The 72,089-nt window shown below is 35.2% G+C and overlaps 1 long non-coding RNA gene and 1 other non-coding gene across 2 annotated transcripts; both read left to right on the forward strand.

Annotated features, from left to right (window-relative positions):
• Positions 1-4,730: 4,730 nt before the first annotated feature.
• On the forward strand, positions 4,731-35,110 carry LOC18424270 (G-patch domain-containing protein 1). Its single transcript, XR_016040204.1, has 16 exons — positions 4,731-5,049; positions 5,139-5,261; positions 5,367-5,440; positions 17,228-17,352; positions 18,388-18,472; positions 18,559-18,638; positions 18,851-18,875; positions 18,992-19,070; positions 19,192-19,258; positions 24,669-24,759; positions 26,335-26,401; positions 26,896-27,094; positions 31,023-31,313; positions 31,471-31,595; positions 32,086-32,250; positions 35,042-35,110. It is a non-coding gene; the product is annotated as a G-patch domain-containing protein 1 (transcript).
• LOC148780368 (uncharacterized) lies at positions 20,614-22,721 on the forward strand. Its single transcript, XR_016040640.1, has 2 exons — positions 20,614-21,505; positions 21,597-22,721. It is a non-coding gene; the product is annotated as an uncharacterized LOC148780368 (long non-coding RNA).
• Positions 35,111-72,089: the final 36,979 nt, after the last annotated feature.

Here is a 72,089-nt window from a genome sequence, read left to right on the forward strand (position 1 = left end):
AATTTTAAATCGAGTAGTTGTAAGTACGTCATTGACTAGACTCAAAGTGCCACAAGCTAAGAGTGATAGTGGCCTTTTTATAATAATGGTTAATGGTGTCATAGTGGTCTAAGAAGGGTGATGAGTGTCAAACCAGTGTTTGTAAAACCGGCCGGTTAGATCGCTATCGGTGGGGTGGCGTCTCGGGTTAAGGTCGGTTTTGGTGGTCTACTTGCAAGATGGTAAGCTCAAAAAAAAATGGGTACAAAAAACCGGCCAGTTAGCCCTCGAACCAGCAGTTTTCTCACTAAACCGACCAGTTTTTGCTAACCGGATTGCTTAGCCCATATAACGGTCGATATACTGTAAATAACGGCAATATCATAGATAATGGTTGTTATTTGACACAGGGGCCGTTATTTTAAACAGAAACCGTGACTAAGCTTTTTGCAACCTTTTTTCATTCCATTTTCTAATTTTTTTGTTTTTGTCGGTGAATTATTGATATTATACACTAGTAATTTTCTATAAATCATCGATTATTGAATAAAAAATCAAAAAACAAAGAGTTCTTGATGGATTGAAATGACGGATTTTTTAATATTAGAAATTTCCACCATTTTATCAATAGAAGCTTCAATACCTCATGGATTTTCATAAAAATGGAGGGCTTTGATTCATTATTGAGGCCTTAAACGTTTCCATATTTCAATTTATTCAAAACGATGAAGATTGGAGGTTTTTCTAGGCCCGAAGTGCTGCTGCTCAAATAACTAATTTAAATCTAAAAAAATTGATTTCTGGTCGATCAATTGGTCTTTTTTTATCGAATTGATCAGTGCATTTTGATCATCAAGGCTTCATCTATCAAATAAACTAGGTATATTGATTTATTATTGATTAAATGTTTTTATATTGATTTTTTTTCCGCATTTTTTTCTGAAATTTTCATGAAGTGAAAAATCCGCCATTTTGTGAAGAACAATCTCAATAGTGAATGGATCTTCATGAAATTTGGGGAATTTGAATCGTAATGGAAATATCTATCATATCCCCAGATCAATTTATTCAAAAAAGGAAAGATTGGGGTTGATTTGGACTCTAAATTTCTTTGTTATTGATGGTTTTGGCTCGATTTTAGGGTTCTTAAAAAAAAATATTTTTCAATAAAATTACGTTTTATTAATGTTATATATTTTTGAGAAAATTACAAAATACACCATAAAATGGACTATCTATGCAACTTACCCCCACCTCAATTTTTTTTCACACTTTTTTCCCCCAAACAACCTTTCCTCGCAAAACCCCCCAACCCAAAAGTAACATAAAATAAGACTAAAATACCCTCGTTTCATTTCACACGGCCTTCGGCTTCGGCAATGGAGGACTGCATTCCGGCAGTCCTAATGCGCGCTCCGGCAGTCACAATGTGCACTCCGGCAGTGCTTTGTCAGACCCGTATCACTCCGGTATACTGAGAACTGCGCTCCGGCAGTGATACTACACGCTCCGGCAATTTGAGAACGCGCTCCGGTACTGAAAATACGCACTTCGGCAGTTCGCTTCGGCAATGTAGCACTGCGCTCCGACAGTGCTTCTTGACATTCCACCATGGCAGTAGTATACTGCGCTCTGGCACTACTCTACTTGGGATCGCGCATTGATTTGGTTTGTACAAGAAGGGTATTTTTATCCAAAAAGTAACAACTTTTTACCTTGAGGGGTTTTTGTAAGGAAAGGTTGTTTGGGGAAAAAAAGTCTGTGGGGGTAAGTTGCATAGATAGCCCATTTTAGGGTGTATTTTATAATTTTCTCTATATTTTTTGTGAGCTGGTTGGATTTTTTTTAATGTTATATTTTTTTAATATAAAAATATGTTTTTTGTGATGAATATTAGAAAAAAATTCTTTACTTTTAATGTTATATATTTTTGGTGAGCTCGTTAGATTGTTTTTAATGTTATATATATTTTTATAAAAATATAATTTTTTTGTGATGAATACGGGAATATATATATATATATATATATATATATATATATATATATATATATATATATATATATATATATATATATATATATATATATATATATATATTTTTTTTAATGTTTTATATTGTTGGTGGGCTTGTTAGATTGTTTTTAATGTTATATAATTGTTTTATAAAAATATGTTTTTCATTTTAAAGTTGCAATCTTCTATAGGTTTTTTTTTATCCTAATTCTACATTTTAAGTTGCATGTCTACGAAAGGCACAAATTCTGGGGCAAAACAGGTTAATTTTTTGATCTACTTCAAAACAGGTTAATTCGCCATTTCAATAGCACAAACCATGGAGGGTTTGTGCTTTGCAGAGAAAGTTGGGGCTCGCATTGTTCGATTTTCAAGTCAGAAATACACATAGAGTTGGGTATGTTTGTCTCGCTCTTATCATTTTAATCTCGCAGTTGTTCTTGAATATCTTTACTGTCGAGGTAATTATTTTATGGTTATGAAGGCTATTTATTGATTCATGGTTATGATAATTTAGGAGAATGATTTATCAATGGCCAACTTTGCTTTTCTTTTTCATGGATCATTGGTAGTGCTTCATTATTTTTCTCTAACTTTTTTTGTTTTGTTCGTATATTGATGTTGTATTGCTCCTTAATTCTCATCGATTCAAGGTCTCATTGCTCGTCATCCCTATAACCGTGCATCATTTTTTTGCTCCTCAATCCTAAAATTGTTCATGTATTGCTGGTTTATGGGATTATTGTTGATTTTTTTGTTTTGGTGAAAAATTTGATAGCAGACCGTGGGTATCTGTTACTGATGTCTGTGTCCTCAACTTCTTGTTTGTTTGTGACATTTTCTTGTAATTTATTTTTTATTTGTTACAAGTTATCTATCATTTTGCTTCAGCTCTTCATTGAGCTTTTAATGCTTTTACATCTCATCTAGATTGGGTGAGGTTTTAATTTCGTATTTACCTTATGCAATCCTTCATGATTTTCCTCATAAAATGCATGTTGTGTATTATGAGTTATAAATATGGAATTAATCGTGCATCTTGTTTTTAGGGCACATCTCTTATTCTTATGGAATTTATGCCTGCATCATTTTCTTTTCCTTTTAGAAATTTAATTTGATAGATAGTCTAAATTCAATCAATAGTCTAAAATTTTAAATCCCCAATGGTGTTGAGGTTTGAAAAAAAAAATTACCTTGAGTTGCATTATGCAAAGAGGGATGGATCGATGTGTAAGGCTTTATTTAGTTTTTGTGTTATCGAAAATGCAAATAGCACCTTGCTTGGGTAAAATATTGAGGCAAAAATGTCCCAAATAAATAATTTTTTTATGAACTTTTTATTTTCAAAAAATTTACAAGGAAATAATAAGATGATGAGGGAAGATGTGACATGGCAGTATGACATAAAAGTGAATGACAAGGAACAAGTTAGATGTAATTTCTGTAACAAGGAAATGTGTAGTGGTATATATATCCTAAAAGAGCACCTTACTTGGGTAAAGGGTAATATCACCAGCTATAAAGAAGTGCTATCGACAGTAAAACAACAAATGTTAAAATTAATTATTGATGGGAAAGGAAAAAAGGAGCATAGAGAAATGGATGCGAATGAGCTAGGGAGGGGGTACGAAAGTCCAATAGATGAGGATGAGGACCAAGAAGCAGAGTTCGAGGTGCAAATGGAACGAGCTAAGATTGCCAGCCTCCAAGAGCTGAATTATAAACAAATGAAAATTCAACAGAAGTATAGGAGAAGGGATGGTACATCCACTAGCCATCAGATTCAACAACATGTAGTACTGGGTAGGGGAGGATGCGGGCCTTCATTGCTTATGTCAACATCTAGTAGATTAAGGCGTAGTTTCTCTAGTCGTCCATCCTCTTATAGTCAGCCATCTACTACGCACTGATATGAACCAAGAGATGTGCCACCAATGACTCGCGAACCCTCTAGACTTGATCCCCACAAGCCACAATATCATCAAAATAAATAAAATTTTCATCAGCAGGTATATTAATAGAAAAGGCGAAAAGGATGATTAACATATTCTGGTATATAATGCACTGTCATTTAATTCTACGAGCTTAGACTTCTACCTATAGATGATATCTGTTATAGCTAAGACAAGGCTAGGTGTTAGAGGCCCAACTGCGAAGGAGCATGCAGGGCCATGTTTAGAAGCTATTGTTTAGGATATCGATAAGCATATTGCGCAGTTCAAGGTATGTTGGTCAGGTACAGTAGTGACCATCATGACATATGGTTGGAAGGACAAGTCCCACAGGTATCTTGTCAATTTTTTAATAAGTTTCCCTAAGGGCATTGTTTACCACTCGAGCATTGACTTATTAAGAAATAATCATACTGGAAGACTGATATGCACACCTTGGACAAGATTGTAGATGAGGTTGGGCTTGAAAATGTGGTCCAAGTAGTGACTGACAATGCTGCAAACTACAGAAAAGCAGACTTGGTGCTAATGGAGAGAAGACCCAATCATTATTAGACTCCATGTATTATCATTGTATTAATTTGATGTTTAAAGATATAAGGAAGCTGAAGAGGGTTAAAATTTATATTTTAAAGTGCAAGTTGTTTTACAAGATTCATATACAATCACACATACCTCCATGCTTTGATGAGGAAGCATTGCATACGAGAGACTGTTAAAGAGTCCACTACTACGTTCGCCACAACGTTCCTTACTATACAATCAATATTGGACAACAAGGCAGGATTGAGGTCAATGATACGCTCTAATGAGTGGCAGACTGATAGAGCAGCAACGAGTCAACATGGAAAGCAAGTTGAAACCATCCTTATCGATCAGAGGTTCTAGGCTCTATGCAACAATGTTGTTTCTGTAACTGAACCTTTAATGTGGGTGTTGAGGTTAGCCGACTCTGATGATAAACCCGCAATGGGGTTTTTGGTTCGATGCAATGAGACACGCAAGAAAATTTATATTTCAAAATAACATATGGACTGAAGAGATATTGAAGATCGTTGATAGTAGGTGGAGAGACCAACTGCATCGGGATATCCATGCAGCAAGTAAGTTATGATTTATCGTCGCAATTCATGATTCTTTCTCAGCTCTGAGTATATTTGCTGTAATTAATAATATAACAAACCATGTTCAGGGTTCATTCTTAATCCACAAAACTTGTACTCCAATGCCACCTTAGATGATGCAGATATCATGGAGGGGGTGAGAAACTGCATCTACAAGCTTGAGCCTGATCTTGAAGATGGAGTGTATGCAGGTAAACCTTAATCAAAACGTGTCTGTAATAAAATTTCAATTTAGAATAATAAATTGTATTTCTATGTTGTACTAATTTCTTGTATTCGCTTCTTGTTATTTGTAGCTTATCATGTACATGGAAAAAAATGGGGAATTTGCATAGAGTATGCCAAAAAAGTTGCTGGAAAATTCACCCAGGTTAGTTTTAGGTTAAAATTTGCAATAGTTTAGTACAATTCTATATGTGGTTTTTTTAAATCAATTTATTTTCTATTGTTAAGTATTTTTATATTTGTCTGTGTCAGCACAATGGTGGTTGATACACGGAATTCGAACAAAGCAATTGCAAAAGATTGCAGATAGAGTTTTGAGTCAAACTTGTGCTTCCTCGGGATGTGACAGAAACTAAAGTACATTTTAGTGAATACATACCCAGAGACGGAATAGGTTAAAAACTCAGACGCTGCACAACTTGGAGTACGTTCTTTACAACTTGAAATTGAGAGAGAGACATATAAAGATGACCCCCACAGATTATACGCCAATCAACCTTGATTACATCGTTTGGAGGGACATCATCGATGAGTGGGTATCACAAAGGACCTTGCTATTAGACCATCATTTTATTAATGGGGCAGTTGTCGATATGGATGATAATGCAGATGTTGCAGCATCCAATGAAGGGGACATTGCAGTGGATATGGATACTGACTGTGACGATTATACACAGGATGAAGATGAGGTACATGATGACGAGAAGACAGATGGGACAATGGAAAACGACTGGCAAGATCTAGTCGTCCAAGAATGTGAAGGGGCGCAACATGATGCAGTGCCCGATGATTAGGAAGATTCAATGAGATTGGCTCAGGAGGAAGTCCATGCATCGAAGCATAGTAGTTACTCGACAAGGGAGAGATGAAGTCGTAGCTGTCACCGTAACGTCATTATTCATGATAATGATAATATTGAAGTTGCTGAGAGCCATAACATAGAACCGGGTAACATAGAATAAGGTGGAGTAACACAGAACAGGGTGGGGGAAAGCATGAAGGGTGGACGAGTCTAGGAGACTTTAGCCAAGGGGGTACTACGAGAAATGTTTCTAACTGGCGAGGGGGCACAACTACGGCATTACAGACTCCACCAGGCCTTACAGTTTTCGCCCTGTAAACCTTGATAGTGAAACATAACAATACCTTGATCCCCCTTGCCACTCTCATTACTATTAGCCATTGTTAATTGGACTTTGTAACTTCATCAATCGAATTAATGTCAAATTATAAATTATCTTGCATATCTCCATAGTATTCAACTATTAATTTATATGAAAAGTTGTTTCAAAAAGTTTTTGTAAGATAAATGCATGTAATATGATAGCATAAACTTAATCTAAGTTTTCTATTTTTTTAAATTTTTGTTTTGGATTTTTTATCTATTTTAAAAAAAAATCTACTTGACCGGTTAGTCCGGTTAATCTCCCCTCGTTAGACTTGTTCTGGTTCAAACCGCTTCCAGCCCCATGTTCGGTTAACCATTCCGGTTCGATTTTGCAAACCTTGGTAAAACTTATCATGAATTCTGGACATACAATATTGCCGACCCCAATTATTTGGGGAAAATGCTATGAATATGAATATAAATGGTGTCATAGTATACAATCCTATTATATAAAAAATTATATACAATGAGACCATTTACTTTTGATACAAGGAGGTTAGAATTATTTACAACCATCCAAAGAAAAATATGATAGCTTTGGTATGTCACAAAGTTCGAGAAAATTTCTTTTGAAGTTTGAGTTTGGTCAATGGAATAAATGCGTCCATCTAATTTCACATTCAAAGGTCAAGATTTTATGGTGACCTTGTATTAAATAATAAAGGAAAAAGTTTATAAAGAGCCAAGTCTATAAACAATCAAATTCGAGCCTACCTAAAAAATTTCACTAGAAGAGGTCGTTTTGATGCCCAAATATCTTCAAATTGATGATTTTGATATTAAGATGCATGGACATGAGAAAAATGGATTTTAAATTTTGGAAATAGTGCATCTTGTAATGCATTTTTAAACCGTTAATTTTCAAGATTTTCACGTTTTCATATCTACCCTATCTACACTATTTTTTAAGCTGTAAATTTTATAATAACTATAAAAATATATTTTAAGGCTATCACAAAGATTTCCAGTATTGAAACCATATTTCTCGGCATTATATTAAGGTAGGTTCTAATTTCATTGTCTAGAGCCTAGGGTCTATACAAACCGCACCCAAAGATAAATGGTATCATTTATACTTTTCCATTATATAAAGGACCCGGTTTCTATGCGGCCAAGCTCGCATTTGTAGAAATGCGGGCCTCTTAATAAATCTATTTTTGAGATAGATTTTAAGACTTAATTTTTAAGGATATGTAAACTCTAACATGGAGAGCACGAATATGAAAAAATAAATAAGAATAAACACTTGAACTAATAATTCTAGTAAGAAAACATTTGGACCATTAGTTTCGATTGTTTTTAGATGAAACACCTACTTGCATCCATCTTTAGAATAGATGCTTTACACTTTCTTGACTGCATGTGTAGAAATGCGGTCCAGCCCGCATGAAACAATTTTCTATGTATAAAAGATTTGGTTTCTATGCGGCCAAGCTCGCATATGTAGAAATGCGGGCTTCTCAACAAATCTGTTTTTGAGATAGATTTTAGAGAAAATTGCGTAGAAATCCGTTATGGTTTACGTTATTACGTTTACACCAAATTGTTTCCGTTATTACAAAAATGTATGTTTTTTACCTTCTATAACACTATTTTTTAAAAAAGACAACTTCACCCCTTTTTGGATGCTCAACATTCGAAAATAGGCTTTAAAAAAAACGTTCACTTTCCTATTTTCGGATGTTCAACATCCGAATTTATGGGATTTTCGGATGTTGAACATCCGAAAATAGCACGACAGTATCTTTCACTTCCTCTTCTCTATTTTTTGCGTTTTTGTTCATTGTTTCAGTGTGCTTCATGTGTGAGTGATTTTGTGCGCCTATTTGATCTCTTATTGGTAAAGAATAGTAGATAGTTCATAGATTTTGATTTTCAATAGTGTACGTCTTTGGCAGACATCATTTCTTGGATTTTGAAGCCATTTCATATAGTGAAGGTATATGGGTCGATTTTTTATATTTAGATTGCCACCTAATTTTTTGTTAGGGTTTATACTCGAGCATACTAGTTTTTTCTCGTGATTTTGGTATAGATTGAATTAATTTGTGGCTCCATTGTAATTGAAATAGATTTGTAAAATTTGAGGGTTTTGAGAACTTGGAATTTTGTGGTCTCTGTAGAACTGTAAATTACTTAAATTTGGGGGTTTATACTCTTAGATAGTCTTAAGCACATATTTGTGTTAGATTTAGTGATATTTTAGTAAATGGTTGATTTTTGTAGTTGATAGATTGAGTAGCTTAAAAATTAAAATTTGTATGTGATTTATGATTCAAGTACATATTTACTTTGAACATTTTGCAAAGTATTTATTGAGTAAATTTATTTGAATTATGATTTATGATTTATGATTTATGATTTATGATTTATGATTCAAGTAACAATGACTACATTTTACAAAATAATTCGTATCTAGATTTATGATTGAAGTACATATTTACTTCGGACATATAAACATTGTGAAATGTATTTATCTATAATCTTTTTTGTTAACTCAAGAAAAAGTTGTGTATTGGTCCTAGGATTGTTAATCATACATAGAAAGACATTTCTATGTATGAAACATTTCATAAAATAGCACCATTTACAGATTAATGGAGTATTTCTTCTTTTGGATACTTGTCAAATAGGTTATATGATTACGTGCTTTTATCTCTATAGTTTGTCTCATTAGGACTGATATTCATATCTATAGTTAGGAAATTTGTTTTCATGTCTCTTGTGATTCTGATCCTTTCTAGTTGATCTATGATTGTGGTTGTCTTATCAGACAAATCCTATATATTTTCGTGACTAAATTTATGATTGAAGCACATATTTAGTTTGAACATTTTAACATTGTATGTGATTTATGTGACTTATATTTTGGATAGAATAATTCGTGACTAGATTTATTTGAGAGCTCATTCGATTTGTGACTTAGCATTGTTTCATTAATTATTTACGCAAATGCATTATGAGGTATTGTTGTCTCGATATTAATTCCATTGTATTATCATGTTCTTTTGATAGAGTAGTATTAGGTTATGGTCTGTAACACCAGTTTATGGTCTAAAATTTATAAATTTTTCTGTTTAATAATAGCATGTCATTATTGTTTTTTTGTTATTCAGTTAATTTTTGCATATGTAACCTTATGATTAACATGGTGACCATATGGGATGTCAATGAATATGAATCGTTTACATCCCATTGGAGGATATCCAAGAGGTCCTCATGACCCTAGTTTGCTACAACTTCATCATGAACATGCATCATATTTCATATGGGAAGGACAAATATATACATATATTCAACTGCCGTTTCTATTAATTTATTATTTTTAAATAAATTGTAGTTAGGTTCAAACATTCTATGAGAAGTACATATATATGTATTAAGACTAATATGTTGTCTATTTGTTGTATTTCAAGAGAAACAAGAAATTCGAATTGATGAGAAGACTTATCAGTTAAACGAATATAATCTAACAGAAGAGCAAGTTCAATTAGTAAACGCATATGGGTTGGGTGTGTTATCTATTATTCGGCCAGACCAAATTAATCATCTTTTGGTCTCAGCTAATGTAGAGAGGTGGCGTTTTGAGACCAATACATTTCATTTCAATATTTTTATTGGTAAGATGATACCAACGCTATTTAATGTATATGAGATATTAGGATTAGTTGTAGATGGCAAGCCAGTTACATGTCATCCTATCAAAGACCTGTGACAGTATATAAAAGACATTTTGGGTATAGTCCCTGATGGCAACCTGGCAGTTCTGAGGCATACATGGTTGAAGGTGAATTTTAAGGAATTGCCACCTGATGCAACCACTGTTGAAGTTTATAGATATACTCGAGCATATATGCTCTTCCTCATCAGCGTCACCATATTCGCTGATGTATCAGTTTCAACAGTGCCAACAAGGCACTTGCAATTTTTTGAAGATATTGAGGGAGGCCACATATGCTTGGGGTGCTGCAACCCTTGCATTCCTCTATCTCTCGCTTGGAAAAGTTTATACTTTTAAGTGAAGACATTTTATTGGTTAAGCCACTCTCATGCAGGTAACCTTTTTTTTCTTGGTATATGACATAAGCGTAATAGTTTAGACTGAGTTTCTAAAATATTGAATATTTATCATATCTTAATTTATTGTAGTGTTGGTCGTATAAGCATATTATGCATATGAGGCCCATACAGCATAGTATCTCTCCAAATATTCCTAGGGCCAAGAGATGGGAGTCTTTCGAAGATTTATCATGACAATCCACATAACCTAATGCCTCCCATCATACAAGAATTTGATAACCTCCAACCTAATGAGGTTAATGTAGAATTTGATATTGATTACTTTTACATGTATTTAAGTATTTGTAATTATTTTTATTGGCTGATTGTATATCATATAACATGTAATATGGAATCGATATTTCAAGCTTGATGAGGTCATTTCAGATGATAGGCAGCAGGCATATCAAACTGCATTGTGCATAATAATGCTCATATTTGACGATATTGCCAAGCTGTACATGCCAGATTGTGTACGCTGGCAATTTGGAGCTAAACATGGCATTCCTAGAAATCCTTTGGTTGTTAGTAAGAGGGCTAGCAGATAAGGTGGACATCGAGATTGGCGAACAGTGAATGCAGACAAAATCCAACACTGGTTGACTTGCCATGACCGCATGATGCCTGAAATTTTAGAAGATACTGACAATGGGTTGCCCTCAGAGGACAACAAGGCCTAGTACAACCTAGTGTTCCATCCTATAATCCATAATGTCCCTAACCCACCCAAAGATATATTGCAATGTCATAACCAGGAAGAAGAAGAAGATGTGGTTCCTGCTCATGAACCACAATATATAATAAGACCTCGAGGTTATGAGGATATGTTGGTATGTTTATATTGATCTACAAATTCTTATACTCTTGTACTTATCTATTAGTTCCATAAAATTGTTAAATATATTAATTACCTATCTTGTTTTTGCATGTTAGTGCAGTTCAGGCATATTTACAATCATATTAGCAGAGGCACTTACACTTACACAGAAGTGGTATCCAATAGTTTATAATCGCATTAACAACACGTTTGACGTTGTCTAAGTTTGTGCATGTGGATATGGATGACGTAGATGCTAAGATGGAAGATTTGCAACGTGAATATAATGACGAAGGTGTACCTGACGAGGCCAGACATGATGTAATGGGTGAAAGTAGTCGGGCTGTAGAAGACCTAGATTCATCTACACACCATGCAGTTGAGGAACCCAAAAGATATAACACACGAAAGAAATAGTATCAACCTAAGCCCTTGTAATGTATTGGAACACTTGGTCATTTTGACCGCTGCAATGTATTGCCCAATTTGTTGAATGAATTTTGTTAAGTAGAATTTGGTTAAGTCTTAAGTAGAATTTGGTTAAGTCTTAAGTAGAATTTGGTCAAGTCTTTCTACTTTCGTTTAAGTCTTTCTTTCTACTTTCGTTTAGGCCTTTACATATTAATCAAGTTTGTGGTTTGGTGCATATTAAAAGTGTTTAATTTGAGTTTCTGAAAATAATCATTGAGAGGTGAAGACTGGTAGTAATTGAAGTGTAATAGGTTGAGCAAGAAATGTTCCATTAATAGTCAATTTATTCAGAAGAAATAATCATCTTGGATGTAGGGCTAGCTTTCTTTTCATTGATATATAATTCATGCTGAGATAAGTCTCTAATGGTGGATCTATCCACCTTGATTTGTTGATTTCAATGTGCACATGTGGCCATGTACAAGTTGGGCAGAAATTTTATCAGTTCAGTAGATTTGCCATGAACATGATAGGAAAACTGAGCTAGGAAAAAAAATCTGACAGAAATCATTTTCGGATATGACTATCAAAATCCAGGAAGTTCTTGGATTTTAGCAGCGATGTTTTGCGATGTTTTTTGATGTTGAATATCTGAAAATATCGAATTTTCGGATGTTCGACATCCGAAAATATCATATTTTCAGATGTTCAAATCCGAAAATAGGACTGTCAAAATTCAGGAAGTTCTTGGATTTTAGCAATGATATTTTCGGATGTTGAACATACAAATATTGACTTTTCGGATGTCCAACATTCGAAATAGATATTTTTTTATGTTCAACATCTGAAAATATGAATGTCAAAATCCAGAAAGTTCTTGGATTTTAGCAGTGATGTTTTTGGATGCTCTATCAAATTTTCGGATGTCCAATATCCGAAATAGTTTTTGGATGTTGGAAATCCAAAAATATGATATTTTCAATGTTCAACATCCGAAAATATGACTGTCAAAATCCAGGAAGTTCCTGGATTTTAGCAGTGATGTTTTCGGATGTTGAACATTCGAAGATATCAAATTTTCGAATGTCTAACATCCAAAAATATCACTGCTAAAATTCAAGAGCTTCTTGGATTTTTCACATTCATATTTTCGGATGTTAAACATCCGAAAATATTGAATTTTGGGATGTTCAACATCTGAAAATAGGACTGTCAAAATTCAGGAAGTTCCAGGATTTTAGCAGTGATATTTTCTGATGAAAATGGATTCAGATGTTGTTTTGATGTCCACATATACTCAAGTTGATCATCTAGACGTCAAGATGCATAGACATGAGAAAAAATGTACTTCAAGGTATGGAAATAGTGCATCTTATAACACATTTTTGGATGCATGGACATGAGAAAAATGCATTTTTTAAGCCTTACATCTTATAAGAGAAGATGAAAATTTATTTTAAGGCTATCACAACGATTTCTAAAATGCCAAACTCATAATAGTTTTAGAAGGGGCTCCAAATTCTCCATTGGAAGATTATGACAACAAAGAATTCCAATTGCGTTAACACAATATTGACAATAAAGACACAACATTCACTCCATTCATTAATTCATAAAATTCATAATACGAAACAAAAACACAATATTGACAACAAGTAATTCACTATATCAGTTCTCTGCATGTCTTCCTATTGTGATCCACTTTGTTGCATCGTTTGCACTTCAAAGGCCTGGTGATCGACTGTTCGGTCTCGGATATTCTTCGTTGCTTCTTTGTCCTTCTGGGAAGGCGTGTAGTCCTTGGTGACAACATTATTCGGTTGTATATACCTGTCAACTCAATATCATTCGGAACAGGCCCAAAGGGAGTTTCAAAGGCCCTTTCAAAGTATTCCACTGCGAAATACTTAAGGCAGTATACAATGGGATCCAAATGCATATGGTTAATAGTCGCAATGGCATGAGCATACGGAATGCCACTGAGTTGCCATTTTCTACAACTGTACGTCCAATGCATTAAATCGACAACATACTTCTTATCAAGATAGTGGATCTCAAACTGCGTGTCCATGGCAGATATAACTGTGTGAAAAAATCGAGCCTTCATCTTTCGCAAGTCGAGTAATTCTTGGGCCTGCGGTACTAGTATGCTACTCCGAGTATTACCTAACTCCCTCTTCTCTTCAAACCTGGTCATCAACTGTACCCTTATTTCTTCACATTTTGTAATGATTGGCTTCTCTCGAGCAGATAAATCCAAGTATTGAAAGACTCGGTTATGTTTGAGGTAAGATGACTGTATCTAGACACTGTAAAATAGGCATCTGCCCAAAATTTAGGGGGAATATTCTTAATCCACTCATATGCTTCTGGGTCGTCACACTGTATATCAAACATTAGTTTTTCAAACCCACCAATGTTCGCTTTATGGGCAGCCTTCAAAAGCAGTATCAACAATACTTCAGTATTTGCTGACTTCTTCATAAAGCCCTTAAAGTTCTCTCCCATATGTCGCATGCATAATGATCGAAAACATGTGGGAAAGTATTTTTCTATTGCTTCTGGCAAGCTTTTCTGTCGATTTGATGCAAACTTCGGTTCTCGGGTTGGTTCTTTGGATCTTCTTAATTTACAGTGGGAGGTCATGGTATTGTTGTTCATGTGATACATCTGTCATCTCTCTAGCAACCTCTTTTCCTCGCCAAGCTTGCATGTAAGAAAGCCTGACCCCGTGATCACGTTGAACATATTTTACGATGTCTTTTGCTTTAATTTTTGGTTGGTCAAGAAGGCGGCCTTTAATCTTTTGTGCTATCCAATCACTACGAGCTAGTGGGTGATAGACTCTCCCCATTTGACTACTACATGTGTGCGCCCTAACCATAGACTTCACTTCAAAGTATGCGGTACTACCAACTCGTAAGCACCGCACTTGCCATGTGCATCCATTTGCTTCGGAACTTGCCCACACCCGTCCCAATTCACTTTTGTCAAACTTTAGAACAAAATTGTTGTGGATTGCAAAATCAACTAGATGATGCCGACATTCATTAACATTTTCAAAAAATTGTTCAACATTCAATTGAACGTCATTGCTAACTCTTCTACATAGACTCTCTAGTGGTTCAATATCCTCCATATCACACTCTGGTACAAATGCAGGGTTGGGCGCCACTTAAATGTTTTGATCTTGCTCAGGTAAAATGTTACGCCGACTGAGTGTAAGATGAAGCAACAATTTCTGCATATATAAGATAAAAATAAGGCAATTTACAGATGAAAAATAAATTGTAGACATACATTTTCCTTGAAGATGGGCCCTCATCAATAGATTCTTGTTGTGGCTCCATTGTAGCAGCAATATACACTGCAATTCTCGAAGATTCCCCTCGCAACATTAAAGATACATCCTTATCATCACTTACATCAATCAAATCAAGCCCACTAGATAGACTTGTGTTGTGGTATATAATAGCTAATTTGTTTGGATCACACTTGGTTAAATTTTCAAAATGACTTTTTAGTTCCTCCAATGAACTACTCCCATTATACTTGGTGACTTTTAATTTTCTCCCTTTATAAATAACACGTATGTCGTTTGCATTTATCTCAAATAACCCCCCATATTGGCATACTAGTTGCACTCCCTCAGTAGCCATCGTAAATACTACTGTATTAAATGAATAATAAAATTTGTGTTACAAAAAATCAATACAAAAAAATTATCAAAAATTGGGATATTTTAAACTACTTTAGGGTTCATAAAATCTGAGTATTATATAATAGATTGAAATAGTGTACTATTAAAATTGTGACTAATAAACATTAAATAAAAGAAAACAACAAATACTCACATAAACACAAAAAAACAACAAATTTTAATACAAACAAACAAGTTTAACAATTATTTAGCCAAAACAAAAGATATAATGTATCAACATGATACAAATAACAAATAATTATATAAAATAAACAAATTCATCAATATTAAACAAATTTCATTTATTAATAAAAAATACACAACAAATATTAATAAAAAAATATAATATCATATAAAATAACTGATAATAAACATAAATTAATCAACAATATAAGACAATAATAAGAACGATACCAATCACGTACAAATAGTGAGTCAATCTTTTCAACTTTGTGGGTTATGTATGAGGAGACAATGAAGGCGGTATGCTGTGCCAATGATCCGTTTTCCCCAATTTTATATATAAAAAAAACTTCCGCCAGTTAGCGGTAAAGTTGGTGCAAACTATTTCGGATGTTCAACATCCGAAAATCTCAAAAATTTGGATGTTGAACGTCCAAAAATAGGAAAAACACTGTTGCAGTTGCGGCTAATTTCGGATGCTCAACATCCAAAAATATTAGAAATTCGGATGTTGAACATCTGAAAAAGAGCAAATTTGTATTTTTTAAAAAATAGCGTTATGGAAGATAAAAAACGGGCACTTTTGTAATAATGGAAACTATTTTGTGTAACCGCAATAACGTAAACTATTACGGAATTCTACGTTGTTTTCTCTAGATTTTAAGACTTCAATTTTTAAGAACATGTAATCTCTAACATGGAGATCATGAATATGAAAAAATAAAATTTTAAAATTAGAAATAATAATTTTAGAAAAAAAACATTTGGACCGTTAGTTTACATTGTTTTTAGATAGAATACCTACTTCCATCCATCTTTAGGATGGATGTAAACACTGCTGAACCGCATATGCACAAATGCAGTCTAGCGCGCATGAAACAATTCTCCTTCTATAAATACCAGGAACAAAATTTTTTTAGGGAAAATTACATACATATCCGTTATACTTTATGTTATTACGAATGTACCGAATAGTATCCGTTATTACATGCATGTCTGTTTTTTACCGTTTATAATGCGATTTTAAAAAAGACGACTTTATCATTTTCGGATATTGAACAACCGAATTGGAGGGTTTTTCAGATATTCAACATCTGAAAATGTGCAGAAAGTTTAACGTCCACATTCCCATTTTTGGATGTTCCCATTTTCGGATGTTCTGTTGAATATCCGAAAATGGTTTCGGATCTTGAAAATCCGAAAATATCACATTTTCAGATGTTCAACTTCCAAAAATGGGACTTTGAAATTTCAGAAGGTCTCTGGAATTTTGCAGTCATTTTCAGATGATGAACATCCGAAAATATGACATTTTCGGATGTTCAACATCTGAAACTATTTTCTGAAATGTGATTGCGAACATCCGCGAAACCATTCAATTCGGATGTTTAACACCAGAAAATTGAAATGTTAATGTTAAATTTTCGGCCCATTTTCGGATATTGAACATCCGAAAAACCTTCCAATTCGGTTGTTCAACATCCGAAAAAGGTAGAGATACATCTGTAATAACGCAAAGTATAACGGATATGCATGTAATTTTCTCGTTTTTTTTAACTTTCAAATGCTTAACGTGCTTCTCCCTCTATCCCAGCACTCATCACAGCAAGCAGAGAGAGAGAGAGCGACAGAGCAGAAGCAATGGCGGCACCACAAGCTCCAATGTGTTGCGTTGGAGTGGCCAGGGAGTCTTCTGCCTTTCACCTCATGAAACAAATGGTAACCTTTGTCATTCACTTTCCCTTGGAATTCCAGGTTTAGGGTTAAACAATGTTGGAAGCTTAGTTTTATATACTTTTGCTTCGAGGTATGGATTTTGAGGTTTTCAGATGCTATTCATTTTCAATTGAACGGGGAAGCATGTATTTTGTGCTTCTTGGATTAGGTTTATTATTTGAAATACGGTATCGTCCTTTTTCTGGATTTTGGAGATTATATTCTCACATGTATGGGTGTATTTCTTTCTATTATGAAATTTAAAAGCAGCTCAGCATGATTGTGAAAGCTAAAATTTCTTCAATTTATATCTCCATGATTAAAGTAGTATTTTGAAGTACAGAATTATTTAAATTTATTAAAAAGAAGAAAAATCACTTGTCCAATGGACACTTTTCTCGAGTAAGTTGCATCGTCGGGGAAAACACAAATATTTTGATTATATCACCTTTTTCCGATAATTTGATTAGTTACCATTGATTTGATGGCCATCTATGCCGTATCTTAGCAGCCTGATTATTTTTTAATTCATTGTATGTGTTAAGAAATCAAACTTATTTCTCAGGAGTAGTGGTTCTCTCAATCTTTGCTGGTAATTAAACAACTTTCCCTGCAATCAAAAGAAGAGCCATTCTGTCTATTGGGTGTAGCGTATGCCAAATCTACCTTTTCAAGAGTCCATTAAACCTACTTCTTTCACCATTTTTTACCCTATTTGACCAGAAGACTATCAAATTATTCATTCATTATCCTCCACGTTTTGATTGGGTGTTTGATACGATGCTATATATTTATGAAATCACATCAGTAATTTCAAAAAATTTATTTTGTTTGCGAAATCACATTAGTAATTTTAAAAAATCTTATCCATGTGATAGTGCTAGATATGTTTATTGGGTGATAATGCTTGTACATTACTTCCTTGTTTTACATATCTTATTGAGTATGGGCATTTTATCTTTGAGATTCGTTTGTTAAATTGAGGTTATGAGAATCCTATTATAGATGTTAGGAAAACACTATATTATTCATTCATAGGGTTGGGAAGAAGGTGAAGGCCTTGGCAAAGACAAACAAGGGATCAAAGGATATCTGAAGGTAAAAAATAAACAAGATACTGCAGGTTTTGAGCACTGCTTTCTTATATATGGTTAAGATTTAAATCCAATGAGGTCTAAGTAGCATTTATCAATTTTTTTTTCTCAACAGGTGCAGGGTTAAATGAGGCTGCTAACAATTGGGCTTTTGATACTAGTCAATTTGTTGGTATCCTCAAGATATTAAGAGTGGTAAGGTATGGCCCTTTTGAATATCTCTAAACAATGCTAAGATTAATTATGATACTGTAGTCATGCATCCTGCTGTTTTTTTTTTGTCTTTTTTCTTCTTTGCTTGTGAAAAAACTGCACCTTTGTAAGTTGTTCTTGGAGGTTTTATGTTATAGCTGCAAGATCTTGACTCAGCTCATTACCCTGACTGTGTTTTTATCAAATATTGGCAGCAAGTAGCAGACTCTGAGGGCAAAGGTATGGCAACGGCTCAACTTTTTAATTTTTTTATAATATCATTTATATTTCTTCCATTAGCATTTTTGTCGATCTCTTGTTTCTCATGGGTGTATCACCTTGATGTACTGTTTTAGAGACAAGTTCTCTTCAAATAGATGACCAAACTCCATCAAAAGAGGGCACTATATTTAAATCCACTCGACCTCAAGGAAGGTTGATACCTTTTCTCAACTGTTCTCTTTGCATGTTTATTTTTGGTTGCATTCTGTAATCATAGTGGTCTACTATCATTTTCAAAAGATATAACTGCCTCAACATTTTATACTTGGATCAGATACAAGGAAAGGGAGAGAGGGAAGCTTGTTAATTTATATTCAGCAAAGGATCTTCAGGATAGTTTTGTATGTTCGATTCCCCCTCTTTAGCATGCATGCTGCAGTTTATCCTTTGTTTTTCATTTGATTCATCTGACTTGGGGTTCTAGAAAGTAAGAAGTTCTTAGGTAGAAAAAATTTAATTGCCTATTTTGAATTTTCTAATCCTAATAATAGGATGCTTTGAATCGTCAACAAGGTATTAGGAATATTATGATTAATGGAGAACACTTAGGAAGACCTGTGAAACTTTTGACAAGAGAGGAAGGGGCAAAGAACCCCCAAGAGTGATGGCTATAATATTCTTGAAGCAAAGTTTGTGCAATAATGAATTTACATGTTTGTATATTTTTTATATCTGAAATAGGCTTAGGCGCTATTTCATTGGAGCAAAAATAAAAAGCTTATATGATGCATTAGTAGTGTCATGCCCCTTTTCTGCCCAATATGGTTGGCTACCCTTTCACAATTATCCCATTGATTAATCACTCTCTAGTTCTCTAGCATTGAGATTTTCTCTATTATAACAAATAGGGCTATCAAGTATTTTGTCATCCTGTTCAGATATTATTGCCTTGGACAAAGTACTCATGTCATGCATTTCTGATTTGGTTAGGATGCATAATCATTTTGTCATCTCAATTGGATGTTAGTGAAAGCCCTGTTGTCCACACTTATGTTTTCTATTTATACGTTTACCTCTTTTACATGGTTTGCATGCAATGTTCTCTCTTTTCTTCCACCTTTGAAAGTTTTTTATCTAGGATCACTTGAAAATTCCCTTTCAAGTTGTTAAAGCTTTGTTATTTTGTTTTTGTCACCAACTTAGTTATTTATATCCCTTCTCTTGGGTGCCATTTTATGCATCTCTCAGTGATAGCAGATTGTGAACCTAGGCCCATCTAACGTAGGTGTTATTTGGGAGGCTCTGGGATGTTTCCACACATTTTCTTGGGCTGGTTGGGCTTTGAGACCTGATGAGGGTGGAAGCCCATGTTATCTTACCAGACTCAAGAGCTTCCCTCAGCTATGCTCCTGCCTCTCTTTGTTTTGGGCAACTCCCTTAGTGTAGTCGAAGTGCTTGGAAGAGACCTAGCAATTTGTGGCAGAGGACGTAATTTGCACCATACCAATCATGAGGCCAACTTATTGGTTGGACAATATGGCATATGAGGTGGTGATGAGGTTCCTGGCTCATTGTCAGAATTTTCGCTTTGTGCCCCCATATGCGGCTCATGCTTTTGGGAGAAAAGTTGGTCCATGAGCATGCTCATAAAGTTAATTTTCCCCCAAGGAGAAGGGAGGAAAGCGTTTTCTGTACTTTTTTTTTTTTTTTGTGAAGTCTATTGATGCGTCAGATAAGTCACATGAAGCTACATACTTGTGTGAGTTGATGGATGATATTGTAGACTTTGTTGGGTAGGTGGTACAACTTGTCACTGACAATGGTGCCAATTACTTTGCAACTAGGCATCTTTTGACTTTGAAGAGGAGGCATATATTTTGGACTTCTAATGCAGTTCACTGCCTTGGTCTCATGGTTGAGGATATAGGTACGACATCCAAATAAGTTGGGTAATTTCAAAAGCTAAGTTTTTTATTTATTTTTATCTATAGTCATACCCTAGTCCTAACCAGGATGAGGGAGTTAACAAAGAAAAAAGAGAGTGAGATCAGGAGTGACTGGATTTGCCACAAGATTTCTCACTTGACAAAGCCTATGCAAGCAAAATGGTATTCTATGTACCATGTTCACTTCGGAAAAGTGGAATAATATTAAGTGCTCAAAGCATCAAGATGGGAGAAAAGCTGAGCATATTGTCTTGAATACATCTTTTTGGAACCAAGTCTATGATGCATTGGTTGTTCCTGCCTTGTAGTAAAAGTGCTTCAATTGGTTGTTGGTGAAACAAAGCCGGCCATGGACTACATATATTAGGCAATATTTAAGGCAAAAAAAGTGGTCAAGAGGTTCTAAAGAATGATGAAACCTAATACAAGGCTATACTTGAGATTGTTTACAGGAGATGGGATAACAGCTTTACCCGCCCCTCCATGCAACTAGTTACTTTTTGAATCTTTAACTATAAGGCACCCATCCATTGAATCAAATCGTATAAATTATAATAAATTGTAGATTCTTAGATGTGGTAGAGAGTTTGGTCCCTGACCCATCTATCCAAGGTGAGATCCATCATGAATTGATCACATTCAAGTGTGCATTGGGAAACTTTGGAAGAGACATCGCTCGAAACAAGGATACTAGACAACCAGGTAACTGAAAAAGCGAAAAGTATCTTCTTTGTTTTGTTTTGCTTGTATAGTTCTGTTATATAAATAATTAAATATTTAAAATAATATGCAGCTACATGGTAGGCGTCATATGGAAGCGAGACACCAAATCTTCAACATGTTGAGCTTCACATGTGGTTCATTTGGCTGTGGACACAATTGGAGTGCATTTGTGCATGTATCCTTATTCTTGGTTTTCAAATTTATAAAATCTAGGAAGACTCCGATTATCGTCATATGGAAGCGAGACACCAAATCTTCAACATGTTGAGCTTCACATGTGGTTCATTTGGCTGTGGACACAATTGGAGTGCATTTGTGCATGTATCCTTATTCTTGGTTTTCAAATTTATAAAATCTAGGAAGACTCCAATTATCGTTATTCAAGCGGTATCACAGGTAATCTTTCCTTTCGTCGTTCTGGCAAGGGTTTGAAGAGGGGCTCGGTAGCTAGGAAAGTCAAGTCAGGGAGGAAGGCACTGTACTATTGGGCAAGTAGTGGTTGTAGTCTCGGCTTTCTTGTAGCTTTGGGGATTGGGATGTGCACTTTTGGCTTCAAGCTCTAAAAAATAACATTTTTTTTTCTCTTTTGCTTGTTTCCTTGCTTTTTATCACAACTCCATACAAAAAAAGAAATACTCTTGAGTAGAAGAAGTCGAGTGATCTTGTGTATGTGCTTGATATAATGAGAGCCTCAGGGAGCTGCATTTGAAGCCCATGGATGTCAACCCAATTGATAGGATGATCTTGAGGCAAGGGCACAAGTGAGTGGCCTGTGGATCCTGAATATTGGTGTGTGTTTGAGGGTGAGGACTTATGTGGTTTGATGTCAAGGCACGCCACAGGAGTTGGAGAAGAAGTAAGGCCAGACACTGGAACACGAAAGAAAAAAGGTAGATCCTGTCGCATTTCATTTCCAAAGGTTGAGAAGGAGGCCGACTCAGAGGAGACTGAGGAAGACGAAGTATATGTGGACAGGGCGATTATGCTGATGATGAGGCCTCTAAATCCTTGGCTTTAGATGTGGGAGATGCACAGGCATATGAAGAATCATCATATGACTTGTTTGATTGAGGGTTGAGACTTGACAGTTGATTATCTTTGTTTTTTATTATCTTCATAAACTTTCAGTGGTTGTATCAATCTTTGGAATTCAAAGTCTAAAAGTTTGAAATTTTGGATGTTTATGTGAAGTTTGGAATTTTGGATATGTTAATTGAGGTGGAATAGATTGCTTTGCTTTACATGTTAATTGTAATAAAGTTTAGGAACAAACTCTATTACTCTTTGTGTGTGTGGAACGCAGGTCTTCCAATTTGTAAACCTTAACATGGTTTGCTGGATTATAAATCCATTTTAGAAATCCCACAAATCTTTGACTGTTCCGGACTACAAGGTAGATTATTGGGAAATAACCTCCTAGATTTTAGAAACCTTGCATGAATATGGGTTTTATGTTGGGAAATGCTTGAAACAACCAAATATTCTATATGAATGATCTTAAATGAAATGCAGTAACACATACACCTTTTAATGGCTTTATGAAATCACTTGGATTCATCTTTAGACTGTCTAAATCAAACCACGGAATGCTAACCTTTAATTTCTACCTTATAATGTAATAGGGGTAGGTTTCTGTGGACCTGGATGAACTGTCTTCAAGAGTTTCTCCACAATGCTCATTTTCTAAGATTTATTCAAATGTGGCTTTGATTCAGTGTTAATATAGTCTAACTCTTTTAGTAAATGAGGATGGAGAAGACAAGGGCATAGAACTTTTACGCTTTTCGGAAATGCTTTCATTCATTTTGGATTATGGGTACAAAACTGTTTGGATTTACATATACATGTGTTGTAACTAAAGATGAATTTGGGCAACTGCATGCTGACTTACCTTTTTTTGTGAACAGCAGCGACATAATGGCTTAGATGCACATAGTATGCTAAGCAATGACTAAAGTAAACAACACGCTAGCACACATGTGACGTTTGTATAAGGCGTCAAACTTATACTATTGAAGCAGAGCGTATCTTAAAACTATGTCGAAAGCTGCAGTTTTGGTGCTGGAAAACCTTCCCATGGCATGAAAATCTATTATCTCCTCTAATTATGAATTTTAAAGCTCCAAAAACAACACATATTAGGCAGATATATAAACAATTAATTTTTTTGAAAATGGACGGCTCAGATAATGCATTAGAGATGATCAATTGAGGATTTCTTATTATTGTAGCAACTGATGGATTATTGAGGTGTGCCTTAGTTTAATAGTACAAGGTTGACACCTTATATGAACTTTTAGGTATTATTTGATAAGATTGCAACATTAAACAATCAAAGTAAGGTGCATCATAAGATGTAATTTTGGTATAAAAAATTCTAAAGATATCCTGGGAATCCATTTTCATCTCCAATTATAAAATTTTAAACTCAAAAAATGGTTCAAATCAAGTAGATCTATAAACACATGAAAATCTTGAAAATGGATTGTCCATATAATATGTTGGAGGATGCATTATTTTTGGGACTTGAAATCTCTCTTTTTTTTTATTTTTTTTATTTTCATACAACTTGATGTCGAGTTGATTGATTAAAGGGTTTTCCAACATCAACATAGCTTTTTCCGATGGTTTTTTGAGGTGCACCTTAATTCCACAATTTAAGGTTTCAACCTTGTATAAATTTTTCCTATATGTGTGTGTCCAATGACAAGATTATCCTATTAACATGTGTTTCTTTTGTTTTATCTTTATAGTTGCTCTTTGTTTTGTGTGTCTATTCAAATGGATTGCAAATGGTTGAAAGGTCCCTTCAATTGATTTTCTTTAAATTGTGTAAAACACTGAGTATCTTCGACGAGTTTTGATATATTTACTCTAATAAATCTGCTTGTCCTAAATAAACCAGTTTGATACTATCTCTTGAGAAAAAAAAAAAAACGAAAGCTAGTTTGAGTTCCATCAATGGTTTCTTTCTTTCTTCTTTTTATTCTAGACAATTAATAGGTTATTTCTTCTGAACTGTGAATAGGAAATGCCTTCAGGTAATGCATGCACAATTTTCTCTCGGTTTTTGGGGGCAAGTTGCTGTTTTCTTATGTCATAGTTCTCCTTCTTTATTTAACCCTTCGCTTTATTTTCTAAGGGCAACAAACTGGATGCAATTACACCCTCAAATGTTAATGAAGTTGAAGATCTAACAGCTGCGGTTGAGTTTCACATCTCTGATCATGAAGGTATACTGTGGAAAACATTATTAGTACTTTATAGTAAGGAGTTCTTTGAGATATTTTTGGTGCTTCTGTGTATTCATTTCTATTACTCACATTTATATTGTCTGTAATAGATTGGTTGTGAAAGCGGCAAACCAATGAATTTGTACCAGACTGCTGGGTTTGCAATTATTGGTCTCATTTTAAAGCAGACTATATGCAGGAGTTCTGAACTGTTTTTACATCATTATAATTACTTTAGACATGCTGCTGTGCCTGATGTTGAGCTTGTGGATCTCATTTAGTTTTTATCAGTTGACTAGGGTGATGAACTTGCCTAAACCTAGCTTTCTTACTTGGAATTGAGCATCACCCTATTTGCTACTATTGTAGTCACTTAGCTGAATGCTATCTTTATTACAATATATGTTTGGTAGAGTGTCCTGAATTTTAAATATACAGTGAAGCAATGAGGAGTTGATGTGCATCCTGGAGGTCCAAGAAAATCCATATTTTATCAAAAGGACATATATCTATTTGGTCTTTACTTGTATATGGATTCATAGAATTGGTAAAAACATTGCCCCAACTACAGGAGCTACTACGTTGGTAAATAGAACGACAATGTTCTTACCGCATGATCTCATGTCAAGTAATGCTTAGCTCAATATTGTTTTCCACTATAGACTTATGCTCTGTTGTGCTTCCTTCTCGTCCATGAGATGAGTGGGGGTGTATCACAAGAATTGTAAAAGCTGATAGCGGATCTGTAGTAAACGTAGCATCCGGATTGTTATATGCTCAAACCATGGAAAGTAGTAGCAAAAAATGTCATGTCTTGAAGCCTAATGACATGATATAGACTAATGTAAACAATGGGGTGATAGACAACTGATTTAGAAAAACAATATAGGTGTAGTGGCTCAAGAGCTTCCTTAAGCTGACATGCTATGCTCCTTGAACCATTGATGGTTATGTAGGGTACTAGGGTTTAATTTTGTTCTCCATGCTATTTGGTGGCGCATGCAGCCTTCTTTTATCCTTATGGATAGCTTCTTTTCCCTTTTTAGTGCCTAGGAAAATTTTTGGATCACGTCTGAGTACCTGTCTGCCACCATAAAAGCCATAGCAGTGGATCAAAAAGTGAGGCGCCTCCACTAAGCATTTTAAAAAAAAGAAGGGTGGGGTGCCTCAGCACCTAGGCAGCAACTTTAGGTGCTGATAGGCCTTTGGCATTCTGCTCTGTCGAGGTACACCGACCTGGACGGGGACCCTCTGGGTGCCCATCTATGTGAGCTATGCGATGATGCCTAAGCCAGCGGGTGCGGTGGGCAGGCAAGTGGATACTTCGTGTGTGTGTGTGGTGTTGGTTGGTTGGTTGGTTCGGTGGGTGGGTGGGTGGGTGTGAGGGAGAGAGGGTGCGCACATGTGTTTGTGTGCGTGTGTGAGAGAGAGAGAGAGAAGATATTTCATCAAACATTCTTGTGAGAATGATATTTCATCAAACATTTTGCAGGGCAAGTTGTAAACCTTTAACCCCAAACCCGAAAGTGGTAAAAAGCAATGAAATTTGAGAAACATGTCATTGGACATTTGCAGGGAATCTGTTTTATTCTCTCACTTGGACTTTCTCGTTCTCTGTCACAATGAAAGTACATGTTGCCCTGTATGCTCTTTCTCTGAAATCCATATCAAAGACATTTCATTGAACACTGGAGAGTGGTCTTTCCCTTCATTGAACACTTCGAAACCATCTCTCTCCCTCACACACACAGAGTTCATGCTGTCCCCCCCCCCCCCCCCCCCCACTCTCTCTCTCTCTCTCTCTCTTGTTTCCTAAAACCAGACAACCATGAACAACCAATGCTTCCCCCCCCCCAAAAAAAAAAAAAAAAACCATAAATTGTCTTTGGGGAGCCTCATCCATGAGGCATCCACCTTGGCCCCCAGGACCTCCTTTCGTGTTTTAAAACCCTTTATTTAGGTGCATGTGATATCTTGTAGTCTTCGTGCATTTATTGGTGGAAATATGTTCTTGGCTTTTGTGAGTTGTTGCAAAATTTAGAAATGAATTCTTTTCATTTCTCATTAACAAAATGTCCTTGTCAAGAACTGTGTATGCAGATATCTGAAATTGACACTTCCTCCATGCTTTGGCAGGAACTGCAGCAGAAGCAATCTAACATCTGATTGTTGGGGTCATCAGTATGTATTCATTTCGGGTGGTTTTCTTGGAGCACAAAATGTAAAAAGAAAAGCTACCTCAGCGAGAGGATACAAGGGTCTTGCAGCAGAAGCTGGAGATGGAAAGGTCACATTTGCTGAGGAGGATCAAGAGAAACTTTATAAGCTTGTGCAGGTGCCAATTATTTCCCACTGCAAAATATTATTATAGTACAACTATATTCCAGTCGATGCACCTTCCACAAACATTTGAAGTGGTTTTCTACTTCTGTTTAGACTTTCTTTAGATAAATGTGTGGAAGTTCTTGCATGTTTCACATGCTCGTATTTGCTATCATATCACAGTTTTGACTTGTCTAAGCAATTTTCACAGAGAGGAGTGTCATGTGGAATTTAATAAGCCATGGTTTATCAGATCGTGAGTTACTTAAAGTTTTTGTATGAAAAAGTCCCTAATGATCTTTTTTTTTCGGTAGTCTATTTGGTTGTGGCACACTATTCTGAACTGTTGGAAGAATAGTCCCTTTTTCCAGACAATACTATCTGAGGTCTTGTTTAAATATGTGCATTTGGGGACAATACCTTCTAGTGTGAGTGAGGGCTTAAAATATTTGCATAAATGATGATGCATTCAATGTAGCTTATAGTGTAACTCCAATAAGAGAAAAATAGTTGTGAAAACTGATGCATGTTCTGGAACTTTATATTGGTGCATTGCTTGCTCTAGAGTCTAGGACTTTCAATGGAGTGTGACAGGAATCTACTGCTCTTTTGTAGCCCAAGGGTTACCAGAGGAAGACAACGAAATTACTGATGTGTCTCACCAATAGTTGCACTACACTAATTGGGATGTCCATTTTTTGTTTGACATTTAACTAATTCTAATTGATTAAAAAATCTTTTTACAATTGTATATATCATATGTACTTAAAAATCTCTTCACAAAAAGTTGAGACCAGTAAGGTATTTGACATCACCCCTATTCTATAATTTGTAAATTCCTTGTCTCAATCTGTGATATATATATTATTTATCCATCAACAAAATTGGTCCCTAAGTTAGAGGACTTCGAAACTCCTGCTTTGGTCAAGGAGTCTGCCCACTCATTAGACTCCCTCCAAGTATGTTGGAAGTCTATATCTCTATTACTTGAAACACGAGCAATTTTCATTAAATATGTTAATTAGCGTTCAGGGGCATTTGTCCTTTCCACTTATCCAAGCAATCACAGAGGCAGAATCCCCTTCATAGATGACTCTACTGCACTCAGGGGATAAATTTCTAAAACCCATTAATAAGGCCCAAGCCTCAGCCCCTGTTTAATTGCACCGATACAATAGGCTGGAGTAAGTTTGTTATATTCTGTCCCGGTCATGTCTTACTGCCCCTCCAACACCAGCATCCCCTGGGTTGACTTTGGAACTTTTGTTAAAAATTGGCTTAACCGATCGATCTATTGGGTCATGGCTGCTAGTTATTAGACTTTCCTTCTCTCTTGCATTTTATTCTCAAGATTATTCATTCTGTAGCTCCCAAGTTGTGTTTGGTTCTTGCCCCATGCTATCACCATGGCCTAACTAGTTTTCTTGTTCTAGTGTCTTCTTGTTTTCAATTTGAAGCATGCACTGGATCCATGTCAACCATAATACTGCAAGCAGAGTCAGCTTCCACAGGATAACCTGCTTCAGGAACTCTGCTTTAGTAATGCCTGGACTGAGACCGGATGACCCAGCTCTGGTGAAATAAGTCTAGAACATGAAGCCATATAGGGCTCATAGCTGTACAGGGTATGAAAGATGGTTTATTTATTCAGATCCCTGTTTGCACATTACACAAACATTAGGAATAACCATAATCTTCGCTTCTAGGTGATCAACTGTTAACACCTTATGGATTGCCAAGCAATGCTGTGTTTTCAAGGGGCAGGAATATGGTACACCTTGGTGGCCTTGGCATATGCTTCTGAACATGTGTTTTACGAAAAAAATTCCCCTTGCTGTCCAGCATTTAAAGAATAGCCTCCTCTTTCTTGGCATTATAGGACTGCTGCAACTTTGAAGCAAATGAAGCAATGCATCCACCTCATCCTCCTTCAATGACCTCCTAAGGCATGGAATCCATGTAGTCTGTTACTTGAAACCTTGTGCCACTTTGTGTAACTTTGTATTTGGATTTGAGGCAATCGCAAAGAGGCTGGTTTACTTCTTAGCAGTTTGCTGTCCAAGCCTGGTGTCCAACCAGCACCTCACCTTCCTCCCGTTCCCTATCTGAATTTAAACATTCTGCGTAAACTTCTACTGTAGTCTAAGAAAGGTGAGGACCTAAAACTTTAACTTAACCTGTCCCAAGCCCGGATAAAGGAGGTGAGTTGTGTTGGGTAGGCAACCAACATAAAACTTTGCCAAACTTTTCATGAATCTTGAATCTACATTATTTGCTTATGCTAGCCTCATTGAGGGTATGACCCTTGATAGAGCAGATTGGCGGACTAGGATTCGTGTAACCGACCCCAAATAGTCGGGACAAGGCTCTGAAGATGATGATGATGTCGTATCTTTATCTCCCAATATCCTGTCCTATAAAATATGGCTGGTCTTACAGCGTCTACAGAATTTCCCCTTCATTTTCTGTGGTATACCAACTAGGATAAGATAGGTTACTTTTAAATGCACTTTTGTAAAAGCCTTGGCGTTCATCTTGTTGGATCGATCATAGAAGTACAGCTCATTTCTTGTTGGCATTTCTCCTGTTGCCTTTGATTGACGTTTCTCTTTCATGCTTCAGTCTTGGCCATTCGTTGTCCTTAAAGACTTAGGGAACCAACTTACTATGTGAAGGAGATACTTAATGCATCCTTTAAGAGCAAAAAGAGATATGTTATGAGGACATGGACATGTGCGTCAGTTTTTGACATGGATATGGTGTGTTATCACAGCTCTGTGGAAAAGAGCATGTAGGACACAACATATCTGTGCAATACATAAGTGTCAGTATGTGTACATAAGGTACACGCATATCTGTATATAAAAATGTAACATTAATTCCATTAAGAAAATTAGCTAACATGTGCACGTCCAAAATTCCTGATACACGCATCAAATCATGGGTTGATGTATTTACATTCTTGGTTATGATTGTTCACCTCTCTAGACCATCCAATAGTCCAACACTCAGCCTTGTTTGTATGACATGAAAACAAGTTTGTTACGTCACTGCTTGGAATTGACTGGTGAGTTTGAAGTGTCAAAACACACGTAGGATGCAGTTTGATATACCATGTTTTTGTCACATAGATTACAGATTTTGTCCTTTGCTTTCATTCAGTTGCCCTTGCATTCTGCGAAAGGCTTAAAATAGATTGCTCTGTGGATAAGTTTTTCAGATGTACTTTCCGACTGAAGTATCTCAAAATTGAAAGAAATGTTATTTGCCTCTAAGCCCAAGAATTGGCTAAGTTGCTAAGAAGCATCGAAATAGACATTATGATGGAACTGCTGCCATTTTGCTTGGCTGCCATTGCCATGTACTTTCTACCCCTCAATGAGACTTATAACATTCTGCAGTAATATGGTCAAATTTTACCCATTTTTGCTATTTGGAGAGATGTTCCATTGTAAGTGGTAGTTATGTGAACTTTTAGAACTGTTGAGCTATCCTTCCAATTTTATAGGATGTTTCTAGAGAGAATATGGTCATAGAAGCATTCCCTTTTATGCATATGAGCACCATTTGGGGTTTATTTTCATCCCCACCTGATGAATATCTGTGTAAGTCTAGATTTAACAATTAATGATAAATAAGATCCTTGGATGTACTTAGAGAGCTTAAGAGATCTTGGATAGGCCTTTTCACATGAGACATAAAAAGTGCTAAAAGATTATAAAGGTTTGTTGTAAAAGAAAAAAGCTGATTTTATTCACTGAATATAAGTGACTATTTACACATGTAAAATGATTTAGAACTGCGTATAGGCCCTTTCATGCATATTCTTCAAGAAAAATGTGTAAAATGACCTAATTAACCCTGGAATGGATTACAAAGTATTAACATCATTTTTCCAGTATCATTGTATTTCCTCATCCATTCTCATTTGACATTCACAGGATAAAGCCACCACTGGGAAGCAGGGATTGGGCATCAAATGCTGCTCCAAGAAGATAGCTGGGCATCGCTGGGCAGGAAAGTTGCCTATATTTGATGATAGCGAGGATAATGAAACCTCTGATGATGGTGGCTCTTCAAAGAGGAAATATAGCACGTTGGACAGCTATGTTGAAAAGGAAGAATCTAAACCTGAAGTGACAAAGCTATGCAAGTCCAAAATAGCTGTTGAAGAGAAAAAGATCAGAGATCCAAAGCCCAAACTAAAGAAGCTGTGTAAAAAGCTACTTCAGGTAATTAACACAAAAGTTTCCTTTCTCTTGGTCATGCTTAGTTGCCCCATTGATCATCCAATTTTTATCAATGAAGTGAATGGGGAAATGGTGCACAAACTTTAGAGATTTGTATGATGGATATTGTTTTTTCTAAGCCATGGAGCTTTTGTTACAGATTCCAGGGAATTTCCTTAGATTGAAGCAACTAAAGAAGCTTCTTGCGGCAGAGTCAGCTTCCATTGTTTCCTCTTCGCTCGCTTCTCTTCGAAGAAGGAAGCCCTCTTGCATTTGAGAGAAAAGGTATGGGCGTTTCTCTGCTAATCCATATAATTAGATGCCGACCATACTTTCTTATACCATAAGTACAAAAGCTCCCTAATTTCTTAAAAAAAAATTGTGAAAATATATTCTAATGGTTTCAGAATATTTAAAAAATGTTGTTAATTTGAATATAATACTGAAATAATTTCCCATTTTTGGTGGACGAAATTCATGTTGTTTGGATGATCCACGTGAGAATTGCAGATGTGCTTATCTTCAGTTTGAAATATGGTGGTTTGGTTGCACAATATTGGGCTTTGCATTTGTCATTTTGGTTATCACAGTTCTTTTTAAATTGGTGTTAGGGTAGTGTCGTCATGTTAAAAATGGCAATTGAATGGAAGTTCTTTCATTCTTTGAACTGGTAGCATATTCACACATCAAATTAGGCATCACCAATCTATTCTTATCTCTTGTTTGTCTGCTGAGTTCATTGCTAATCTTTTGACATGTGGTTGAACTTCTGCAGTTTGAGAAAAGTGGGAGATTCAGTGTTGAAGGGAAAAGAGTGACTCTAGTATCGCAGAACGATTGAAGATTCTGTTGATGGGAGTTATGGCTTGTAACGGATTATAGGCACATGAGATCATCGAGCACAAGGCTGCTGGGCTCAACACTTTTGTGAAACAATTTAGTATGTGGATTTCGTATTTCATATAATTTGTTGCTTGGTATGTTTAATTGCACGATTAATTGCATGATTTTTATTACTAGATAAATAAGTTCAAAATTTTGTCGAGTGTTACTCTAATGGTACTATGTAAGGACATAAAATCATTGTTCAATGGCTACCTCATTGTTGTATTTATTAGAAATTTAGTCAAAATTTTGTCGAGCGTTACTCTAGTGGTACTATGTAAGGACATAAAATCATTGTTCAATGGCTTTAATGTATCTGTACAATAACTGCAAATCATAATCTTATCATGTGTGGTCTTATCAGGTGCAATTAATCTCCACCATTATTGAGACATGTAGCCCTTAGTTACATCATGTTGCTGCTCTAGTGAAACTGGTTGTCTTGTTTGCTGTGATATTTTATCTAAATGCAATTTTGGATGGAAGAAATAGGTGTTTCTTGTTTGCTGATATTCATGAATCAAGAAATTTTTTTTTTTAAAAAATCTTGTTTATGCCTCAGCTAAAATTTGTGGCAAATGCAGTGATTTTTCATACTAGTGGGATTAAAAACAGAACGTTTATTTTTTGGGTAATTAAAAAAAAAGTAAAAAGACAGACAGCTTACTAAACAATTAATGCACTAGTATGTGTATGATCTGTCTGAACATATGTATCATAGACATGCATCCATGGATTTGGGAACATTTATATGACATTCGTGTCTGAAACTTAAAAAACAAAAACTCGGGACCCGTGTAGAACATTATACAAGTATTTCAATGTGACCTAATACCAATCCCCATTTATCTCATTAGACATTCTTTTGGTTGAAGGACCAAATACTGAATTTGACATTTGTAATATTCGTATCTGTCAGACCCTAACACACATAACGACATCTTTGTAAAATCAGTAAGTTTGGAGATGCACTAGTCACGTGGCATGCGGTATGCAACCGGGTCCAACCATCTATCAAGGCCATTCATGGTAATTATGGTTCATGTCTACCTTCATCACAAGAAATGGGCGGTCGATACACCATCTGTGTATCATAAAAAAGTTATATATATATATATATATATATATATATATATATATATATATATATATATATATATATATATATATATGCTATTCATTATATGAAAGGGTGCGGTTTGTACTAGGTGTCAATCTTATACTATAGAAGGTGCACCCAAAAAGTCAACCTGGAAAAGTTATTTTGGTCTTAGAACCCTTACAATGGCTAAAAAATCTATTTTGCCCTTAATTATGAAATTAAAAGCTCCAAATATGGTGCAAATTCAGCAAATCTTTATTATGTACTTGAAAATGAACAATCTAGATCATGTGTTATAAGATGCACAATGTCTTTTAGGACTTGAAATCAATTTTTTTTCTATATCTATATGTCTCTTGGTCAAGATGATTAATCGAAGGATTTTGACATCGGAACAATTTTTTAAGTAGATTTTTAAGATGCACCGTACTTCTATAGTACAAGGTTGGGACCCGGTTTCTATGCGGCCAAGCCCGCATATGTAGAAATGCGGACCCTATTTTTGAGATAGATTTTTGGACTTAATTTTTAAGGACATGTAATCTTTAACATGGGGATCATGAATATGAAAAAATAAATAAATTTTAAAACCTAAAAATAATAATTTGGACGCCGTTTAGTAAGAAAACATTTGGACCGTTTGTTTCCATTGTTTTTAGAAGAACACCTACCTGCATCCATCTTTAAGATGGGTGCTTTACACTTTTTTGATGGCACATGTAGCAATGCGGTCCAGCCCGCATGAGACAATTTTCCATAAGGATGACAACTTATATGTTTTTCCTTTATGTGATGCTTTTCTTGTAACACATTGAATGTAACATTCAAAACAAGATGGTGGATTGGATATTTCCTCTTCATTTTGAATCTAAATTCCCTCTAATTTTATAATTCTTATCAATACTGCTATAAACCAAGAACCAATCTATTTCAGAGAGAATGTGGTTGAGGAATGGTTTGACCAAGTGAACATTGCTGAAAGACATTTTCGTGACTGGTCTGTCCTTAAAACATGAGGTTTGTAAATCACTATGGCGGTCACTTTCTCCCAAACAATGTGGCAGTCTGCCACTTTTTTGGTCCAATCCTGAAAACATGAGATTTGAAAACATATTTATGGCAATGTGTTTTATGACAGTGCATCTCTGTGGGGTAATTCAGCCCATTATTTCTTGATATTACAAAGTATAAGTAGAAATTTGTTGGGTGGTTTCTTGGAAGGTAACACATTTTGAGATGAGTTAGGAGTATGTCTTAAGTTAGGAGTTGAATGAAAGCGAATTCTGATTTGCATTGGTCACTTTCTCTCTAACAATGTGGGAGTCTGCCTCTGTATACTTGGTCCGCACATGAAGACATAGGATTTGAAAAATATTTTTTGCAACTTGGTTATGACGGTGCATCTCTATGGGTAATTAATCATATTGTTTCTTGACAGTACTGAGTATATGAAGCAATTTGTTCGATGGTGTCTTGGAAGGTAACACATTTTGAAATGAGTTACGAGTATGTTTGAGTTAGTAGGTGAATGGAAAGAAAGTTCTGCACCTCAGTGAATTGTGTTGCAATTTATTAGCATTGTATTTTATAATTATGTAGTAATAAGTGGATCTCTTGTTAAGTGTGGGTGACGTTATCTTTTAGATGCTTTTGGTAGATTTATGTGTATTTTGGGCTTGTGGATGTGCTGAGCATGATTCCAGCTAAGATTTCTTTCTTTTTTTTTTTCCTTTCCCTTTGGCAGATTTATTGGGTATGGAATTCAAGTGTGCTTCCCCATTGATACTTTAGCTGCGGTGGTTTTTGCATACATGTAAGTAATGTTGCGATGAATTGTTCATTGTTCTTTATGGTGTGTGCATTTTTCTGCAATGTGCTCTATTTGATGATTTATGAATTGTTGCTCATGCTTCCCTTTATTCTGGGGTCCTGAAAGTGTTACTTTTTATCTTGTTGTCTCATGCAATTTATTCTGATTCTCAAATGATCTTCTGATACTATATTTTTTACATGATTTAATATGTTCCTATTTTAGCACTGCTCATCCTAAAGCATTGAGCTAGAGTTCATCTTGAAGGCATACTGAATTGTTTCTCTCTCTTTATAGGAGTTAAACTTTTGTGCATTCCCATTACATTAAGTTGGAAGTTATTGTTCATTGAACTGTACCTGTCTCTGTCAAGAGTATAAGAGTGAATCACCTTGAGTCAGATCATTTTGCATTTTATAATATGCTAACTGGTATTACTCCTTGTGTTGTAGAATTATAATGGTGACGAGGAAATGCTTGGGCGATGCAAACAGGTAGATTTCTCATACTCCGATTGAGAAGTGTATATTATCTGTGGTGCTGGCTATGTGCTTATTGTATATGGATCTTTCAGTTTTTTCTTGAGCTAATGAAGGTTCCTAGAGTGGAGTCAAAGTTAAGAGTGTTCTCCTTCCGGATCACTTTCTCAACTCAGGTATATTGTGCTGGAAACTTGGCAGTTATTTTCTTGGGGAAAGAACACTATCCCCTTTTTAAAGTTATTCTACATCAAACCCCCATTTGCAAAGCCGGTATCACCAATTACCTTAAAGATTTTTTTTTTCTCATGGAGCCCCCATTTGATAAAATAGAACTAATGTGGACAAAAATATCTCTAATCATATCTTCCTACCGACCTGCCTTCCCTTTCTCTCTCGGTCTCTCTCAAACTCATACATCCACCACCAACTTTCTCTCTTTACCCTGTTTTTCTCTCCCAATTGAAATTTCTCTACGATGAGTTCCCCTATCTCTCCTTGAAGAATGTCTTATTGCCTCAGCCCCTTCTCTTTCTATAGCATATGCCACCAAGAACCTTCATCTCCCGTGGTGAAGGTGGTCAGCATTGTTGCTGCCTTGGGCTGGTGAGACCAACTGCTTGAGCTGAACCAATATCTCCAAGGCCAAGTCCTTGCTTTTCGCAGCCCTTCAGCACTCAGCCACCACAAACAGCAGGTGCAACAGACTCAGCCCTTTATTGTCACCATAACAAATGTCAGGCTGGATACCACACCTGCTCAGACTCCTCATTCATGCTTGCCTCATCCATCATTGGTTCCAGCCAACCATGCATCTCCCATCCCTCTTCACCGATTATCCCTCCTTCGTTGGCAATGAGTGGGCTCTTTCTTGGCAAATAATTTGTCTCTGGAGCCCACTCAGTTTGTCTTCCATGCACACATTTCCTCCTCTAAAGTGGGGGCTAGCAGTTCCATTACACTTGCAAGGAGGTTCTCAGGTCCAAATTTGGACCATTGATACTCATTTTGGAACTCAAACACGGTTTCCATGGATGTGTGCTTCAGGTTCTACTGGGCACTAACTCTGGGGTCCTTTTTCTCTCTCTAAAATTGGTGATGTGAAGTTGCAGGCTTCTGGCGAATGAGGCTCCCTCTCTTTAACTAGCTGGAGAATGAGGCTCTCTCTTTCTAAGGAGTTATGAAGGATGAAAACTCTCTTTATCTGAGAAGAAGTGGTGAATGCCCTCTGTCGTTAACTAACTGTGGAGAATGCAAAGTTTCTCTCTAACAATTTTATGATTTTGCCGGATTTCTTCTTTACTCTTTAGCTCTTGATGTGGAGCTCCAATTATCTCTTTCTTTCTGCAAAGGGTTCGGACTTGGTTGTGTTTGAGAGAGAGGGAGAGAGGAAAAAAAGGAGGGGGGGAGGAGATCAATGGGAAAGGATATAACCAGGGGAAATGGGCATTGAGGGGTATTTTTGTCCCAAATAATCCTCTTTACTCACATGTGGGGTTCCATGAGAATAAAAAGCATTGGCAGGGTTATGGTGATGCTACTGTTTTGATGTGGATTAAGTTCAGAATCTGGGGATGATGTTCCCAATTTCTACTTGTTTCTTATGAACTGTGTTTCCTCTTAGGTTGTACTTTGTGATCTACATTTAATTTTTTTATCTATGTTTCTGTATTATTCATAAAATCAATACTTTTTCAAGTTAAGGAATTGCGTGCCAACTTAAATACAATCAACAATGCTTCTAGAGAGGTATGCCTGTCCTCCCTCTTAAATGGGTTTGATGTGTTTTTGAGATTTGGTATTTTTTCTCATGATTTTTTCCTAAATATTATGTTTTAGGTAAAAGATTCTTTGAAACTGAGAAGAGTCATGCAGACCATTCTTTCTCTAGTAAATGCGTTGAATCAGGGAACAGCTAGAGGTAATTCTTTTGGTCTGTACGTGCAAGAAATTTGGAAGTGATGCCAATGGAAAAAGCAATTCCGAAATGATATATAATAAGCTTCCAATTCTATCTTTACAGGATCAGCTATTGGCTTCAAACTTGACAGTCTTCTAAAATTGTCAGACACTCGTGCAATAAACAATAAAATGACGTTAATGCACTACTTATGCAAGGTAAATATTTTGAATTTCATTCATGTTTCCTCGTAAGAATGGTTTTGATAGGATACTAGGTATCTCACATAATATTTAGAAAATTGGGCATCTGGAATGTTGACTGTATCTGAGGATGTATTATGCAGTCTATTCCAACTAAGTATTAATGTCTTCAACCTGAGCTATAATACATGGATAAGGGTGCATAACTGGCTACAATATAATATTTGAGGATCTGCCAATGTTTTTGAAGCATCTGACACTGATAGGACACCCATTTTGAAGTATTTGCACGTCATAGCTTTCAAGGGCTCTGTTTTTTCCAAGCTCTTAGGGGTCCTGTTCTGTTATGGCTGTTTCATGCTGCAACCCTTGCATATCTCTGTAGAGTTTGTTCTGTAAATCAAGATGTTGCAAGACGTGGCTATGTGGAATTTAAGAGAGTAAAACAAAAAAAATTTCTGTTTTCTTTTATTAACGTATTTGAATTCCACTTACGAATGCCACAAAATGCTGTTGTAAACTAGAAATAAAATCCTAAATACAATATATGATCTCATTTTATTGCCAAATAGAATAGGTACAAACAAGGATTGGAAATCAATCTTTAACTAGAAATTTTATAAAAAATAATGTTCTGCCAAATTCAAATATATAAGCAAATAATGATTGAAAATAAAATCAACCAACCCGGAAGACTTACTTTAATTTTCCTAGGGTCACCTCATAGGGTTTACTATGCCCCACACCTAATTGCTACTGATGGCACACTGTAATCTTATTGGCCCAGCTGAGTTTCCTAAGTCTGATTGCTTTATTAGGCAACACCTTTTAAATCTAGGGTTTGAGAGCATAAACAAGATCAAGACTTCTTAGACCCCTTTTGGACCACTCTAGGGCATATCACAAATGGCACCTCCCTTAGTGTATGGGCTAGGTGTGCCCCTCTTTGACATCTTTGGATGGCGTGCCACCCCTAGTGGCCTAGGGTGGCATGTGCCACTCTTTGGTGACTAGAGAAGAGAGAGACCAACATAGAGGGGTGTGGAAGAGAGAGAGAGAGAGACTAGAATGACTTGTGAAGAATGAAAAGGGGTGTTTGGATGAGCCATCCATCCAATAAATGAGCCCAACATGATTTAGGGAGAATCTAAGAACCTTATCCCTTGAATCTTTGAACCATATCCACTTCTAGTTAACCTAGGACGAGACTAATAAAAAATAAATTTCTAGATCTTCCCTTATTTCTCACAAATTGTTAGAAGCCAAAAAGATAAAATATTTGGTCAAATATACGAAGGATATTTTCAAAAACAAAGAAAACAAAACAAGAAGAATGGAAGCGGGTGTCCCACCTCCATGTGTGAGATGTGGACCCATGGGCTCCATGCCCTGCCCAAGTGGGTGTCGCACATGTGGGATTGGATCCAAGGGCCACACATGTGTACAAATTAGCCCCTCCACTGCACAGAAATTCCTAAAATGTCCTTTTAAGGGTTTTTGTGGTTGAATTTTTTTTAAAAAAAATTCTACTATTTCAAAGAAAAAATTTAAAAAATTCTTAAAAATTACTAAAAATCACATATTTCTATGACTAAGAACAAAATTCCTAGAAGTGGTACCACCTGACTCAGTAACTGTCGTCCTTGACTATTATCTCAAACCAACCAAGCAAAACCTATGACCCACAACCTCTTGCCGGGGTTCATGATTAGCCCGTCAAAACTGGACAATAAATAGTGAAACTATAGTCCTACAATATGGATTATAGGTTCCCCCCTTAAGATCAAGACACGCAAATCTCACTATAGTGTAAAGGGGTCTCTCTATGCACATGTATGTGTATCCCTTCGCATTGTTGTTTCTCAGTCTGTCAGTTGCTGTCATATGTACATGTTGTGCAGACGTTTGTTGCGGATTTAATGATCCTTCTTATAGGCCTACATCCGCATATAGGAGACCATGAGGCTTTCTTGGCTTATAAACCATCCTTGGATATCTCTCCAACCTCAATAATGGATGACTTTCTGAAAAACCCTCTAAGGTAGTGCCATATGCCTAGGGGAAAATGGTTTTAGATGTTACAAGAGCCATAGACCGCCTAACCTGAGGTCCATCACCTAACACATACACTCCCATTGAAGTGTATAATCCATTATTTACATGGTCTCACAGGCAAGTAATGGGAACATCAAGATCAATGTATTGTTTTGGCTGTTGCAAGCAGCCCTTTCCTATACCTAAATCAAGTCTAGAGTGTAGATTAAGTGCCACATATCCTTTCACTGTGAGTATGTATGTTTGAGTGTGTAATGTGACCCAACACTGAGTATCTCTTTCAAATCTATGCAAGAAAAGCATGCATGTTTGACACATTTGGGAGTGTCTAACCCAACACTTATGTTTGGCATGTATGTTGACTCTTTAGACGTGTGTGTTAACACATACGGGAAGTATCATATGGCATGTCTTGAATTGTTGTGTCTAACAAGTGGGAAATGGCATGTTGGGCGTCTTTACTTTTCAAGTATATGATTCAAGTATATGTCCAAGGTCTAAACACTTGGCAGGAAGTTCCGCATTCACATCAAACTTTTTACACATGTCCAGAACTTTGGAGATTGCTATCTGAAATCTGGACTCTGCATTTCCCATTTTTGGACGTTTTTTATTTTCAGGAAATCTATTTAGTATATCATTATACACTCATTGGTATATGGTTGGACGATTTCTTCACTCATGCACATTAAGTATCCAATGTGTGAACATTTTGATGTCCTTACTATAAGATGTTTTTTCTCTGGCATGGCAATTTTATAATGTATGGGACGCATTATCTGTGACTGTATTTGATGTAAACATGGATGCCTATGTCCTAACACAATTGCAAATCAAATAAATAAGAAAAAGTTTATACCATAAATGAATTTGTAGATGACAGATAAATTGATCAATTCCCCTGAGATCTTTCACTAGGAATTATAAGCTTCAAAGCAAATGATAACTTGATATATAATTGAAGAATTATTTAAGAAAGCATAGCAGACTATTGAAATTAAACTTGAACAACCAATACTCCTTTGTTCTCAAAATGGAAAGGAGAATAGAAAATAGCAGTTACAAAAAACTTTAAGCAAAAAAATGGCCCGTCCAATATAGGAAGAAAGTACAAGGACAAAAAAAAGAGAGAATTTTTATTTTTATAGGTCAAAAGAAAAACTTCTTAGCCCAAAAGTCAAAATCAAGCCTTTACATCTTCCTTATTTGTAGCTTGCCTTCGATTTGTTCTTTTTGAACATTTCAATTGTCTTCCCTGTGGCCTTACTGATCTCCATTATCATTTCATCCTTGTTTCCTTTTGTACTCTTCTTCTATTGTTGCAATTTTTCAAGTGTTTTAGAACTAAAACCATTTCTATCCTTCATGCATTTCTCTGTTGATAGTTATACGTTATCTTGCTTACTCTTGCTTTTACTGTTATGTTATTTTATTTAATTGTGTGATTTGCTCAAGGTAGAGCATAGCTTGTCATCATCACCACCATAGTCTTTTCCCAATTAATGGGAGTCGGCTACACGAATCCTGGTTTGCCATTCTGCTTTATTAAACGCCATACCCTCAGTGATGCCATAAATCCCTATATATTTTTGAACCACTTTCAACCATGTCTTTTTACACTTCTTTGCCCTTTTAAGTCCTTCCACTTGAAGTAGCTCGCACTTCCTATGTGTTGTATTTGGTCGGCGCCATACTTGACTATCCCACCTAAGTCTACTCTCTCTGTCATCTTTTTGCCTATTAGTATCACACTTAAATTCTCCTGAATGAATTCATTTTGAATTTATCCCTTCTTGTCTTGCCACTCATGCATCTCAATATCCTCATCTCCGTTACACTCATTTTGTGGTTATATTTTTTTTTGTCTGCTCAACATTCAGCCTCATAAAGCAAAGCTAGTCTCACAGCTATCCTATAATCATTGCCCTTCAGTTTTTTTGGTATGCGGCGATCACATAAAATTCCAATTGCACATCTCCACTTTACTCACCTAGCTCTAAATTTTTGTGTGCGATGTCTTCCTGAATCTCTCTATTTTCTTGGATTATCGACCCAAGGTATCAAAAGTGCGGTCTTTTTTGTACTTCCTAACTGTCAATCTTAACTACTTCCTTATTTCTGCTCCTATTAGTATTAAACTTGCATTACATATACTTTGTCTTAGTCCGACTAATTTTAAAATCTTTGGATTTTAGAGCATCCCTCAAAAGTTCTTTGTGTTAAGGTTGTTTCGGATCTCATCGATTAAAATTATGTCATATGCGGACAACGTGCACCATGGTACCTCATCTTGTAGGTACCTAGTTAAGTTGTTCATAATTATGACAAAAAGGTACGGGTTCAATGCTGCCTTGATGTAGACCTATTATCATTGAAAACTTACTCGTTTCTCCACGAGTTGTTTGTATACTAGTTAGTACTCCGTCGTACATATCTCTCACAAAGTCGATGTAGTGTCTGGAGACCCTTTTCTTTTCCAACACCCTCAAAATCAAATCTCGAGGTACTCTTTCATAAGCTTTTTCTAAATCAATACAAACCATGTAGAGGTGTTTTTTCTTCATCTTAAACTTCTCAATCAGTTTCTCAAGTAGGAAGATAGCCTCGGTTGTTGACATTTTTGACATAAAATCAAATTGGTTTTTAGATACACTCGTTTCATGCCTTAGTCATTGCTCAATCACTCTTCCCTAGAGCTTAAAGTATGGCTTATAAGCTTATACCCTCGATAGTTCGCAGTATTGTATGTCGCATTTATCTTGTAAATAGGAACCACAATACTTTTCCTCCATTCGTCTGGCATTTTCTTTTTTCTCAAAACCTTGTTGAATTGCTTCATCAACCAGTTAATGCCAATCTCCCCTGTGCACTTCCAAACCTCTATCGAGATACCATTCGATTCTAAAGCCTTTCCTATCTTCATCATTTTCAAAGCTTCTTTCACTTCCGACATCCTAATTCTACGAATGTATCTATGACCTACGTCCATATTTGTACCACCAATTCCTTCTATCGCTTTGTTCCCGTTGTGTTCATCATATAATAATTTTTGAAAATAAGCTCTTCACCTTTCATTGACCTCATCATCTTTCATCAAAACCCTTTGATCCTTACTCTTAATGCATTTAATATGGTGTAGATCCCTACGTTTTTCGTTGTTATTTTGAAGACATCTTTTTCACATTCTCTTGTTCCCAGTTTATTGTATAAATTATCATATGCCTTAAGTTTAGCTTTACTTACTATTTGTTTAGTGATTTTTTTAGAATTTTTATATTCTTTTAAGTATTGATCAGTTCTATTACATTGTCAAATTTTATAACATGATTGTATTTCGCTAATGGCCTTTTAAACGTCATCACTCCACCACCAAGTTTCTTTGTCGGAGTTCCTTTTTCCTCTAAATTCTCCTAAAACTTCTTTTGCCACTTTCTTGATACTATTAGTCATCTCATTTTATATTACGTTGACATCATGTTCAGAGTTCCATTTTCATTTTTCAACTAATTTATCCCTAAGTACATCTATTTTCATTTTTTTTTAATTCCACCACCTAGTTCTTGGGCCCTCATGTTCACGATAGAACATGGGTGTGACTCTTCTTTTTTTTTTTTTTTTTCTTTTTTTGTGCGGGGGTTTGGGTTGGGTGAAGTTTTCATTGTTTTCCATGTAGATTAGCAACTCAAATAGTTAAATGTGTCATGTAGGGAATTTAGATGTAAAAGTTATATCTTAAAATGCAAAGAAATACTTTTTTTTTAGGGACACGAACCTTTTTTCTTTCCAACTGTTTGGAAGGCTGTAGATCTCTTATTAACAAAAGAAAGAGTAAGAAAAGAAACAGAAATATCCAATCACTCAATGATGGTCAAATATTGCAACACTCGTTCAATGATGGCTAGTGGAAATACCACTGAATTTTGTAACTGCTTCCTGCAAAAGCAAACATGTTTCTTTTTTTTCTTTTTTTAATTTATATACATTTTGGTGGGATGAGCTGGGCAAAGCCTGACTGCCTGTTTATTAAGCAAGCATACTCCAAGTTCAGGCGAACTCATCTGGAAGTCTGCTTCGAGCTTGTTCAATACGATGTCGTGTTAAACAAGCTCATTTATAAACAGCTGAACTCGCTCTCTCTCTCTCTCTCTTTCTCTCTCTCTCTCTCTCTCTCTTTCTCTCTCTCTCTCTCTATATATATATATATATATATATCTATAGAGAAAAGCTTAGATATGCCACATCGTATGCAAGTGGCTTGTGCGTCTATGGGCATGATAAAAAGCCCTCGAATCTAACGGCTGACATGTCTCTCACACTTCCCTTTCAAAAACCCTCTTTCCTTACGGGCCTCTCTCTCTTTCTCTCTCTATTAGCAGAACAGGAATCTCTCTCTAGTTGCAGGGAATGACCTCTCTCTCTTGGGCATTCCTATATCTCTCTTCACGTGACCTCTCTCTCCACCTCTCCCTCTCTCTTTCTACTTGCAGGAACAAACCTCCCTCTATCCTTTTTTCAGCAGCAGGGTATCCTTCTCTTTCTCTCTATTTGCAGCCATTGAAGCCCCTGGGTTCGGGCGTCTCTCTCTAGCATTCATTGAAGCCCTGGACTTGGGCATCTCTCTCTCTAGCAGCCATTGAAGCATCCTTATCCCTCTGGCAGCCATTGAAGCCACTGGGCTTGGGCATCCCACTCTCTCTAGCAGCCATTGAAGCCCTCTCAGCTGACAGAGAAGCGCTCTCGTTTCCAGAATTCCAAATTATAAGATGTCAATTGATCTCTCTCTAGCTGCAGCAGCACATCCCTCTCTCTGTTTGCATTCACTGAAGCCCCATGGGCTTGGGCATCTCTTTCTCTAGCAGCTATTGAAGCCTTTGGAATTGGGCATACCTCTCTCTCTAGCAGGCATTGAAGCCCTCCCAGATCCCTCTCTCTCTAGCAGCCATTGAAGCCCTCCCAGCTTACACAGAGATAAGCCCTCTCATCCCTCACAGTAATCAGCTCTCCATTGAGCTCTCTCTAGATGCAGCAGCAGATCCCCCCGGTCTCTCTATTAGCAGCCATGAAGCCATTGGGCTTTGGCTTTCCTCTCTCTCTCTCTAGCAGGCATTGAAGCCCTCCGAGCTCACACAGAGAGAGAAGCCCTTTCTCTAGCAGGCATTGAAGCCCTCCGAGCTCACACAGAGAGAGAAGCCCTTTCGTCCTCACAAAGATATGCCATCCGTTAGATTCGAGGGCGTTTTATCGTGCCCATTGGTGCACAAGCCACTTGTACACGATGTTGCGTACCTAAGCTTTTCCATAATATATATATATATATATATGGAAAAACCTTAGAAACACCCATAATGTAGAAGTTCACCTTCCCCCTTTTTTGGGATATATGTTTTTCTCTAAGGCCAAATTTTTGGGGATGGTTCTAAAAATAGTAGATGAACATTTTCAGTTAACAAAAAAGAGAAACATTTTGAGTGCATCTAACTATTTTGAGATGTAATATGCACCGAAGTAGACTTAGATAATGCACCATATAAGCCCTCTGCAACGGACCATTTTATGTGTTTTTCAAGTTTTTTTTTTTTCTTTTGTTTTTTTTTTTGGGGGGGGGGGGGAGGGGAGGGGAGGGGGACATGTGCTAGAGTCATGAGGATCCATCCCAGAAAATTGCCCCAAAAATTTTGGTTAGGGGAAGTTGTACAGTAAATATCTATAATGTCTATGTGTGTGTTCATACGTATGTAGTATATATAGAAACACACACATACTATTAGATGGATTGATTTGACTTATTTATAGGCTTGTTTATCAAAACGAGTCAAATCGGGCTAAGCTCCAACAAGGTGGTTCAAGCTCGAGCCGAGCTCAAGATGATCCCCCACCCATGCAAGCTTGGGCATTCCATGCTTGGCCCAGCTTTGCTTCTTGATTTCTTTTTGGAAAATCATATAAATCATTTTCAAGACAAGAAGAGCAATTACAGGAATCAAACCAATTATGTCCATCTGTAGTTATTTGTTCATAAATTGCTTTCCTGTTTTGTCAAAAGCAACAACAGGAACTTTTTCAAGCAATCATTGAAATTGAGTAGGAAATATTTCTTTAGTCTGGTTTTCAGTTACTTTGGAGTCTGAAAATTTATCTGCACAGTTCCATCTGGCATTCTAATCATCCTTGAATCAGATTGCATTAATGGTTGACTTTGATTTTGAAGAGTTTCATAATTTGTCACCCATGTAGATGGAATTAATTCAAGCAACCTTTCTCGAGAGATTTGTCTAGGAATATAATGACAGACAGGTTGGGAATTATTATCAACTTTGATAAACAAGGCTGTATTTTCTTGTTCAGGCAGTAAAAGGGTGACTATGTAAAAAGCATGGTTCTGTAATCTATACACCATATGATAATGGAGTGTAGCTACAGTGGTTGTTTCAAACTGTTTGGTTCCTGTGATTTGTAACTGGACTTTAAAGGCTGAACTCAAATGGGGGTCTTTAATTGGGATATTAAAATTTGGGAAAAAGGTAACGAATATAGTTCCTGCATTCAAAGTTGTTTGCACAGTTCCAATACATGCATGTTGGTATTCTAAAAACCTGGAATCTAGCAAAGCAATTCGGGGAACTGCTTCCATGCCTTTTCTTCCATGAAAAGTCAAGGCTAGCTTTATGGCTCCAAAGTGAATATAAGTGTAACCATCTCTAAGCCATTGAGGAAATAGGTTGCTAGGTAGGGTAATGGTAATGTATTGTTCAGATTGGGTAGCAAGTATCTGTTGTTGGTCAAAAGAAGAGGCTTGTACATATTCTTTAATAGCTTCAGGGTTCTTTTTTCCACACAGCATTTTGATTCTTTTGGTCCAATTTAAACTAGATTTGTCATAGACATGATAAGGATTAATTAACTGAGAATTGGTTTCAGAAAACTTTTTCGGGGTATAGGTTATTTCAAAAAGATGGTCTTGTTTTGAAAACATAGGTCGGAAATTTGTACTAGAAGAAAGGGTACTATCTATAGAGATTTCTGAAACAGTATCTTCTGCCATTTTAAACTTATTTACTATATTGACTGTATATTTTGAAAAGAAGGTAAGGCAAACTTTCTTTTATCGTTAACAAGATATGAACTCCAACTATGACCTTCTCGCCTTCAACAGAGTTCCTGTTATGTTAACCTTCAGAAAGTATTGACAGTGGAATAACATCAACACTAGAAATCAACCTTTAATTCATACCACGTTTTCTGATACGAGAGATCCTAGACCAGCTAGGCAGACGCAGAGCATACTAATCTCAGTATGAACTTTAGATTAACCTAGCCAATATAATAAATTTTTCAACGTTTAATCTCAACTTATTAAGGCTCTGATACCATTTAAGCACACCAAAGCAGGAAACTAGATAGAAGACCAAAGCAGCATATTTAAGCACACCAAAGTAGGAAACTAGATAGAAAACCAAAGCAGCATTAAGCACACCAAAGAAAGAAACTAGGCTGAGAGGCTCTAAGCAACGCTCTGCTTGAACATACAACATATGAGGCCTTTATAGGCACCAGATTTGAAATCCGGACTTCAAACACAAAGTAAATTAAAAAAGGAGGCCGATACAGGTGGCCATTTTGTACAGTGAAAAGTAGATGAACAGTGGACAGATGGCTGACATCTACAGTGAAAAGTAGATGTAGCAGTGGACAGGTGGCCGATATCTACAGTGAAAATTAGATGCTCCCTTATCTTGAACAGTAATTCGTCCTTATCTTGAACAGTAATTGTCCTTCAATCCGTGTCATAATCTAAAGGTAAACCATCAGAATTATAACTTGATGAAGAATGGTTGGACGGGCTATGTGAGGGTCCAATATAGGTATCATCATTGGAGCTGTCTGTCTGTGCTTCAGCAAGAGTAGGGTGGTCAACAAACCATATATGCAATTGATGTAGCAGGGCAGCTCCTCGGGGAGTCTCATCATTCCATATTGTTGTTCGTGTATAGACATCCAAAGGAATCCATTTTGGCTAGATTCTATTAATGTTGCACATGAGAATTTTTAACTCTTTCCATAGCTCTGTTTGAAATAACCAAAAATTCAGGAGATTAGAATCATACCATCCAATGGTCTGAATATGGGGGTGTTGGGTAATGAAAGTATGTTCAGGTTAAATTTAAGATCTAAGGTCTAGGTGAAAGGCTATAATGTTATAGGGTCTGCGATAATAACCAAAAGATTCAATCCATTGATTATAATGGTAATGCTTTAAAAGGAATTTGTAAAAGTTGAAAGCTCTGGGATTGGGGTGAATATAGTTATTCCATTGTAAGAAATGACGGTGTCTGAGGTAGGATAATAGTTTCCTTGCATGGAAATTAAAGCAAATATGGTGGTTGTGGGTAAGATACTAGAAAAAACAAAGAGCTTCTCTAGGCATATTATAATAATGTCTGGTCTGAAATAAAGATTAAAAAGGATATGTAGGATGCCAACGAATTCCATGAAAACATTCTCCATGATTTTTGATAAATATTTCATGAATTTTTTGTTGCATAATCTCATTTCTTGTTTCCATTGTCTTGGTGAGTATGATGTCAAATATTTCATCAGGAACATCTTTGGATTCATCATCTATTCTGATTATTGCTCCCAAAAAGGGAACAATTTGAAGAGCAGTATCTTCAGAAAATTTCTTTCGAGAAAACATATCAGCTAAGATATTGTTCTTCCAGAAATATGCTTATACTCAAAATTCCATTGAGAAAACCAACTTGCCCATCTGAGTAATTGTGGATTTGGAAGTTTCTTATTTTTGAATTTGAGCATATTTGGAAAAGCTGACAAATCCATTTCTACGAGAAAAGAATGTCCTATTAGATGAAATAGGAATTTCTCAATTCCTCTTTTTACTGCAAGGATTTCTTTAAATGTAGAATGGTAATGAAGTTCAGATTCTTTGAATTTTCCACTTTTATATCTGCAATTCATCCTTTCTTTTTCTTTTTCTTCAAGTAAAATACATGCCCAAAATTCGTCTGAAGCATCTGTTTGCCAAATCCGTTTTCCTATAGATGGGATTTTCAAAGAGGGTAAATTTTGAGATAGTCTTATGAGCTCTAGAACACACTCAGTCTGTTTTCTTGTCCATGGTGGTGCTCTTTTCTTTAGTAAAAGATAGAGTGGACTAGTCAAGAGAGAAAGCTTAGAATAAAAGGGGACATATAATTTACAATTCCTAAAAATTGCTGGATCTGCTTTACAGAAGATAGGATATCTAGAAAGTCTAGTAAGTGTTTTGCTATATGAGGTTGAAGTTTATACATTCCATTATGGAAGTGCATACCAAGAAAATCAATTTCTTTAGTAGCAAAGACACATTTCTTTTCAGAGAGCATATTTCCATATTTACAACAGAGGGAATGGAATTTTTCTAACAGAAGAATATGACTATCAAGATCAGGGGAGAAGAGGAGTATATCACCTATGTATATCATTACTGTTCAAGATAAGGGAGCATCTAATTGTCACTGTAGATGTCGGCCTTCTGTTCACTGCTCATCTACTTTTCACTGTAGATGTCGGCCATCTATCCATTTTTCATCTACTTTTCACTGCACAAAATGGCCACCAATATCGGCCTCCTTTCTTAATTTATTTTGTGTTTGAAGTCCGGATTTCAAATCCGGTGCCTATAAAAGGCCTCATATGTTGTATGTTCAGGCAGAACGCTGCTTAGAGCCTCTCAACTTAGTTTCTTGCTTTGGTGTGCTTAATGCTGCTTTGGTGTGCTTAAATACTTAAATAAATTCCTGCTTTGGTGTGCTGTTTTGGTCTTCTATCTAGTTTCCTGCTTTGGTGTAGTGTGTTGTTTTGGTCTTTTATCTAGTTTCTTGCTTTGGTGTGCTTAAATGGTATCAGAGCCTTATTAAGTTGAGATTAAATGCTGAAAATTTTATTATATTGGCTGGGTTAATCTAAAGTTCATGCTGAGATTAGTTTGCTCTGCGTCTGCCTAGCTGGTCTAGGATCTCTCGCATCAGAAAACGTGGTATGAATTAAAGGTTGATTTCTAGTGTTGATGTTAATCCACTGTAAATACTTTCTGAAGGTTAACATAACAGGAACTCTGTTGACGGTGAGAAGGCCATAGTTGGAGTTCATATCTTGTTAACAAAAAAAGAAAGTTGGCCTTACCTTCTTTTCTATACAGTAAATAAGTTTACAATGGCAGAAGATACTGTTTCAAATATCTCTATAGATAGTACCCCTTCTTCTAGTACAAAAGTACAAATTTCCGACTTATGTTTTCAAAACAAGACCATCTTTTTGAAATAACCTATACCCCGAAAAAGTTTTCTGAAACCAATTCTCAGTTAATTAATCCTTATCATGTCTATGACAAATCTAGTTTAATTGGACCAAAAGGATCAAAAAGCTGTGTGGAAAAAAGAACTTTGAAGCTATTAAAGAATATGGCCAAGCCTCTTCTTTTGACCAACAACAGATACCTGCTACCCAATCTGAACAATACATTACCATTACCCTACCCAGCAACCTATCTCCTCAATGGCTTAGAGATGGTTACACCCATATTCACTTTGGAGCCATAAAGCTAGCCTTGACTTTTCATGGAAGAAAAGGCATGGAAGCAGTTTCCCGAATTGCTTTGCTAGATTCCAGGTTTTTAGAATACCATCATGCATGTATTGGAACTGTGCAAACAACTTTGAATGCAGGAACTATATTCGTCACCTTTTTCCCAAATTTTAATATCCCAATTAAAGACCCCCATTTGAGTTCAGCCTTTAAAGTCCAGTTACAAATCACAGAAACCAAACAGATTGAAATAGCCACTGTAGCTACACTCCATTATCAAATGGTGTATAGATTACATAACCATGCTTTTGATATAGTCACCCCTTTACCCCCTGAACAAGAAAATACAGCCTTGTTTATCAAAGTTGATAATAATTCCCAACCTGTCTGTCATTATATTCCTAGACAAATCTCTCGAAAAAGGTTGCTTGAATTAATTCCATCTACATGGGTGACAAATTATGAAACTCTTCAAAATCAAAGTCAACCATTAATGCAATCTGATTCAAGGATGATCAGAATGCCAGTTGGATTTGTGCAGATAAATTTTCAGACTCCAAAAGTAACTGAGAACCAGACTAGAGAAATATTTCCTACTCAATTTCAAGGATTGCTTGAAAAAGTTCCTGTTGTTGCTTTTGACAAAACATAAAAGCCAATTTATGAAAAAATAACTACTGATGGACGTAATTGGTTGGACTCCTGTAATTGCTCTTCTTTTCTTGAAAATGATTTTCCAAAGAGAAAAAATCATCTCAACAAAAACTTCATCAGAGATATACAGAAGGTGATCCTTCTGTTGGGTTACTTGGAGAAAGTTCAGGAAAAAGGGATTACTATGTAACATATGGTTGTTCAAAACCCAAACACACTGTTTTTGAAATTGCCCCTTCAGGATGGGATGATAAAAAAGATACAGAAAGAAATCACATCCCAGAATGCGTAGCCTTTGATCCCCAAAGCTCAAGTTATGCCTCAAAGTTTCCTCCATTACATGATTATGAAAAACTCCAAGAAAATGAAAAACATGTATAGAAAATTAAGAATCCCAATACTAGAGATGCTACTGGTGTACAGAAGTCCATTTCTCCAGCCGAAGCCAGTCTGGATTGGCAAGCTGAAAATGCTAAATCTTAAAATTTAGCACTACTTCGGATAGAAGAAAAACAAAATGTTATGTCTTTTCAGTTGCAGGGATTAGCAGGCATAATAATTCAGTTAAAAGAAAAAATTTAATTGTTGCATGAAGAATTGATGCAAATTTTGTATACAGTGAAAGATATTCATAAACAGTCTTATTTGCTAAGCCAGAAAGGAAAAGAAAAAGCTTTTTTGGAAAAACAGTTGTAAAGCCTTGAAAGAGATCTTTGGATGAAATCCCAATACCCTCAGTACCAATACCAGTCTCAATCCCAACGTTTGTTATCAAATCCATATACCCAAACTTATTCATCTTTAAGAAATCCTGGTCCCTTTCTCCCCAACAAGAACCCTTTGCCCGCCTACTGGTCTTATTCCTCCTAGACATTATGGTTTTAGAGCACTAAGTTCATTTGAAGAGGAAAGATGATTTCCTGAAGAAATGTTTTTTTCCCAATTAAGAAAAAAACCAAATGTATCAATACCCAGTTCATCCCAACTTCCAATTTCCAATCCCCCAACTACCTTACCACCAATAACAGTTCAACCTCCTACTGATTCCCAATTACCAAAACAAGAAACCCAAATGTTTGAAAAATTTGATACTGAATCAGATGTTGAAGCCTCTTGTGTCGCAGCTCAACTAAATATCCCCTCTAAACCTTTAAATGATATGAGTTCATTTCTCAAGAACCTGACAAACCAGCCCGAAGTTAATCTCCAAATTGAATCTCAATCATCGGATAACATGTCTGATTCATCTGAAACATTTATTGAAGATAAATCTTCTTTTTCTATGGATTCGGAAACCTTATTGATGATGAATCCTCCAAAACCTCATGAACCTGACCCAGTTATGGAAGAAGATCCCAGACCTCCTGACCACCATGAATCCCAAACTATCCCTACCTATGGTGACTCATCTAAAGGCTTTACAATTAATGACATTCCACCATCACGATGGAATGACAGATTCAGAGAAATCCAAGGATGGATGCATTCAGAAATGCTCAATCCAGCTAATACTCTAGCCAGTACATTTTCTAAAGTTATTGTAAGACTAAGAGGACGCCTTTTTGACTGGTATATAAGTCTTGGAGAATACAGGCAAACACAATTGAGGAATAGTCAGTCCATTGTTGAATTTCTTAATTATTTAGTCTCTGAATTCTCAGGCCCAGTGAAACATGAACAAATTGCTGCAAGAGAAGAATTTTTTCAGCTTAAATGTTGTTCTTTCAAGAGACAAGATCTTGAGAAACAATTTTTAGAGATGAATAAGAGGTATCATAAGATAGGAGGGATTGATGATGTAAATTTAAAACAATTTTATCTTGAATCTATACCTCCTACTCTTGGCAAAGAAGCCACAAAAATAATGGAAAACCAAGGACTTACTATTCAAAACACTAGTTTTGGTGAATTATATCAATTTGTTCTCCATGCTTTAGAAAGACTCTGCAATCAAGTCGAATTTGTGAAACAAATGAAAAAAAATAAGTATTTATTGGGAAAATCTTGCGATAAACCATATCTCAAGATCAAATGTAATTCAGAAAAACAGTACGCATGTCCAATTACTTCGAAAGGATACCAGAAGCTTGAACAGAGAAGAAGAAAGAAGAAATTTAAAAGGTTCAAATATCTTCGAAGGTCAAGATTTCGAGGTTTCAGACACAAAAAAGGAGACAGATGTTATGTGTATGGCAAAAAAGGACATTTTGCAAGAGATTGTCCTAATCAGAAAAAGAAAAAAAAGATAATCCATCTCTTGTCACAAGTTTTAGATGAAGAAATTGATGATGATCTAGAATATGTGTTTTCTCTTGATGAAGAACAAAGTCCTGAAACATTATAATCCATTGCATACTCTGAAGACAATGCGGTAAATGAGATAAGCAACACACAGAACTCAGAGATATTGTCCCCACAGGAAAATATTACAGACATAACAGTTTACCCTTCCAGCCTACCCCAATAGCCCTAGTCCAAATATTACAAGAATACTATTCAAAACGCTTGATCATACCAGCATTTTTTTATACAGGAGCATCAGCTAGTATCTTAAAACCAGATTTGCTACCAAAACAGTTTTGGGAAACATGTAACAAACTTTTCGGGTTGCTAATGGAGAGAAATTTACCATAAACCAGATTAGCAAACCCATTTTGATAAAACTTTTTCCAAAACTAGTTATCCAACACAAATTATTAGGATCCTATTTACCCAATAAAGAACTTTTACTTGGATTTGATGTTTTACACCAAAGAAAACTTTAATGGACCTCCAAAGGACTACATTATAGAAACCTAACCCTACCTTCGATAGCTTGTATAGATCAACCTCACTCCCTGGAAACCATTCAACAGAGAATCTTGTCAGACTGCTGTGCCAATTCCCACTCCGAGTTTCTTAAAAAATGTACCAACCCACTTGGAGAAACCAGAATTTTTATGTTAAATTACCTTTTAAGAAAAATGAGGACATAAATCCCACAAAGGCTTCACACAGAGGTTTAAATTTAGATCTTTTGGACCAAGCTAAATTAGAAATAAGAGTTCTGATAAAGGAACAGTTAATTGAGCCTACCAGTTCTCCTTGGGCTTGTGAAGCTGTTTATGTTAATAAAAGAGCAGAAAAAATTCGAGGAAAACTTAGGTTAGTAATCAATTACCAACCCTTGAATGCTTTCCTTGCAGATGATAAATTCGCTCGGCCAAATCAAATTGCACTATTCTCTCAGATTTCTCACGCACTCATATTTTCTAAATTTGATTTAAAACCTGGATTTTTGGCAAATTGGAATTCATCCAGATGATCGTCCTAAAACAGCTTTCTGTTTACCAAATTATCATTTTCAATGGACAGTCATGCCTTTTGGTTTGAAAAATGCACCCACATATTCTCAAAAAGTTTTTAAGTAACATTTTTGAACCAATCTCAACACAGGCGCTGATATACATACATGATATACTCCTCTTCTCCCCTGATCTTGATAGTCATATTCTTCTGTTAGAAAAATTCATTCCCTCTGTTGTAAATATGGAATTATGCTCTCTGAAAAACAATGTGTCTTTGCTACTAAAGAAATTGATTTTCTTGGGATACACTTCCATAATGGAATGTATAAACTTCAACCTCATATAGCAAAACACGTACTAGACTTTCCATATATCCTATCTTCTGTAAAGCAAATCCCGCAATTTTTAAAAATTGTAAATTATATGTCCGCTTTTATTCTTAAGCTTTCTCTCTTTACTAGTCCACTCTATCTTTTACTAAAGAAAAGAGCACCACCATGGACAAGAAAACAGACTGAGTGTGTTCTAGAGCTCAAAAAACTATCTCAAAATTTACCCTCTTTGAAAATCCCATCTACAGGAAAACGGATTTTGCAAACAGATGCTTCAGAGAAATTTTGGGCTTGTATTTTACTTGAAGAAAAAGAAAAAGAAAGGATGATTTGCGGATATAAAAGTGGAAAATTCAAAGAATCTGAACTTCATTACCATTATACAATTAAAGAAATGCTTGCAGTAAAAGAGGAATTGAGAAATTCCAATTTCATCTAATAGGACATTCTTTTCTTGTAGAAATGGATTTGTCAGCCTTTCCAAATATGCTCAAATTCAAAAATAAGATACTTCCAAATCCACAATTACTCAGTTGGACAAGTTGGTTTTCTCAATGGAATTTTGAGTATAAACATATTTCTGGAAAGAACAATATCTTAGCTGATATGTTTTCTCGAAAGAAATTTTCTGAAGATACTGCTCTTCAAATTGTTCCCTCTTTGGGAGCAATAATCAGAATAGATGATGAATCCAAAGATGTTCCTGATGAAATATTTGACATCATACTCACCAAGACAATGGAAGCAAGAAATGAGATTATGCAACAAAAAATGCATGAAATATTTATCAGAAATCATGGAGAATGTTTTCATGGAATTCGTTGCCATCCTACATATCCTTTTTAATCTTTATTTCAGACCAGACATTATTATAATATGCCTAGAGAAGCTCTTTGTTTTTTCTAGTATCTTACCCAAAACCACCATATTTGCTTTAATTTCCATGCAAGGAAACTATTATCCTACCTCAAACACTGTCATTTCCTACAATGGAATAACTATATTCACCCCAATCCCAGAGCTTTCAACTTTTACAAATTCCTTTTAAAGCATTACCATTATAATCAATGGATTGAATCTTTTGGTTATTATCACAGACCCTATATCATTATAGCCTTTCATTTAGACCTTAGATCTCAAATTTATCCTGAACATACGTTCATTACCCAACACCCCCATATTCAGACCATTGGATGGTATGATTCTAATCTCCTGAATTTTTTGTTATTTCAAATGGAGCTATGGAAAGAGTTAAAAATTCTCATGTGCTACATTAATAAAATCTAGCCAAAATGGATTCCTTTGGATGTCTATATAGGAACAACAATATGGAATGATGAGACTCCCCGAGGAGCTGCCCTGCTACATCAATTGCATATATGGCTTGCTGATCACCCTCCTCCTGCTGAAGCACAGACAGACAGCTCCAATGATGATACCTATATTGGACCCTCACATATCCCGTCCAACCATTCTTCATCAAGTTATAATTCTGATGGCTTACCCTTAGATTATGACACGGATTGAAGGACAAATTAATGTTCAAGATAAGGACAAATTACTGTTCAAGATAAGGGAGCATCTAATTTTCACTCTAGATGTCGGCCACCTGTCCACTGCTCATCTACTTGTTACTGTAGATGTCGGCCATCTGTCCACTGTTCATCTACTTTTCACTGTACAAAATGGCAACCTGTATCGGCCTCTTTTTTTAATTTATTTTGTGTTTGAGTCAGGATTTCAAATCCAGTGCATATAAAAGGCCTCATATATTGTATGTTCAGGCAGAGCGCTGCTTAGAGCCTCTCAACCTAGTTTCTTGCTTTGGTGTGCTTAATGCTGCTTTGGTCTTCTATCTAGCTTCCTGCTTTGGTGTGCTTAAATATGCTGCTTTGGTCTTCTATCTAGTTTCCTGCTGTGGTGTGCTTAAATGTGTATAGTTGGATATTTAATGGGGGTGAGTAGTATCATAGCAATTTTATGCATTAGCTCTATGCTATTGTGTTGGATTAATATAAAAAAGATAGTTTTGCTGACTTTAAAACAATTCTGAACGCCCATAATATAAAAATGTTTAGAAACATTTCATGTTAACCAGGTCTTAAGAAGTTTTTGTTTTCTTGAACATTACCATGAGACCTCAGGCTTTTAATCCAAAAAGCAGACTCTTTTAATTGGTGCTTATTGTTAAGATACTTTTCTTTGGCTAAATGAAGTCATGCATTGTACCAATTAGCCATGATATTCATCATATTACTTTTTAGTGTGGCATTTAATATTTTAGAATTTTATTTTATTTATAATGATAATCTCTTCAAAGGCTTGGCGATGCTCTTTGTTCTAAGTTTCTAGTATATTTGTGGAAAGTTTGCTCGTCATCATCATCAAGGCCTTTTCCCAACTATTTGGGGTCGGCTATACAAATCTTGGTCGCCATTCTGCTCTATCAAGGACCAAACTCTCAGTGAGGTCATAAGTCCCCATATATTTTCTCAGTACTTCCAACCATATCCTTTTGAGCCTATCTTTTGTCTTTTTGAGCTTTAAACTTGAACCAACTCACACCTGCTAACAGGTGCTATACTTGGTCCGTGCTGTACATGGTCAACCCACCTAAGTTTATTTTCTCTTATCTTATTGCCTATTAGATTTCTAAATTTCGTATGTCGTTTCCTGTCCTTGAGATGCATTTATATGTGAGTCATAACAAAGAAATTTCACGTTCCTTCTTTTTGTATGGTGAATCAGAAATATAGACCTGAAATTTAAGGCTTGGGAACTGAGATAATGATCTTCACTAGGTTACAATATGTGCTTGTTTGCTGTAGTGCTTTAGCAGTGTCTAAGGAATGTTCTTTTGCTATGATATCCTAATGTTTAAATTTACTTTTTTAAAGAACATGTCGTTGATTTTTTAGCGTCATTAAGAAATCAGATACTATATCTTTTGAGTTCTGGGTATGCCACTCATTGCCATGGGCACACTTGCCGACACGCTATATGGTGTATTGACATGATTGTACAAGAATATGTCAACTTGTTGATATGGAATGTGAGCATGTTTTAAGTGGTATCAGCAATACCACATTGGAAACTGGTAATATGCATCCCTCTTATATGTGTGCTTGAAGAAAATAATGGACATGGCTGGTCCATTACCCTGTCTTGGGGTGGCCCAAGAGAAGTGAGGAAGGGTGATGGATACGAGAAGGGATGGACGGTGATGGCTGTCATGTTATTTATGGTTCTATATTTGCGAATTGTAATATCTAAGCATGTGGCTTATTCTTCATTGGAGTTAGTCATATTTACTTTGCACGATATCTGTTTTGTGATACTGACTGTTCCGATTGATTGGTGTCATCCCTTTATGGTTGTTTTTGTTAGATGATTTCTGATCAAATGCCGGAGTTGCTAGATTTGATAAGGAACTTATTCGTCTGTAAGCGGCATCTAAGGTAGGGTAATGGTTACTCACTTAAGTACTAATCTTTTGATAAGAACCTTGTTCATCTGGAAGCAGCATGTAATGTACGGTAATGGTTGCTCTATTATGTTTAGTACTAATCTCTCTCTCTGCTTTTGTTGTTTGCAATAAAGTGTAAATCATGTTGAACATTGATCTGCCTTTCTCATATTTTTCTTTTGCGAATTTCTTATATCCAATTGAAATCCTTAGCTGAGGAGATGCAAGCAGTAAGTAAGGGTCTTGAAAAGGTCGAGCTGGAGCTCACTGCCTCAGAAAATGATGGTGCTATATAACTGGGCTTCCAGAAGGTCGGTATAATGATTACATCTCGAACTGTTCTTCGATATATATTACATCTTTTGTGAAAAAACCTTTACCTTTGATTATTCAGGCTTTGAAAACATTCCTTGAAACAGCTGAGGCTGATGTTAGGTCTCTCATTTCCTTGTACTCTGAAGTGGTGAGTTTCTCTCTCTCAAAAGCATTCCAGTTAGGGTTTGTAATTTCATAATCATTAATTAACTTTATATATTGGTTTTATTTTATTGTTATTATTATTTTTCAAATAGGGAAGGAGTGCGGATTCTCTTGCTCAGTATTTTGGGGAAGATCCTGCACAATGCCCTATTGAGCAACGTTAGGAGTATTTGTCATAACTTCTGTGGTTGAGCATTCTCTTAACAAATGTCTGATAGTGGTAGTTATTTGTTCAGAAACATCATATTTCTTGGTATCTTTAACATATGATTGTGCTCATCATAAACTTTATAAACGATTTACAATATATTATATAGTACATAAAGTTGATGTTCTTTCTGATGTTAATTTTATGCTCCTTTAGCACAAAAGCCATAGCAGGAGTGAGTATTTGTGTTGTGTGCCAAAGTTAGTATTATGTACAATCTAAAGATATAGAGGAATCGTATTCTCCTCTAGCTTCTGCTTCTCTAAGTCTTTTGAGCAATAGCAAAAACCATTTATGATAAACTCTGGAAGGAAACAAAGTTGAGAGAGCATCTAAGTCTTAGAATTAACTACAAGTTACTTGCATATTTAATGGCTGACCCTTGGAAGTTAAGGTATTCTGATAGATCTATCAGATTATTGAGTGCGAATTGGAACTGATCTGCTGATAAATTTATTTAAATTGTCTAGAAGCCTCCAAGGAATGGCATTTCTTTGAATGGTATGCAGGAAAAAATTCATGCAGTTGCTTTTAACAACTGCTAGAGCTGACAAAATGTTGCTCCCATTCAGATCGGTGGCTTTTGTTTTGGCCCTTAGCACATAAATCATCATGGTCCTGCATAACACTCTGGATTTTATATCTATGCCTTACTTCCATCTGGTTCCTCATCCTTTCCTTCTAATTTGATGAGAATAGTTGCATTTATTATGTACATGGAGTATACATCAAGTTGGACCACATGGAGACATACGTAGGGATGTATAGAGGCCGAAAAGTTTGATAATAGAGACACGGTCAAGGGAAGAAAAATGTTTGAATAAGTGAGAATTAAGGGAGGGACAAGGGATCAAGAGGGAATTGTCACACTTTAGTTTGAACTTTGAAGTAGTGTTTTTAAACCCATATAAGTGGTGTGGGTCGTCCACCCCACATATTCATGTGGGATAGCCGGATCTCCGAATCTCCTATCCAAATGGGTCCAAATCGGCGATCCAGAAAAATATTTTAAAAAAAAAATTGAAGTGATTTTTTTTTGGTCCTTTTCTTTTTGGGGGGTAGGGAGTGTACAATCCAATACCGATATCTTCTCGGAACTGGTTCGGTTCAGATTAGTGGGTTTTAAAAACACTAGTTTAAAGTGTTAGGCTTACGCAGAATACATGACATACTAAAGGAGGCCTAAAATCTAGGGGTTAGAATTTTGTTATTTACATAGCTTAGGCCAGTAAGCCAATGGGATCAAGAATATGTCTGGGAATTGAGTAAGATGCTATGACTAAAGGTCAGAGACTCATGTAATTTCTAGGGAAATAAGAATTCTAAGATTAGATTAATTTCTTCCTTTGGTCCTCTCTCAAATTTTCCTTTTTTAATATTGTCCCAAAATGCCCATGCTGCTAAATGGCCCATTAGATAGCGTGATCTTTCAAAATGCTTTTCTTTAAATGGCTAATCAAAATGGTCCTCCTTGATTTTATTTCAACAATCAACAATCCCAGAGATGTCTATTTTTATGTTCTTTGAGAGCACTTAGAGATTTATATCGACCATGTTATTTATAAGAAGATGAGAAATGTTTCTCTCCAACACACCCACATCGAAGGTTCCCACCCACTGTAGGTCCAAGCGTCCACATGAATATGCTGAATTTAAATAAGGCATCCTTGGTTTTGTTCCAACATCCACCTTCCATGTGTTTAGTGTTCCTCCACAGGAAGGGGATGTCTGGTCTTGCCCTCCCTCAACTAGCTAAGCACTGAAAATAGAGACAATGGTTACTTGTCTGAGTCTAGTGACAAATGCTATAGTCCCCTGAAGTTAAAATTCCTCCCTATGTTCCCTCAGAATTTACAAGCCCTCCAGCATAGGCCAAACCCAGATTATCATAAAGAAGAGAGTTTCTTATAAAGATAAACATCACGGATGTGCCTCACGAAGATTTAGAGGATGGTTTCTTTTAGAAAAGCAGATCTTGTTTCTTCCTGAACAGTGGTTTAGATGTGGAATAGAGATGAGAGATCGGCGGGTCAAGCCAATCAGGAGAGCGGGTCTAAAAGGTTTTTCACAACAGCAATTGCAATATATGCGCCTCTTTCTTTCTTGAAGTCGTCAATTGCGACCATGGTGAAGTTGCAGTTTCTCTCTCTCTAGAAATTGGGGTAGATGATCTAGCCTGGTACTTCCTATTGTGCGTTTACTTTGGTTTTGGGAGAAGCTTTGTATTTGTATTTCCCAAATTCAAGAGTTCCGGAAATTTTTCCGGTGAGACGGGGACTTTTTATCAGGCGTCTAATGGCCCTAATCTAACTCTAAACTACATTGCACTGGAGAGGGTGATGCCAATGTGCCAACCAATTATTTTCCCATTTTTGGGTCAATAACCTTATTATTTTCCCTCTTATGTATATATATTTATATTACGAGGGAAAAGTTTTGGTGTCTTCAAATTCGTCCCCTACTAGATGGAGCTAGGGTTTAAAATGCAATTTAAACATGCATTTGTTTCATGTTGATGATTTTGCATCTCAATAAATTTGCAAATCCGGTAATATGCAAAGAGTTCAAATGACTAGTCTAATAAAAAGTTAAAATGCTCCATTTTTAAAATTGAAATAATTAATTTTTTTACATTCATTATTCCTGATCTTGGAGAACATGGGTTCCTAGATAGCGGGAATCAAAAGAAATAATAGGTGCAGAGATTCAACGGAATTTGTTTCGACAAATGGAGTTGAAGAGGAATCAATCCATATATAGGACTTGGAAGGGATGATCCTATATATTGGTATTGAATTGAAATATTCAACAATTAATTACAACCTTTTTCTTAATGCTTTAGATTGAGTATTATTGAGATCAGCATTATCAACATGTGAGATTTAGGTAAAAAAAAGCAGTCTCTTCATTTCTGAATTTGCATCTATCTCTGTATTTTAGATCCATTTTTTAGTGAAAATAGATTTTTTAGAAATAGAGTAGGAAAGCATCAGAACCTTACCTCTGTTATAATCAACTAACTATGTACATTGTACACTAGCTTTAATCTCAGTGAATAAATAATGAAATTCCAATTTAGCCATGCGTGTAGTACATATTGTATGGCACACATCACAACATATGCCATACTCCTTTTTTAGCATTGAATTGAATTTTACCGCATTATTCTTGGAAGAACGTCCTGAAGTTTGCTAGATCAATTAGTATCCAATCTATTTAACGACATTAATGAAACATGAGTCATTGATTCAAAATTTTCTATATCAATTAGTATCCAATTTAGTTAATGACATCAATGAAACATGAGTCGTTGGTTCAAAATTTTCTATATCAATTAGTATCCAATCTAGTTAATGACATCAATGAAATACGAAAGCCCCATACCTCAATTTATATATAGCCCCTCGTATTTTTTTTTTAGGTAATTCAGTGGGGTTGACGAACCCCTACCCTTTTTTTGAATCGTTAGCAGTTTTTTAATGCGTTATGTGAGAATGGGGTTGGGATTGGGGTTGGGGTCGTAGTGTAGCACCACCTGAGCCCACCTTATTGATGTGGAGCTATGATGCTCTGACATAAATTTCAAAAATAACTTCCTAGTCCTATACTAAAAAACACCTAAAAAACTTAGAACATTCTATTTAGGTCCTAAATCTCGTGACATGTCATAGTTTCTCAATCTAACCCTAAATTTCCCATTTCAAAGGTAGATCCCTAGCCTCATTTTTTTTATCAATCATGGTCGTAAAAGCCTAAATTGTTTCCACACAACACCCCTTATAAACAATGTAGTTCTTGTATAGTATACTTCAATTGTTCACATACACTTATATATGTTTAATCCTATCAAATAACCTTCTAAACTCATATCAAATACTATCATATCGTCATATCGGAGATTTACCCTTTATCGACTCATATCTTCAGTCGAAATTGATTTGATCCTATTAAAAGAAATATGTAGAAAGGAAACACCAAACGTTACATGCTTGGAAATTGATTTACCCATGCTCTTACCATTATGAAATTGCCATATATGTCACAAAACGTTTAGCCACACTTGGATTTACCCATTGACATTATCACACCACAGTGTTTTATCCATCCATATGATTTTATTTTTTAGTATTAAAGTGCCTTTTTGGAAGAAATTGTGTATTTCTCCAAATCTCATTATGCTTACATGCTTGGAGAATGTTTTAGCAATCATATCTTACTTATGGATATATTATCATATTAATAGAAGGCAAATTGTTATTTCTTTCTTTTCCATTATTACTTGGATGGTCAACTTTTATGGTCACATTTTTAATTAATAAAATTACAACCTGATTGTCACAAAATATATGAATTGGCTCGTCAGTTTAATCAATCACAACTGCTATGTGTTTCCCTTATAGTTGATTGTCCCACTTTTAATTATTGAAATTATTGCCTGGTTGTCACAGAATATATTGATTATTTCAAGTTTTAAATCCTTAATAAAGCGACTTATTCAACTGGTAGAAAAAGTGGAAATATTATAAATAAGTATTTTGCTTCCATTATTCATCGGACAACACCTCCATATTTCTTATAAAACCAACGAATAAAACATATTTCAAAGAAGAAAATATGTCCAATATATATCATCAGGATCTCCTTTCAATTTTGCATCAGAGAATCTTTGAATTTCTATGTTATTCTCTTGAAAACAATATTTATAATGTTTAGTTCCTTTGATATATCCAATTATTATTTTAATTCCTTGTTAATGAGTCGTACCAAGATTGCTTTCAAATCTACTAACAAATCCAGCTGCCAAGCTAAAGTCATGCCTTGTACATAGTATGATGTACATAGTAGACCTAATGGCATGATTATGTGGAACTTGTTCCAATTTTGCTTTTCCTCATCACTAATTGAATATTATTTCTTTAATAGCTTCATGCTCTTATGAATTGGGGTTTTCATAGGTCTGCATTTTTCCCATCTTGATCCTCTGGAGGATAGTTTTTACATATTTTAATTAAGATAAGTAGAGAAGCCTAGAATTTGCTCCTTGTAATATTTATTCCTTTAACATGTGATATTTCTCCCCGTAGCCCTTATTTCAAAATATGAATTAAGCCATTATTGTTATATAATTACCGGTTAATAATATATAGTCTATATATAGAACGTTTGACCTTGGAAGATGTTGTTTTGAAGACCGTCACTCTTTAATAATCACTCTTTAATAATGTAAAACTTCCTTATTTGATTAGGGAACGGCCTCATGTTTTCTGCGAGCCATGTCATCCTTTGGCACCCTACACTACCTTAAAAATAGGAAATGTTTTCTATAGGGGAGCATGAGAAGAGGTCATTCCCATGATTTAGGAAGCTGTGGTTTTTAAAACTGCACCTTTCCATAATCAAACATGCCAATAAAGACAAAATTATATGTTTGCTCATGCTATTCCAGGTATATACACAGTGGTCTAATCTACTAGCTGCATAATCAATTTGGTTTTTTTTTAGATAATTGTTTTTTACCATAAAATTATTTATTTACTTTATATGTATTCTCTTCTTGGCCTAACCACATATCCCTCTGGGTGTTTCATATAGATAACTCTATTTAAGGCGGTTGTTTTAATTTCCATTGTCTAAGACACAATAGGCTACATGTGCTAATATTATCCCAAGGGATGCAAAATTTTGCTACGAGATAATATATGTCTCTTCATGATCAGCTCTTTCTTTTTTAGTGAAATTTTAGCTATTAATTCGACTTTATTATATTTATTAATGGTTCATGAACTTTCCCTTTTTTTAGGGATCCATTTACATCTTATGGTCTTCTGCCTTTGGGCAGATCTAAAAGTTCACATTGTCTGGAGATTATTTAATCATCTATGTCATTGATTCATTCAAATGAATCAGGTGAATTAATTGCTTCATTATTGATACATGGTTCATCTATCTCATCCATATTAGGAAATACATGATATTCTTCTAAATATAAAGGATGCTCTCTGGACATGTGGTCCATGAGGTCAAATTCACTAGTTGTTCGCATGAGTTCCATGGTGTCACCTTGATCTTTATTATGTTTCTCTTCAAACATGTCAATCTCTTTATATTTTATTTTATCATTATCTAGGTTTCTATAAAATAGGCATATATGCTCTCAATTAAGCTTCTACTACCATGGTCATATAACCTATACCCCTTGGAGCTATCATAATATCCCATAAATGAACACTTAATTGTTCTTATGGAACTTGTCTGTTTTTTTATGTAGGATGAGCACATTGCAAGTGAATTATAACTTATTGTATATTTAATTTTTCTTCATGTTCATAGTTTGTAAGGGTTAATTCCATGGCCTTGTTGGCTCTCTATTCAAGACAAACATAATTGTACCAATGGCTTCTCCCTAAAAAGTTAATGCTAAGTTGGCATGGCCAATTATGTCCTAACTATGTCAATTAGAGTCATATTATGCCTCTTGGCTACATATTTTTATTGTGATGTATATAATAAGGTTGTTTAGTACATTATTCTATAATCTCTACAAATTGGTTAAATAATTCTGAGATGTATTTTCCTCATGTATTTGCCCTTCAAATTTTTATATCCTTACCTAATTTATTTTCTACTATATGCCTTATATTATACAAGTGTCTCCAAAGCATCATATTTTCTAATAATAAGATATACCATACCTAAAATAATCATCTATAAAGTTTATAAAGCAGTTCGTAATTCTATGCGTGTTAAAATTTAATGATCTTCATATATTGAGTGGATTATACTGAGTATTTCTTTAGGCATGACTTGTCAATTTTCTTGATAGACATGGTTCACAAGTTTGAAATTCCAAGTTTGAAATTCAAACTATCTAAAATTAGGGATTAATGATTTCTACTAACTTACATTTTATGTGTAATAATATATCCTAGTTTCAAGTGCTATATATATGTATTATTTTTATCCACATTCATTGCCATATAAATATGAGAAGAAGTAACATCATTCATTCAATTGATAACATTTAGACAATATGAGTTTTAAACTTTCTACTCAACCCACATATTCGATCATATTTCATAATAGACATCTTTCTATACCAAAATTAGACCGTATAGCTTTTAAATATGATTATCCATCATATTGAGTATGAAATATATAGTCTGGTAGTATTTTATTTTTCATTTTTTCTACAAATCAGAATGATTTGAAATTTGGAATGCGTGTTCATAAAAAATAAGCGAATTTATGAAAAATATCAAAAAATATTTTACATGATAAAAGTTGACCAAAATACCTTTGAAAAGTTTCAGGGGTATTTTAGTCAATATTTTTTCACGAAATATTTTTTTATATTTTTATTAGGTGCAATTAACTAAGATGTATATATATCCTAAATTTCAGATCATTTCGATTTGTAAAAAAAAATGAAAAATGAAATACTACTGAGCAATTGTGACCGTACGATGAACTTTGGATAGTGATGAGGGTAGGCGAAATCACTGTTCATTTTCGCATATAGGCGTAGGGAAGACTTTTCTTTTTATATATATATATATATATATATATATATATATATATATATATAGGTTACCAGTTTTGACTTCCTTCAAACTGAAAATCATCATTAGTACTTGAAACATGCCTAGTCGATAACGAGACTAGCAATCATCCTCTTGAATAATGGTCAACCACAATAGATTCAGAAACCATACAGACCAGGTCAAGATTCTTGTTGTTCTTGTAGTTGTGACTTTAATCATTGTTCTTGTGGTGGGCGCTATGTGAGAAAACTCTCCCACTTTGTGGTTTAAACTCTTTTCCCTTTTTTTTAAATCTCATTACTATTTTTATAATCAAAGGCCTAATGTAGTCACACCTAGAGGAATTTTCAACAAAGTTCAAGTCTACCTTTCCCTCTTATTTCTCTCTCTTTTTATACATTGGTTAGAGTGCTTAAGAGTAATGTCCATCAACTCGCTTGAAGGGGGGAGACTCTTCAATACACTTAAAACTTGCGTAAAATCGGGAATAAGGTTTTAAGGGGGGAGACTATTCAATACACTTGAAACTTGCGTACAATTGGGAATGAGGTTTAAGGGGGGAGACTATTTAATACACTTGAAACTTGCGTACAATCGGGAATGAGGTTTAGAAAGTCGATCTTCTTAACATGCTCTATCACATATTTGTTTTCCCCTGTTTTACACGAATTACCCATTTGTCATAAAAGTTAAATGTGTGCATCTTGTGCAAATCTATATTGCCAACGTTTTAAAAAACAGTTTGGTGTCCTAGATTTCCGTTTAGATTTTGGGTCGAATCAATGGTCCGGATCAGAGAATAAGCTAGATCAGCAAGATGTGGCCATAAGAAATACTAGAAATATATACAAATAGTATTTTTTTTTGAAGTTCTTAAAAATATTGGGGTAGTGAATTATGTACTTTTATTATTTTTCAAAAATGCATGAAAATTGAGATGCCCTATCTTCTCCGAGTGTCTATTGATACTAAATTTGATATTAATTTCAATATATTACTTTTTCAAAATATTGTTATACTATTTTTGTAGGTTTTAACGAGGCAAAAAGTGATTTTTGTGATTTTTTATGCTAAGATTCTAATTTTTTTTAGTAAAAATACCAGTTTTTTATACCAAGATTATTCATTACAAAAAAATTTGTGACTTTTTATACTAATTTAGATATTGATTATTATACTCATTTTGGGCTTAGTCATAACATTTTTCATAAATATTGGGTTTCATAAAACATACGGGTCTAACTACCCCCAAAAAATAAAACATGTAGTTTTATATGTGCCAAGCTCTTACAGTTAAAGTAAACAAACACTAGCATTTATAATAGTTGTACTGTTAAAAAATATAAACAAATAGTATTTGTTTTTGGAAGTTCTTAAAAAATTTGGGGTAGTGAATTATGTACTTTTATTATTTTACAAAAATGCATGAAAATTGAGATGCCCTATCTTCTCTAAGTGTCTATTGATACTAAATTTGATATTAATTTCAATATAGTACTTTTTCATAATATTGTTATACTATTTTTGTGGGTTTAAATGAGGCAAAAAGTGATTTTTGTGATTTTTTATGCTAAGATTCTAATTTTCTTAGTAAGATTACCAGTTTTTTATACCAAGATTATTCATTACAAAAAAATTTGTGATTTTTTAAACTAATTTGATATTGATTATTATACTCGTTTTGGGCTTAGTCATAACATTTTTCATAAATATTGGGTTTCATGAAACTAAAGGTTTCATAAAACATATGGGTCTAACTTCCCCCAAAAACTAAAACATGTAGTTTTATATGTGCCAAGCTCTTACAGTTAAAGTAAACATGCACTAGCATTTATAATACTTGTACTTTTAAAAAATATATACATATAGTTTTTTTTTTTGGAAGTTCTTAAAAAAATTGGGGTAGTGAATTATGTACTTTTATTATTTTACAAAAATGCATGAAAATTGAGATGTCCTATCTTCTCTGAGTGTCTATTGATACTAAATTTGATATTAATTTCAGTATAGTACTTTTTCAAAATATTATTATACTATTTTTATGGGTTTTAATGAGGCAAAAAGTGATTTTTGTGATTTTTTATGCTAAGATTCTAATTTTCTTAGTAAGATTACCAGTTTTTTATACCAAGATTATTCATTACAAAAAAATTTATGATTTTTTATACTAATTTAGATTCTGATTATTATACTCATTTTGGGCTTAGTCATAACATCTTTTATAAATATTGGGTTTCATGAAACTAAAGGTTTCATAAAACATATGGGTCTAACTACCCCCAAAAACTAAAACATGTAGTTTTATATGTGTCAATCTCTTACAGGTAAAGTAAAAGTAAACATGCAGTAGCATTTATAATAGTTGTACTTTTAAAAAATAACAATCAATAATAATAATATACTGTTTTCAACTTTGATACGAATTTTTTTCATCTAGCATCTTATGTACGAATAGGTACATGCTATTCGAAAGTATTTAAAAATTAATTAGTTATGACTTATGAAGCATTCTCATTATTATGTAATGTTGTTGCCCTTAAGGTTTTTCTTTTTTTAGAATTAGTGATCTTTTCATTTCAATCATCAGAAATTACAACACAGCCAACCTGCCATACGCAGAGGAAATTACAACAAACAAAAAAATCAAAGAAACAAAAAAACAACTACGAACCTCTAACAACTGCCAACTCCACAACATTAACACCTGCCTTAGCTAAGATATCTGCCTCCATATTTCACTCTCTAAAAGCATGCGCAAAGTTTACAATCAAACCTTCACAACAATCCAAAATTCGTGCACCAATCCATGAAACACCCATGGATATAACCATTTCTTTGTAATCTATTTAATAATATTCAATGGATCACCTTCTACCACCACTGGTTTTGATAAGTTCTTAACCAATTTCAACCCCTGTAATAAAACTCTAAGTTCTGCGTCAATAGTTGTAATCACCCCAGTTGGTCCATAAAATGTTAACACTATCCCTCCCATCTTGATCACGAACGAAACCACCAAACTCTACAGGCCCAGGATTATCATTGATATCCTGTCAAAATTTAGTTTTAACCACCCCTCCTCTGGTACATTCCAAATCCCAATCCTTCTTTCTTTTACCGATATTTCTTTGATCAGAAAATATAACTTATACATTAAATCTACTCGAAAAATGCCATGCCACTCTTTTTTTATAACAACCATTCTACAACAGAAACCCTCACTTTCTCTTATACTTCAGTTACATCTTTCAACTTGTCTTCAAAACATCTCTGATGCTATTCTTTCCATACTTCCCAAACCAGCGCTGCCTTACATACCTTCCAAATTATTCTACATTTCTTTCCATAACTGCTTGCTAACCAATTATTAAATATGCGATTGTATTCTATTTCCCTGCTAACATTAATCCCTAACCAAGCATATTGTCTTTGAAATATATTAGTAGAGAAATACATTATTGCATAATACGTTACCTGCAAATGGATTGTTACTGTTTCATTAGTATTTAGATGCAACCTGAGAAATATATTGTTACTGGTTGGCTATGTCTGAAAGAAATATGGGAAATGCATTACCAACATTTTACTAGCACTTACCTATAAACTATCATTTTTTTTGTCACAAAATTTCACTGAAATACGGAATAAAAACATTTCACTGTAATAAAAATTTGCGAGTACAACAATACATGCAATAATCTCAACCAGCAATAAAATTTTGAGGAAAGCATAGTCTTAGAAAACTCAAAAGTCCTTTCATTTTACATCAATCTTCATGGCAAACAGACCTGAAATTACTACAATCAATTGACATCAGTCCATAATCCCCCATCAAATGACATTGAATTTGCTATGCACTCCCCAAGCTCGTAAAGATGTCGAACAAATCATGAGAATGAAATGGAATTCAATTTAACCAAATCAGTATATTACCTTGATGAAGCTCATCCTGATAAGTCACTAATTAAACCTATCCAATGAACAATGAAACCTTGGAGAATCTCATTTATTGTTTACCATGTCTATTATATTTTTTTGGGGATTATTATTGTTTACGTGAACGTTGAGAACCACATAATTAATATGTAAAATTCTCAGTTGTAACTCTATAGATTGGTTTGATCTCTTGAATTTAGTACATATTTACATTAAACCACATAATCAATAAGTAAAATTCTCAATTGTATTAAACTATTTGGTTGCAAAAATTCTAGAAAGATAAGGATAAATGGGATTCATCATTTACTGGAAGATATTTACTAGAAAGGAATCCTAACCATTTCTCCAACTTAATATAATAGTCTCATCACATTGATCAAAAATCACCTAATATACCAAGTTGCCTCAACCCTAGAGTAATACTACAAAAACATTTTATTACTTCGTATTGTTCAAAAACCTAGCTCCATGAAATCAATTGTCCAAATAAAAATAGACAATGATCCATAAACAATCATGAATACATCGAGAATTTTTTCCTGTAATAATTGGATATTATCATGGAAATTTTCAAATAGCAGGATCAAAATTAAACTAAGTGTGATGTCTGATAAGTAACTATGCTCTTGAATGAAGCATGCAAACAAATCGAATATCTTCATTAACATCATGAAAGGCATTGTGATGCAACTGAGGAAAGATAGAGAGAGAGAGAATGGTTAAAGATAGATTGTGATGCTAAGTTTTAAGACATGCTTGAGAGGGAGAAGAGGCTGTTCTGCTTGTTTTGAGCTGAGGATAAGAGAGAGAAGATGAGGAGAGCGGCTCTTCGTATTTTCACGGTAAAAGGATAGGTTTTTTGGGCGACTAACGGGCGTAATCTATTACCGTCAAGCACATAATGGTTATTCTAGCACTTACCTTCGGTGTTGGATTTCACGTTTTTTATGAAATCTTACGTAATTTATTTCCATTTTTTATTACCCAAGGTACCCAAACGTTGTAACTGTTTTGTTTCCTTGTACCTTAATAGATTTTTAGGTACACAAACAGCCCCCAAGACCACACAACATTTGTAAAATCATAGTTAAACAATAGATCGTCTATAGTTTCTTTATCCTTCTTACACAATAAACATACATTTACTAAAATCTTCCCTAGTTTCCTTAATATATCCACAGTTAACAATCTTCTCAATTTCAACAACCACAAAAAAACTCTCACTTTTAGAGGTATTGCCCTTATGGTTTTAATTATTAAAAATGAGGTACTCTCGCAAACTCTGACCAAGCGAGCTCATTCATTGTACAAAATAATGCATTGTAGAAAGGGATCTCATCACTTTGGCACCAGATCATTTTTGTGGGAGGAGATGGGGTATATGACAATTTTAAAAAGGCATTTCCTTGAGACAATGAGGTACGTGTGAGGCAATGTTACAGTGTTTGATTGTTTGGGGTTGCAATCCGGATTGGAAATTTTTGGGATCGGGCCGGGTAGAATCGTGCTCTTTGACAAAACTAACCGATTAAAAAATTTAAATTTTTTTTCTAGATTTTTTTAATTTCAAAATTTTAAAAAAATTTAATCAAAAAGAAGAGGGGGATGGGAGGGGGGGGGGGGGGGGGGGGGGGGGGGGGGCGGGGCACCCCATATTTCATGTTTGGATGCGGTTAGCATGAGGGGCCATGCCCCCATGTAGAAATGCGGGCCCCTTAATAAATGTATTTTTGAGATGGATTTTTGGACTTAATTTTTAAGGATATGTAATCTTTAACATGGAGATCATAAAATATTGAAAAATAGATGAGCTTTAAAAACTAGAAATAATAATTCTATTAAGAAACATTTGGA

Source organism: Amborella trichopoda, chromosome 9, assembly GCF_054954075.1.
Source record: "Amborella trichopoda isolate Santa Cruz 75 chromosome 9, AtrichopodaSantaCruz75HAP2 v2.0, whole genome shotgun sequence".
NCBI classification, from domain to species: Eukaryota; Viridiplantae; Streptophyta; class Magnoliopsida; order Amborellales; family Amborellaceae; genus Amborella; species Amborella trichopoda.